We start from the raw sequence: 72,089 nt of genomic DNA on the forward strand, positions 1-72,089 counted from the left end.
TGTTTTTCTTTTTCTTTAATTTCCTTCTATATAATAGGACTAAATATGAAAAAAAGTATTACGATTTCATGTACTATGGCCAGAATATATGTTAAGCATGAAAAAATCACAATTTTTATGATTTACTGTTTTTCTAATGTACATACGGAGGAGTAAGTTATTACTCCACAATAACGAGATTAAAAATATTTTGATTTTTGTAATCTGTTTTACAAAAATCAAAATACATTTAGCCTACAATAGTGAGCGATTTCTTTCAATATTGTTTGATGATTCGTAAATTCCCAAAATACGCTACTTTTTCACTTATTTCCACTCTACCGCCCACGTAACAAGAAAGCCGGTCTAATTTTTTTATAAAATCTACAATAAACCGCTATCTGAAACAGCGGTTTAAAGAGGTAAACCGCTATATGAAATAGCGGCTTATAAAACCACGCGGTTTTATAAAGTTTTGTTTTAAAAGAAACCGCTATCTCAGATAGCGGTTTATACCATTGAACCGCCATCTGAGATAGCGGTTTGCTTTAAAACAACACCGCCATCTCAGATGGCGGTTCAATGCTGAACCAGAAAAAAAAAATACTTTTCTTTCTCCCTTGCTGACGTGGACGGTATGGTGGGAATTAAGTTAGAAAGTAACGTATTTTGGGAATTATTGGGTCTTTATGCAATATCGTAGGAAATCTCTCTACAATAGTTTTGTACGAAGTAAAAATAAATAAATTACATGTGATTATACGTCCATTCCAAAACAATAATTTATTTGTTTTCTTTCATTTTGTTTACATTTATACAAAGCAGTTGTAAAAAAGTGGATTTCAACAAAATTACCTATAATCCTAAACTTTCGGAGTTAGATACCTGGTCTAGAAAACGGGGTGTTATAACCTATATGGTTATAAATCATATACCAGATCAAAAAATTTGGATAGCGGATACGGCCACGGTTGCGATTACAGGCATCATCTATCTATATATATTATACTGAAAGAGAGGAAATCAATGTGGTGATGACAAATGTCACTCATGGATTGGTCTCTCTTATACATATTAAAAATTATAAAATGAAATAAAATAATTGATTCTATAATTATTTTGTTAACTTTTACCTCAAAAAAATATTTGATTTTTTTCCTCAAAATAAAAAAACATTTCATTCCATAAATAAGGAATATTTTTTTAAATTGTATATCTTTTTTATATTTTGTAAAAAATATAACCAATATAAGTTTATATTTTTATAAAACATTAATCCATTATACGAAGTACGTAGTAAGATTTTTATAAAAATTTAAGAGTAGTCTACTTATTTGTATTTCGTATTTACATAATTCAAATACAAATAAATTATAAAATCAATCAAGTATGAATAAGAGTGTATAAAAAATTACAATAGTACTTTATAATATTTTAACAACTAAATGCGATAATTATAACCGTCATTGATTGTACTATTTTATAGGTAATATATTTAGCAACTGAATTGGATATTTATCACCGTCATCGATAGTAATATTTGACTACTTTAAAAAATATTAAGTAACTTCTTTAAACATGAGAAAAACTTGTGTGATCTAATCTATCTACTACTTTACTACGTAATTCCTAAATTTTTTAGATGCGACTATTTGATTTTAACACTAGCTGTTATATTCACAAATACCTATACTTTTCTGTTCTTTTGTGATTATTACTACTTTATGATGAACATAGTCATGTCTTCGTAGCATTTTGTTGGATTTGTCTAATTACTTACATAATACTACCATTTTTTTTAATAATTTTTACTAATCGATAATTTAAGATATTAATAGTTGAAATTATTTACTAATAACCGTGAAAATAAAACTGATTTATCCAAAATTAAATGGAAGAAATTGTAAGCAAGAAAAATGATGCGCGACTACGCAGACCTCTCTACTTAAAAAAGCTCCTCCAAATATTGTAGGCTAATCAATTGACTTACTCTGTATATTTTAGCCGATTTTAACAAACATATGTATACGGAGTACTATACTAAAAGAGAGGCAAATTGATGTGGAGATGATAAATACAACTCTGATTTGCCTCTTTTATAATATTGGTAAATAACCTATGATAAAATAATTAATATACTTTGTATATATTTTACCTAAAATATTCTAATTACTTATGGTAATAATCGATTATACTACGAACTACTTATTTACTCATGTTAATAAATTTCTTAATTTTAAATCTATATACCTCGTAGTATACTAAAAGAGAGGCAAATCGATGTAGAGATGACAAATGTCTCTCTCTGATTTGCCTCTCTTATAACATAAATGATTATTAATTGTAAGTACGTACTATCAAGTTCCTTTTATAAATTGTGTCATATACTGAGTACGGATATGTTCAAACGTTCCTTTGATCGGTTATTATTTGTAATCCAATGAAAAATCTTTGCATACAATTTCTGATAACCGATATAGAAAATCTTATAACAGTTTAACTTGGACTATCAATTATATTATTATAATACTATCAACTTTTTTAAAAAAAAAGTGTCATATAATGAATACGAATTTCACAACAAAAGTTAACTATTGATTTAATGCATTTAACAAGGTTGTCTCAAACATTTTATAGGTCCTTTGTTAACTAACAAAATGAGCTCCTAGCCATATATTTTCTTTTGTACGAAACATATACTTAATCTTAAATATCAAAAATAACTTTTCCACATTCTCATTATCGTAATATTTTTATACGGATCACAGGTAATAATTTATTCGCTCATATTATTGAAGTCTTAAGAGTATATCGTAATCAACTATATTCAAAGTCATAAGATCTAGATGATGAAGTTTCCTTATTATTAATATTTTTGCAATACCAAAATATTTTTTATATATTATTGTAAATTATTTCAATATCACGTTAATATTTCGTGCAAAATAAAATGTATATATGTAAATGGTGAATTACACTTGATGATGGGGGGAGTTTGAATTTTAGATTGATCTGAGGAAAAAGTTAAACGTCGATGATTGACTAAGGTTCACTAACAAAAAGAGATTTTTGGTGGATGGGTATAAAGATAACATGTACCTACCTTGGTGATGGGGCATTTGTAGGGGTTTACAGTTAATTACATAATATAATAGCGGAACAACCCCAAAGCCAGGAATCATGTATAAAGTACAAATCAAGCAAACTTACGTTTGTAGCGTGTTTTCCCTAGATTCAACGTATCACGAACACGAACAAGAACTCCAGATGTCGTTCCTCTACTTGGATCACCGACACGTTTAGATCCGTCTTGAGATCGATGGCTTAGAAGTCACTCAAGATATTTGCATTGGGAAGAACAGTTTGTAACGGAGGCACAAAGAGAGTTCAGGTTTTCTCTTTTGTTTAGGTTAAAACGGATTAGGCAAAGTGTGTGGAAAAACATAAGGGTGGGATTAGTGTTATACCCTAAGGTTATAACACCAACTGGCCAAGCCACAAAGGTAAGAACCGGCCAGCATTACTCACCCAAGCCCACGAGCACAGAGCCACACGAGCTGGGCCGTTGGCCTTGCCGTGTGCGCTGCTTCTTATCCCCGCGCGCGTCCAGCCGAGTGCATGGGCCTTGCTTGGCGCTGGCACGTTGTTGCGCCTCGACGGACCTTGCGTGCTTGCGCTTGGTTCGTTGTGCCGGCAGTGTTGCCTTCTCGTATTTGCGTCTAATGCCTTCCGACGATTATTTATCGTATAGTACTTTGACAATCCAATGTCGTGCATATACGATTATTTGTTTCGCCTAACTTACGAATATACACAATACTATATACGATTCCGATCCAATGTCATATCGTATAATTATGTTTTTCCTAACTAATTCTCAAAAAGCTATTAAATAAATTTCCGATTCATTTAATCCGGTGATCTGTTACATGCCAATGGTATGACCTTATAGGTTCAATCAAGAGTAAGCTGTGAGCCTAATATAGATTAGAACTCACTGATCGGAAGCATTGCTCCAGCAAGTTGTTCCGATCACTTGATCTCACTGAATTAATTGTTCGTAATTAACCTGAACCTTGGTATTAGACTAATGCACCTTGGGTGAAGGACATATTTCCTTCAGTCTCCCACTTGTCATCCATACAAGTGTGCATTCACATTCCTTTGTCGCTTAGTGTTACTTGCTGAACATAAGGTAAGATCAAAGCCATCCTTATTAGGTCCAGAAGTGTTTCTCGGATTACTGAGTTCAACTGTTAAACTTTTACAAAAGGTTAAGCCTTAACCATTCTGGCACGACCATGCAATTTCACAGTATCTAACTCTCCGAGAGGCCTTGTTACACAACAACAACATATGCTATCAAAGATAGGAGGACAATCCAGTCTTGCAATCTATGAATACTCACTTTGATTCATAGTACGCCCAATAACTGCTTTTATAGTCTCCTTTTACGGTGTGATGTTTAGCGAGCATCAAAGCGAACTAATCTTCAAACGAGCAATCATAATTACTCTTGTTTTGAGGAACGATTCTAATCACCATTAATGAGAACTACTTATGACATGAATTTAATCTCTTAAATTGTTCTCATGGTCAATCCAATACAAGATCCAATAAGTATCTATGCAAAATATTTCTGACATAACATGTCCATCTAGTTCAAGAAATTAAACTATAAATCTACTTGCAATCTAATCTTCATTAGTCATTGGTAGTCCAACCTAGGCCTTTTGATACCCTGGATTAGGGATCCTTTGTGACTTTAATATTCAAGTTCACTTATGGGTGTTTCTTTGTCAAAGAATCCATCTTGACATCCCATTTGAGTGTTTTGAATCACTTGGACTTTTCATTTAATACTAAACTAAAATTAAATGAATATGAAATAAAGAATTTCATAAATATGAAATGGTTAAACCAATTGTTTTAAACACAGATCTAACAAATGTTCTAAAATAAAACTTAGAAAATCAAAGTCATTCTCCAACATGCTTGATTCCCATGGTTGCTACATGTGCGTTGTGCTTCACTTATGGCAACGGTTTAGTCAATAGATCTGCGACGTTGTCGCCGGTTCCAACCTTGTAAATCTCGATTTCTTTCCTTTCAACGATATCTCGAAGTATGTGAAATCGCGGCAGTACGTGCTTGGACTTCTAGTGGCTCCTAGGCTCCTTTGCCTGGGCAATGGCTCCACTATTGTCGCAATACAAAGCCATTGGTCCTTTAATGGAGGGGACAACCCCAAGTTCGCCGATGAACTTTCGAATCCAAACATCTTCCTTTGCTGCTTCTGAGGCAGCAATGTACTCGGCTTCATTTGTAGAATCCGCAATTTTGCTTTGCTTAGCACTTTTCCAACTTACTACTCCGCCATTGAGGCAAGACACAACCAGACTATGATCCGAAATCATCTCTGTCGGTTTGAAAGCTTGCGTCCGTATAACCCTTAACAATCAACTCATATGTACCACCATAGACCAAAAATTGATCCTTTGTCCTTTTCAGGTACTTTAGGATATTCTTGGAAGCAGTCCAATGCGCCTCACTTGGGTCTGACTGGTACCTGCTCGTTGCACTAAGTGCGATCGAAACATCCGGCCTTGTACAAATCATATCATACATGATGGATCCAATAGCCAAAGCATATGGAATTCCACTCATCTTTCTACGCTCATCAGATGTCTTTTGACACTGAGTCTTGCTTAGATATAAGCCATGTGACATGGGTAGATGGCCTCTCTTGGCTTTCATCTTACTAAACCTAGCTAGCACTTTGTCAATGTAAGTGCTCTGGCTTAGTCCAATCATCCTCTTAGATCTATCCCTATAGATTTTGATGCCCAATATGTAATGTGCCTCTCCTAAGTCTTTCATTGATAAACACTTTCCAAGACAAGTCTTTACAGACTCCAGCATAGGAATGTCGTTTCCAATAAGCAGTGTGTCGTCTACATACAAGACTAGGAATGCATTTTGCATTCTTACTCCCACTGACTTTCTTGTATACACAAGATTCGTCCTGATTCTTGATGAAGCCAAATTAGTTGACTGCTTCATCAAATCGTATATTCCAACTCCTTGATGCCTGCTTTAATCCATAAATGGATTTCTTAAGTTTGCACACCTTTCCTTGATTCTTTGGATTAACAAAACCCTCCGGTTGTGTGATGAACAAATTCTCTTCAAGAACACCATTCAAGAAGGCATTTTTGACATCCATTTGCCATATTTCATAGTCATGAAATGCGGTAATCACAAGGATTATCTGAATAGACTTAAGCATAGCGACTGGAGAAAAGGTTTCATCGTAGTCAATGCCGTGAACTTGCATGTAACCTTTTGCTACCAATCTAGCCTTCTATATGTATACAATTCCATCCTTGTCTTTCTTCTATTCGAAGACCCATTTGCATCTGATAGGTGTAAACCCATCCGGAAAATCGACCAAATCCCAGACTTGATTTTCAAACATGGAGTTTATTTCAGATTTCATGGCCTCTAACAATTTTAAGGAGCTTGGGCTCGTCATAGGTTGCTTGTAGTAAATAGGTTCATCACTATCTAATATGAGAACTTCTAAGTTTTCAGTCAAAAGGACACTTGTCCATCTATCCTGCTGAACCTTAGTTTTATGTGATCTACGAGGGGTAACAACGTCTTGAGGAACTACTCCCACTGGCTCTTCTGAAGGCCTTTGGAGGTTCTTCACCTTGAACTGCTTCTAAAAAGTTCTTGGTTCGTTGTTCGTCTCGAATCTCTTCGAGGTCTATTATTCTCCCACTTGTCAATTTGGATATGTGATTTCTTTCCAAAAAGACACCATCACGAGCAACGAATACTTTGTTCTCTGAATTGTTGTAGAAGTAATGCCCCTAACTTTATTTTGGATACCCAACGAAGAAACAATTGTCAGATTTTGGTGCAAGCTTGTCCAAAATTAATCGCTTGATATATGCTTTGCAACCCCAAACCTTTAGAAAAGACAACTTTGGAAGTTTCCCAGTCCATAATTCGTATGGAGTCTTTTCAACAGCCTTTGACGGAGCACGATTCAGTGTGAGTACTGCTGTTTGCAACGCATGTCCCCAAAATTGTAAAGGAAGTTCGGCTTGAACCATCATTGACCTGACCATATCATGTAAGGTCCTGTTCCTCCGTTCCGACACTCCATTTCATTGAGGTGTCCCCGAAGCAGTCAATTCAGAAAGAATACCGCATTCTTTTAGATGGTCATCAAACTCGTGGCTAAGATATTCACCTCCCCGATTTGATCTTAGAGCTTTGATTTTCTTGCCATGTTGATTCTCTACTTCATTTTGAAATTCTCGGAATTTCTCAAACGATTCAAACTTGTGTTTCATTAAGTAAATATAGACATAGCCATATCTACTGAAATCGTCTGTGAACGTTATGAAATATCTGAAATCACCTCTAGCTTTCATACTCATAGGCCCACATACGTCCGTATGCATTAGCTCTAGTAGTTCGCTTGCTCTTTCTCCCACCTTTGAGAAAGGTCGCTTTGTCATTTTTCCAAGTAAACAAGATTCACATTGATCAATCTTCTCTAAGTTGAATGATTCTAGAATGCCCTTCTTTTGAAGTCTTTCCATGCGGTTTGTGTTTATATGGCCTAGTCGACAATGCCACAGATATATGAGATCGGAATCTCCAGTTTTAGCCTTTTCGATATTTATGTTATAGATGTTTTATTTTTGCTTGTATCTAGCACATATAGACCATTTTCTTGTTGTGATGAACCATAAAACATTCCATTCAAAGAAAAGAACAACTATTGTCTTTAAATTGAAAAGTAAAACCTTTAGAATTCAAACTTGAAACATAAATGATGTTTCTGGTGATACTAGGAACATAGTAACAGTTTTCTAATTCCAAAACAAAACCACTAGGCAAAGATATAAAATAAGATCCGACGGCTAATGCAACAATCCGTGCTCCATTTCCCACGCGTAGATCAATCTCGCCTTTATCAATCTTTCTACTTCTCCTTAGTCCATGCGAATTGGAACATAAGTGTGAGCCACAACCAGTATCTAACACCCAAGAAGTAGAATTTGCAAGATTACAATGTATAACATACATACCTGAAAGAGAAGCGACGTTTTCGTCCTTCTTTCCTTCCTTTATTTTAGGGCAATCTCTCTTTTAATGACCAATTTCATTACAATAGAAGCATTGCGATGTAGATGGAGAACGATCCCTCTCCATTTTCCTCTTGGAAGGCTCCACTTGCCCTCCTGGAGTAGATGGAGATGCACCCTTGCTTTGGATCTTCCCCTGAACCTTTTTCTTGATTTTCTTACTCTTTACTTTTAGTGATACTTGCTTATCATTTACAAAGTCCAATTCATATTGATGAAGCATATAGATTAGCTCGCTAACAGTATTTTCCCTTCTCTTAGAGAAATGGAGTAGTTTGAATTTCTTGTAACCAGGGTGAAGAGAATTCAATAGTATTCCCGCAACTGCAGAATCTGGGAATGGCTCACCAAGAAGCTCAAGGAGGTTGAGAAGCTCAACCATTTTCTTTTTATGAGCCATAATTGGTGTTCCAACTGTCATTTTGAGATCAATGACTCTTTCCCTTGCTTTTTGCCTTTCGACGTCAAAGCAACAACCTAGTGGAGCATTAAGCTTAAGATCCCCAAATGAATGTACCAATTCAAAGACATTTTGGTCGACATGTTGACCACCATGTTGGAATCTACCACGGCATATATCCCTAAGATTCCTTAGAAGTGCCCATGGTTCATATGCAATGAACCTTGCACTCCAATCTTTGGGGATGGAGCCAAGAATAAGATCCATCACTAGCGACATGTGGTTCTCCCACACACATTGCTTTTCAGGAGTCATATCCTTTGAGTAATAGTTGGGGATGGGATTGTCAACAACATATTCAATGTTGTTCCACCTGCGGACTTGCCGAAGCTTCCTCTCCCAATCAAGAAAATTTGATAGGTTCAACTTTACATCCAGAATTTCTGATACTTTGAGTGTTGTTTTAGAAATTCTACATTTGAAAAGAATTCGCAATCAATGCAATCATTAAAGATATTAAACATTTCATTCATGCAAAATAAAACATGGTCCATAATGAATGAAACGATTCCAAGACCCTAAAAGTCCTAAATTCTTAAGCATGATTTGGCTTGTCTTAAGTCTTTTAAGATTCTAGGTAAGCAAAAACCAATTGCTAGTAATCTCCAAATTACTCTTGGTTAATAAATTAATACCATAATTTATCCCTTTGCCACAACATATGCCATTGTTGTTTGAGTTAAAACCACAATCAACGTGTTCCTTTGGGATACCTTACCATCTAAGTATACTAAAATAGAACCTCGCTTTGGCGGAAACCTACTACCTTAGGTCCTTAGATTTTTGTAAGTGCTTGATTTGGAAGGCAATTATAAACTCAATATTACTTTGGACCTAGTTGTTTCTATGTTGGTTTGATTATTTAGTGAACTAAATCTAATCAAACATACAAACAACATTCATGCATAATATATATTCATTCAATATGTATAAGTGCATAAATAACTTTGGTGAACTAGTATGGCCCAAAAACTTGGTCTTGAAACATCCAATCTTCCCTTCACCTTGTTAGCTTGGCATCGTCTTGAACTCCATTCAAAACCTAACTTAAAATTTTAAATATCCTAGAAGAACTTGAAATAATAACTTAATTACATCAAAACTTCAATGGTGCGCATACCATATTTGAAACTTTACATTCAAAGATAAAACGGTACGCATACCGTATTTAACTATCCTAGATTGGCCATACTAGTCACCTTCAATACGTGCAATACATAAAATAATTTCTATGAATTCATCCATTCGTGTCCTAAAACGAATGGCCCAAATAAATATGCAAGTATATACATGATTTATTTAAAAATCACGTTCACGTAAAATGCGTCCTAAAAGTTTAATCAATTCCGAATTATTAATCCTTAGAATTATTCTAATCAAAATTTAATTTAATTAAAATAATGGTGCCACACGAAAAATAATTAGAATTAATTATTTTCAATAATTTCATTTAAACGGCTCCCACTTAAACCAATATTTTAATTTGGACCTTTAATTTTAAATATTTAAACTCACGTCCCGGCCCAAGTCAAATAAAATAAAATAATCAAAAAGTCCACTGTTAGCCCCTTCGTGCAAAATTAAGCCCAAAGCCCAAAATTTGGGCCTTGAAATAAAACGAAGCAAAATTGCACAATCGGATGCATCGTGGGCTAGACGAGTGCCCAGCCCAACGACGCGCAGTGCCATCGTAGCATCGCACCCACGCGAGGGCGCAAGCCCAACGCGCAGGCACGAAGCATCGCATAGGCTCGCTCGCCCATGCCCGATGCTTGTTGCTCTCGTTGTTGCTCAATGCCTCGGCCCAGCGCTGCTAGCCTTGGCTTGTGGCGTGTCGCGAGCTTGCCCAGCTCAGCGCGCACCCACTGCCTTGCTTGCTGCAGGCATCGCACCGCACACAAGGTCAACGCCCATGCTGCCTTGCTGTGCGTGCTTCCCTTTCGTCTCGCACACGGGGAACAACCTTTTCTTCGTGCAAGTGGCTTGCTGTCCGATCATTAAAAAAAAATTAATATCCGAAACGAAATTGCACGAAAAATTATTTTTCATAATATAAACATTATTAATCATTTTAATTAAGAAAAATAAAGTTTTGAGTTATTTTATTAAATTTCAAACAATATAATTTGAGAAATTATAAAATCATGGATAACAATTATTTAAATTTAACGTAGGATGAACATCAACAAAAATTTGAATGATTTTGATAATCAAATCTAAAACTTTAAATCGTTCTAAACATTTAAAAATTAGATTTTTATCAAATTTGGTTTAGGTGATGATTAAAATTAACGAATCCAATCAAAATTTTAATCAATGATTTTTTAAATTTTCCATTTAAACATGAAATCATATTCCCCTTCTCACCTAAATAAATTTTCAGATCTAACCATTTAATAAAATTAATTTACGATCTAAAATTCATTAAATTAGGTAAAAATCAAAATAGGGTTTATACTTAATATTCATGGACGAAAAAATTATCATAAGTCCAAAATATACCCAAGAACATTAGGGAAAAAATTAAATCAATTTCGAGTTCATTAGGCCGAGCAATTAATTGAAAAAGTTTCCAAATTTAACGATTTAATTCATTAATTAACAAAAATGACAAAAAACTTGAACTTCTGTACCTATTTTTGAGATTCTGTTTCGATGAATTGATCTTAAAACGCCATTTTCTATCAGATTAGGGTCAGAAAAATTGAATTTCCGATATTTTACGAATTCAGAATACTTTCTACGACTTATCCAATAATCCAGAAAAATTCAAAAAATTTATGAAAAATTTCAGAAAAATTCGACAATAATCACAAACATAATAACATGCCAATAATTACTTTGAATACATGTTGCTCATGATACCACTGTAGGGGTTTACATTTAATACATAACATAATAGCGGAACAACCCCAAAGCCAGGAATCATGTATAAAGTACAGATCAAGCAATCTTACGTTTGTAGCGTGTTTTCCCTAGATTCAACGTATCACGAACACAAACAAGAACTTCAGATGTCGTTCCTCTACTTGGTTCACCGACACGTTCAGATCCGTCTTGAGATCGATGGCTTAGAAGTCACTCAATATATTTGGTTTTGGGAAGAACAGTTTGTAGCGGAGGCACAAAGAGAGTTTAGGTTTTCTCTTTTGTTTAGGTTAAAACTGATTAGGAAAAGTGTGTGGAAAAACATATGGGTGGGATTGGTGTTATAATCCTAAGGTTATAACACCAACCGGCCAAGCCACAAAGGCAAGAACCGGCCAGCATTACTCGCACAAGCCCACGAGCACACAGCCTCACCAGCTGGGCCGTGGGCCTTGCCGTGTGCGCTGTTGCTGCTGCTTGTCCCCGTGCGCGCCCAGCCGAGTGTATGGGCCTTGCTTGACGCTGGCATGCTGTTGCGCCTCGATGGGTGTGAGGGGGTCAAAAAGCACGAGGCTAATGTGTGACCTCGTCCCTCGTGGGTGTGACGCTTCTTTTTGTCAAATCAAGTGTAATTGGATTTCCTGTGAGTTTACACCTAATTGACTAGTAATATAGGAGTCGCCATTCAGTTTTTAACGACAATGAGAAAAACTGACAAAACCCGGTTATCGTGACATAAAGGGAGTGCAATTATGTTTGACCACGACGGCCTTAGGTTCCCTTGTGATCCCTGGTGGTGGGGATCGCTCAACGTACACCCGCAGGGTAGAGATTGAGGGTTCGGGGGACTGTAACTACCGAGAGGAGTACTCGCTCTTCGATAACTCCAGAGGCAGGATATCCTTACTAGCTCAGCATAAATAATTGAAGGGACATGCGTTAACTATTAAACTAATCTGAGTTGATTTTAACAATATGCAACATATAGTACTAGATCGAACGCGATTATCTGATTTAGATTGTTTTAAGGGACCTAGCATGATAATCCAATTTCCCAAAAATATCATATTTATTAAGCGTGATCGAACAATCAGATTTAGTTAGTTTAACAGTTCATAAAAGGGCGAGGAAAGCAATTAAATCATAGAAAAGGGACACATTACGACGCACCCTTGAGAGGTGCGTCACGGTTCTCAGAAAACTAACCACTTTGACTTTGCTATTACTCCTTTTATTTAACGAATCTCAAATTATGGGACGGGATACGTTCTGTTCGATTTATGGATCGATTGCGACAGAACGCGTGATCAGTTTTGCAGCGTGAGGCTTAGGCTTAGGGGTTTAGAGTCAATACTCAGAATAATAATTGTGTGTTGTTCCCTTTTCACGTCGAACTTAAGGCCCTATTTATAGAAAGGAAAGATAGAATTGCAGAACTCTAATCCACGAGGAATTAGGAAAAAACACGTACCAGGTATTTTCAGCGCCCAGTGCTGGGCGTCAAAGATTTCGGCGCCCAGCTCTGGGCGTTGAAAATAGGATCCAGGCAATTTCAGCGCCCAGGGCTGGGCGTTGAAATTGCTGTTTGGGCCGTTTCTTTGTCAGATTCGGACTCTTAGAATCCGGAGCGCATGAGACTTAATCGGGTCTTTTAGTGCGTATTAATTTTATGACGGAATACGTCTGGGCCCGTTACGAACTCTAGGCTCGTTAGGATTTCAATCAATACGTGACTCTTATTTTCGAATCGTATTAGGAATAGGATTCTCTCGCAATTTCTATCTCATTTAGGATTTATGTTGGAGTCCAACACCTAATTCTGACAGGTTTCTATCTTTTATGACTTGCCACTTTTAACAACTACCCATTACGGCAGTTACTATTTTAAGAAGGTTTCCATAAATAGCAGGTTTCTACAAAATGGCAGGTTTCGGGTGAAATGAAAAGGGGAATTGAGATTCGTTATTTTATAGGAGATGCGTTGTCAAGTGGAGATTTACGTTCTCATCATCGAACCTTCCCTTTCGGGAATGGGGACAAAAGTAGGTGTCTACAGTTAGCCCCCACTTTGACTGAGTCTTGGAGTAAGACGATGGTCAAAGTATTAGAAGGAGTGCGTCGCACAAGCCGTGGTGACTTTTTTGGCGAGGGTCTCACGAGCCCCCGAGTGATAACATTTGACTTAAGGGTCATCACTTGAAGTGTCGACATATCCCTCACGTGTCATTGGGATTTGTCAACGGATAGTATAGAAACTTCCTCACTTGGTCATTGGAAGGATCTAAAGGTGCGTAGAAACTCCCTCACTTTGTCATTGGGAGTAGCTACAGATGTTTTCGAAATCAAAGCTATAAAGTGTAATTGAGCCTGGCCAAGCCCAACCACGAGGTAAAAAATCTTTTTAAAGATTCTCATTTTCAGGGCTAGCCAAACGAGAAAACCCCCTTGTTTTTACAGGATATAAAACGAAGGAAAATCCATCACATCGCTCTTTTTTGGAAAAAACGGAAAACCAATCCTTTTAATTTTTGGAAAAGGGAAAACCAGAAAAAGTTATCGCTGCAGCGACTAAGGACCTGCGCGGCTTGTGACGTAGACCCCGCCGGCTAAAGATGGCGAGCCTGTCCGCTAAGGGTGGACGCCCCGTCCGAAAAAGTGGACGAATCTTGTTTTTTAAATTTGAAAATAAGGACCTACGCGGATTGTGACGTAGACCCCGCCGGCTAAAGATGGCGAGCCTGTCCGCTAAGGGTGGACGCCCCGTCCGAAAAAGTGGACGAATCTTGTTTTTGAAATTTGAAAATAAGGACCTACGCGGCTTGTGACGTAGACCCCGCCGGCTAAAGATGGCGAGCCTGTTTCATTGTGTTTTTGAAGATTCTATTTTTCGAAAACTGAGGATCTGAGCAGCTAGTGACGCAGACCCCGCCCGCTGAAGCTGGGCGAGCCCTGTCCGCTAAGGGTGGACATCCCTGAATTCGTTTTTCTATTTGGAACTCGCGCGGTTCGTGGCGCGATCTTGCCCGATTGAGGTGGGCAAGTCCGTATTTCATTTGTTCTTGTGATTTCTTTGAGAATTTCTTTTCTTATTCATTCTCGCAGGAGCGAATTCTTTCGAGGGATGCTCGGGTTTAGTTGTAACCTGAATGTGGGTTGACAACGTGCTTAGACGGACCATTGTCTTGTGGTCATCATCTTTCATGGTTTTGAGCTAGTCTTTACGGCTCAATCTTGCCACTACCTGGGTCCTTGATTAGGGGACTATGTATAAGCATCAACGGTGACCTTTGTCTTGATGTCGTAAATCGGTTTTATTTTTTGAGACATCCAAACACGGGACTTCGTACAGCGTAGTCTGGGAATATTGTTTTTACTTTGCATAATATATATTTTCTTTCGAGCCCCCAAGCATTCGTGCTTGACGGTCATTTCTTGCCAAAGAGGTTCCTACGCATTTTGTAATGTCTTTGGTCGTGTTTGGGATCGTGCTCGTAAGTGCGAGTGGTGTGCTACTCTTAACAAAGCCGTGAGGTGCGACTTTCAGTAAAGAAATCGGCAATTTTTGAGTCGAGTGGATACGGCAGGGCCCTATAGAAGTCAGAGCTGTTTTTTGGGCCTGGAACCATTTTCGGCGCCCATGCCTGGGCGTTAATGATTTCGGCGCCCAGCGCAGGGAGCTAAAAATAATTTCTGGCGAGGTTTCTTGATGACACAGCCGGCCTCTTGTTCGTCTGTTTTCCTTTTTTTTTCTTTTGAACGCGTTCGTAAATGTTCGATACTTAGAAAAGATGATATGTGTGTGCGAACGAGCGTTCATAGAATGGTCGTGGTGTGCGGTCCATTAATCAGTTTGCTTGAATTGTTTCATTTTTTTTTGAGCAACGACTGATTTTGAATAGTTTGCTTAGAAGCTTGATAGGGTTCAGGCCCATTCATGAAGTGGGTTCAAACATCGTGCCCTTTCGATTGTTCAAACATTTGCTTCGAGATTTTTTTTTTTTTTTGCTATGGTTGTTTCGTAGCTTGAAGCCCCCAAGTATGCATGTTGGGATGCTTTCCTTTTGGCGTACGATTTTTATAGGTTCTTTCGAGAAAGATGCCTTGGGGTTCCGCTCGTGTAGGTGCGAGCTATCCCTTCCATGGTAGGTAATATTTTGCTACTTTTAATCCTTAATGTAGAAGTCGTGTGGCTTGCATGATAAGTAGTCTTTGCCTCTTTTACACATGCTCTTTGGTCGTGCCCGCATTAGTGCAATATGCCTTACTCTTTTTTAGACTTGTACCGTGGGATGGTTTAACTTATGGTGCGACGTAGGCTTGTGTGGCCTAACAGGTGTCTTAGAACATTTTTCCAGGTGTTTGGGTATCATTATTATTTTTTGCATTGGAGTACTTTCTCATGCCTCGTTTAGGTGTTCGAACAAGTGTAGCACCTTCTGCGTGGGTTTACACGGCTTATTACTTCGTTCGATGCGAGGATTCATAGATGTTTATTTCTTGTTTTTATATATGGGCAAAATTTGATAAGCAGAAAGATTCAGCGCCCAGGCTGGGGCGTTAAAGATATCGGCGCCCAGCTCTGGGCGTTGAAAATGATTTCTGGGTATATTTTGACAGTTCTTATCCCTAATTTTTTCTTTCGCTTTTGCTTTGGAACGAGGTAGACTGTGTAACGGGCGCTTGTAGGGCGAGCGTTATGTGTAGTAGTTTGATCGGAGTGTTGGTGACTCGCGATTTTCAGTTACCCTTGTTAGTGGGGTGACTTTATGTATTCTAAGTAGTGTTTAGAATTTGGGAGGGGTTGTAGCCATTCTAAGGTTCGTTTTACATGATCAAACCTTAGGATTGTGCCCCTATGACGTATGTATAGCATTAGCGTCGAGAATTTGCGATAAAATCGTCATTTCGAGCCTTTTTAGAGTGTTTTTCTCAAGCCCCCAACTGTAGCTACGGGATTGGCTTGGTGCTATAATGCTTGGCATACGTTTTTATGCATTCATGGTGACATGGATCACGAATAGTTTGAACCGGACTCGTTTTAGTGCGAGGTACGTTCGAGTAGTGATTTTGCTACTTCTCTTGTAAATGTCGTATTGTGCGACATTGCCATGGTCAAGGTAGTCACATGTTGTAGTATGCCTTGGCCAAAAGCTAGGTGCCTTTCTTTACCCATAATCATATTTAGAAATATTTTTGACTCACTTGCGACATCGGGATAAACGCATACTTAGATTAAACCAACGACATTTTATTATGTTCGAAAAAGTCTTTGAAAATTATTTGAAAATTATTTAAAATCCGAATCCTACTGTGTACAACCCGAGGTGTCCTAGGTAAGTTGACTTATAGAAAGGTTCGTACAGGATTATATGAGTGAATCAAAATACTGTTACGATTTTTGGAATGCTGTCTAAGGATTTGCTGGAAGCCAGGGTGCAGGTGTCAAGATATTACTTGTGCCCGTTTGGCATATGCTTTAGGCTTTTAGGGCCATCTTTTCCAAAATTGTGGGAATATAAACCGTTTTCAAATTGACTTAGATTTACTTGGTGTATGTCTGCATAAAAGGTCAAGGTATACTTAGTTCTTTCCCTAGCTCTTTCATTTCAATTTTTAGACCCCAGTCGCCGTTATGTCTTCCCATTAATGATGCTTTCAGATTTCGATTTTAGATGCCCGTGTCATATGTCTGAGTAGGGTGAGCCTTGGTTAGGCACCAAGTCCTATTGACAATGTCTGATTTTTTTTCAAAGGGGATTAGCAAGCATTCGATTTTACCATGAACGGGTGCCCTGAGTTCGAAGGAACGATGGGGTGATGCCGTAGAACAATCCTCTTCATTGCAAGCTTACTGCCTTTACTACTTGTTGGCGACTATGACTGTGTCTAGTGGTGAAAGAAGGTCTTTAAGCGAACGACTATGTCTAGTGGTAAAAGAAGGTCTTTAAGTGAGTTAGTTCGCTTTAGGGAGGGTCAAGTCGAGTACTTTAGAGGTCATGGACGCTTGCGCTAGCCCCCATTCAATTGAGGCAAAGCGATCTTTTTGAGTCTTGGCTAAGTGCCTAGGAGTGTGAGTGCTCCTTCTGGCAAGGGTACGTGCCCTTATTATTTTTCGATGTATGCTCGTTTTGGCATCTTGGTGACTTGGATTCTTCCTTTGATTTAAATTTTTCTTTCGACTTGGATTGCAAGTAATTAAATTTCAATAAGGGACTTCTATTTTTTATTCTTGTTTTTCTATAGGCTTTAATATTTTGCAAATTGGTTGGACCGAATCATGGATTGCCTACGTATCCGCCTTAAATAGATTTAATTTGGAATCAGGTCTTGCGTAGTTCTTAGCCAAAAATGGTTTCTTAGAATGTCGAATTCGATAAGTATGTTCTGAGATGGAAACATATTATTTAAAACGGTAGAATAAGTGAAGTTTATTATTATTTAAATCTGCTGCCTTGCCGTAAGTCAAAAAATTTGTTTTATATTTTTTTTTGATTGAGTACATGTATTTCTTTGGTGGTACGTATGTCTGAATACGTGTTGTACCCCTCCAAGTGTTCGTTATTTTTCCGTGCATGTGCGGATAAAATGACGAGCACTTCTGGACAAAATTTGGCAAGCAGAGAGATTCAGCGCCTAGGCTGGGGCGCTAAAGATTTCGGCGCCCAGCTCTGGGCGCTGAAAATAATTTCTGGGCGGATCTTTTTTGGTGCGCTAAATGCTTCTTTTTCTTTTTAGACTAACTTTAGAGGCGCTTTGCAAAGTTTGCTTTTTTATTATTTATTATTTTTTGTACTTTTCATTTGTCTTCCTTTTTTATTCGTGACTCAAGATGGTTTAAAAGATGGGTTGAATGAGATAGGATAATTTGTATAGGTATTAGTCGAGCATGAGGATTACATCAACCAAGGCCAATGAATAGCATGGGGACGGCTCAAGGATATTTCAACAGGATGTATCCAAACAAGTTATATGGCCATTATGCTAATGATGGTGTAAGAGCAGGTTTGGATTTTGGGAATGATGGGCATGACGCACATGTCAATGACCGTACGTGGTTTGCAGTTGACAACAAGTTCAAGAACAAGAGTCGAGGTAATGGTTTCTTGGGTTATGGCAATGAGAACATGGATGGGTTAAATGAGCTGAACAGGGGCCCCAGAGCGAAGGCGTCTAAGAACATAAGGATTGGAAAGGGTAGACATCGTAGAATTTTATGATTTGGATTGGTTGACTCAATTCTTTTCCTTCGTTTATTGGGTAAATTTCGTACTTTGGGAGGTACGGGCTAAGTATTTCATGGCTCGCTCTTTTCGCTCTCCCTTTTCTCTTTCTTTTTAAGTATTTCATGGCTTGCTCTTTTCGCTCTCCCTTTTCTCTTTCTATTTTTTCTTTTTGCATGGGATTTCTCCCCAACATGAATCCTTAAAAAAATTAATTTGGGCTAAAAGGTAGATGGTTGTGGTCTTTGAGTCACGAGGCGAGATTGAGTGAGCCTCGTTTGGTAGGCCTATAGTGGACCTCTAATTTTAGTAGGCCTAGGGTGGACCTTTAATTTTAGTAGGCCTAGGGTGGACCTTTTAATTGTCTTACTTTGCAAGCGTATTTAGTTGTTTCTTAAAATGTGCAAATAGCGTAGATTCGAAATCTTGTTTTTACCTTATTGAAATTTAACGAAAGAATTGCATCGAAAATAATTTTCTACAGTTTTCAGGATTTAATTGGAAGTTGTGATTTAGACTCAAACTTTCATTAATCTTCATAACCCGTGTATGAATACAAGGAGGTGGCCTAGACTCAAAATAATGACGTGGCGTAAGCCTATAATACTTGACCAAGCGACTCTCAGACTTAGGATAATTGGACCATAACTTTCGTTGGTTGACACTTTAGATTTTAACCCTTGGGTGTTCATTTGTCATGCGCCATTTTGCTTAATGTTGACAAGGTAGTTAGTTGGGGAGATCGAATTTTTATTTTTGCAAGACTAAAATCATTAGTGCGGCTTCCCTCTTAGTGTGTATTGCTTTACCCCGATGGTAGCCTTATGGCATGCCGATTTGGGTATTTTCATGGTTCGTCATGTTGTATTCATGGAAAATCTTTTAGTCCGTACTTAAGAGTATTTAAAGGAGCGAGCGGCTCGAGAGGACTATGATAGTCGTGACCCAATGTGATCATAAGCCTTGAGGCCATTAATTTTTTGCCAAATGGTATTGATACCTTAGGTTCACTTTGGGGGTTGTGCGACTATGGGGGAATGATTGTCAGAATGTGACGGTTTCCATTTTGCAAATACGTAACATATTCTTTTTATTGGTGAGAGAGAGTATTGAGGCCGTGGATTCCTAGCAAGGGATGACAATTACATATGGGTGCTCATTGATTTAAATGTTAGGAAGGGAGACTCAATATGGTTTAACCTTTTAACTTGCAGAACGACACCAAGCATTAGGACCGATTCTATGGATAAGACAACTACGACTTAGGATTTGGATTGTACTTTGGCATAGCCTAGTCTAGACTCGGATTTATTTTTTTTATTCGAACATTTTTTTCTTGAGGACTTTATTCGAACATTATTTTTTGAATACTTTGCCCATGTGACATTCAAGGTCGTTTAATTAACATGCTCGATTTTGGTGCCGAACATCGTCGTCGCAGGAGGCCTAACAACGACACAAAGAGTTATTTATTTTATTTATTTTTTAAGTCGCCTTTAGAATCGAGTGCCTTTTCATACGCCCTCGTAGCAATTCTTTTTACGAACGGTTTTTTTGCTGCGTGTTTTCTTTTTCGCGGGCACCGAGGCTGCTGCGCCTGACCAGAAGGTCAAACAGCAACTTCAGCGCCCAGCGTCGGGCGCGAGAAATTCTGGCGCCCAGCCAGGGGCGTTGAAAATGCGTCCCTGGCTGGTTCTCGTTTTCTGTTTGCGTCGACTTTTGTTTATGCGACTTCGATTTTGCGTGCTTGCCTAATAACGTCCTTTACGCGTTGTGCAGCGTTTGTGGGCTTCGTTACATGCCATCCCGAGCGTCGCTTATTTTTGTGGCGATCGTTCGGGTTTGCGGAACACGTATTTCGGTATAACTCTTTGGCAAATTGGTTTATGAATGTTTGGGCAGTTTTTAAGGTCGTTGGTTTTTCTAGGATAGTTTGTCACACACAATCATATATTTCGCTACATATAACTAACATTCCATCATGAGGCAATAATAACAAGTCATGTAGTTTATGATAGGCTTCTATGGGTAGTTATTTGCGCCTGGCTTGGTACCGCTTCTATCGTAGATCCAACACATGCCCCGGTCGAGGTAGTGTCTTCAACAGACGGATTTTGCTCAAGAGGCCAACCCGCAAGTGCAAGCTAAGGGGGCATGCAGGCGAGAGGGACCTAATGGGCGAGCGATTGGGTTCGGGATAGGTGTACTACCTGCACAAGTACCGAGTGGGCAACATGCGCGGCGTGTGCACCCCCCTATTGGCGAAAAAAAGGTATCCTTAGTCCCAACTCCCGAGGGAGCCGAGATTCGTTATGCGGTTCTGCCCGTTCACATTAATATGCTGATTTTCAGGTCGTCCCAACTTGATGGGGAAATAAACGCGGGGTAGGATCGTTTCACCCTTCGGCTATTTTGATTATCTACAAGCACAAGTATTTCCTTCACTATCCCCAATGGAGTCGCCACTGTGAGGGGGTCGAAAAAGCACGAGGCTAATGCGTGACCTCGTCCCTCGTGGGTGTGACGCTTCTTTTTGTCAAATCAAGTGTAATTGGACTTCCTGTGAGTTTACACCCAATTGACTAGTAATACAGGAGTCGCCATTCCGTTTTTAACGACAATGAGAAAAACTGACAAAACCCGGTTATCGTGACATAAAGGGAGTGCAATTATGTTTGACCACGACAGTCGTAGGTTCCCTTGTGATCCCTGGTGGTGGGGATCGCTCAACGTACACCCGCAGGGTAGAGATTGAGGGTTCGGGGGACTGTAACTACCGAGAGGAGTACTCGCTCTTCGATAACTCCAGAGGCAGGATATCCTTACTAGCTCAGCATAAATAATTGAAGGGACATGCGTTAACTATTAAACTAATCTAAGTTGATTTTAACAATATGCAACATATAATACTAATTCGGCTATTTTGATTACCTACAAGCACGAGTATTTCCTTCACTATCCCCAGCGGAGTCGCCACTGTGAGGGGGTCGAAAAAGCACGAGGCTAATGCGTGACCTCGTCCCTCGTGGGTGTGACGATTCTTTTTATTCAATCAAGTGTAATTGGATTTCCTGTGAGTTTACACCCAATTGACTAGTAATATAGGAGTCGCCATTCAGTTTTTAACGACAATGAGAAAAACTGACAAAACCCGGTTATCGTGACATAAAGGGAGTGCAATTATGTTTGAACACAACGGCCGTAGGTTCCCTTGTGATCCCTGGTGTGGGGATCTCTCAACATACACCCGCAAGGTAGAGATTGAGGGTTCGGGGGACTATAACTACCGAGAGGAGTACTTCGCTCGTCGATAACTCCAGAGGCAGGATATCCTTACTAGCTCAGCATAAATAATTGAAGGGACATGCGTTAACTATTAAACTAATCTGAATTGATTTTAGCAATATGCAACATATAATACTAATTCGATCGTGATTATCTGATTTAAATAGCATTAAGGGACCTAGCATGATAATCCGATTTCCCAAAAATATTATATTTGTTAGGCGTGATAGAACAATCAGATTTAGTTAGTTTAACAGTTCATAAAAAGGGCTAGGAAAGCAGTTAAATCATCGAAAAGGGACACATTACGACGCACCCTTGAGAGGTGCGTCACGGTTCTCAGAAAACTAACCACTTTGACTTTGCTATTTCTCCTTTTATTTAACGAATCTCAAATTATGGGACGGGATACGTTCTGCTCGATTTATGGATCGATTGCGACAGAACGCGTGATCAGTTTTGCAGCGTGAGGCTTAGGCTTAGGGGTTTAGAGTCAATACTCAGAATAATAATTGTGTGTTGTTCCCTTTTCACGTCGAACTTAAGGCCCTATTTATAGAAAAGAGTTCGTGGAAAGAAAGAATTGCAGAACTCTAATCCACGAGGAATTAGGAAAAAACACGTACCAGGTATTTTCAGCGCCCAGTGCTGGGCGTCAAAGATTTCGGCGCCCAGCTCTGGGCGTTGAAAATAGGATCCAGGCAATTTCAGCGCCCAGGGCTGGGCGTTGAAATTTCTGTTTGGGTCGTTTCTTTGTCAGATTCGGACTCTTAGAATCCGGAGCGCATGAGACTTAATCGAGTCTTTTAGTGCGTATTAATTTTATGACGGAATGCGTCTGAGCCCGTTACGAACTCTAGGCTCGTTAGGATTTCAATCAATACGTGACTCTTATTTTCGAATCATATTAGGAATAGGATTCTCTCGCAATTTCTATCTCATTTAGGATTTATGTTGGAGTGCAACACCTAATTCTGACAGGTTTCTATCTTTTATGACTTGCCACTTTTAACAACTACCCATTACGGCAGTTACTATTTTAAGCAGGTTTCCATACATAACAGGTTTCTATAAATAGCAGGTTTCGGGTGAAATGAAAAGGGGAATTGAGATTCATTATTTTATAGGAGATGCGTTGTCAAGTGGAGATTTACGTTCTCATCATCGAACCTTCCCTTTCGGGAATGGGGACAAAAGTAGGTGTCTACAATGGGCCTTGTGTGCTTGCGCGCTTGGCTCGTTGGGCCGGCAGTGTTGCCTTCTCGTATTTGCGTCTAATGCCTTCCGGCGATAATTTATTGTATAGTGCTTTAACGATTCAATGTCGTGCATATAGGATTATTTGTTTCGCCTAGCTTACGAATATACACAATACTATATACGATTCCGATCCAACGTCATATCGTATAATTATGTTTTTCCGAACTAATTCCCGAAAAGCTATTAAATGAATTTCTGATTCATTTAATCTGGTGATCTGTTACATGCCAATGGTGTGACCTTATAGGTTCAGTCAAGAGTAAGCTGTGAGCCTAATATAGATTAGAACTCACTGATCGGAAGCATTGCTCCAGCCAGCTGTTCCGATCACTTGATCTCACTGAATTAATTGTTCGTAATTAATCTGAACCTTGGTATTAGACTAATGCACCTTGGGTGAAGGACATATTTCCTTTCGCATTGAATTGACCGGATTTGAGAATACTCAATTATGTATGTCATTTTTAAATATTTTTTTCAATATTATAGCTGATACAATCAATTTTAATAGTTTGTAATAAACTTATGTCAATATATTTAAAATTTAGTTGAAAGGAAAATTGGATTATTTATTGAACATAGTGATGTTAGACTGTCAGTGGGGCGGTTTTTTTGGGAGATCCCCATGTGCATCCGTCCCAAGTGGGCGGCGATGGAGGAAATTTCATTTGATAATGGGGTTAAAAAAATATAATCGTCGCGGGTGAAGGGGTAATTATGAATTTTAGATTGCACCCGCATGAGCCGCTAATCCTTCATCTGATTGATTATGAATATATAAAAATGTACTATTAACTTATAATGTTTTGTTTATTTACCCAGTAACACTAATCAGACAAACGAATTTTCAGATGCTCTATAATAGAGTTTTAAAATTCAAAACTCTCTTACCAAAAAAAAAAGTCGAGTCTAAGGGTGGGTGTGGATACACGAGAAGGGAGGTGATGAAGAGGGGATGAATTTTAGTTTGTACCTCTCGAGACGGGGGTTGGGAGGAGTGGGTATCGTTCCAATCGTAGATGGAGGGGATGAAGATGAGAATTATAGGCGGGCGCGGGTGTGCAGGCTCTGCTCCATCTCAAAGTCATCTCTAACTCAATAAAGGAAATGGTCTAGATAGGTGTTAAGTGATGGTAATGAGGTTGACGGGATGACTGTGTGAGTATTAAGTGAGTATTATTATCGAAGTGAAGGGCGGGTGAGATAACTTTATGTTAGACACAAGTACTGGTGAATGAGAATGAAAATAATTTTATCTATGTAGCCTTATTTGTTTTAATTGTTTAAGACACTGAATGAGCAATAACAAATTTATCCATCATAAATTATTTTTTATTTGGAGAATATCTATAAACTCTATTTTGATGATAATTGTATACCAGATTTCATATAAATTTATATGTAGATTATAAATCGTGCATCACACGGGTACTATACTAGTATATTATACTAAAATAGAGGAAATCAATGTGGAGCTGAAAAATGTCGCTCTCTGATTTGTCTCTCTTATAGATATTAAAATATATATAAAACCCTAAATTGTTGATTCTAAATTAGTTTGTTAACACTCACTTCATAAAAATATTTGATTTTATTTTCCTCAAAAAATAAATATTTCATTCTATATACATGAGGAATATTTTGTAAATTATCTACTCCATATTTTTATTAAATTAAATATATATTTATTACATTTATAAAGTACTTTTAAAGGAACTTTAAATTAAAGTTGAAGTTAAAGTTGAAGGTCTAATCTTTGAGATTCAAGACTCCTAAGTTCAATATTCAAGTTCAATATTCAAGATTCAATGTTTCAAGTTAAATTTCTACAACCAAAATCTAAGACACTTTTGGATGAGAAACTTGTCATAAAGTTGAGATTTTTATACTTGAATCCGTGTCGGACGCACTTATTATTAAGTAGATCTGTGGCTGAGCCATGGTGGGTGCCGCCATTTCTGGGCAGGCCACCATGGTCCGCCGCCGCCAATTCTGGGCGGCAGTGGCGTTTCTCTTTAATAATAATAAAAAAAATCGAACCTCCAACGACGAGGCTGCCCACATGGCCGACGACCACGACGTTGAAGGAACGTCGTCGTCCTTGCGGTGATGTGTTCAAGGTGGTGGTGTCGGTCCAGCTAGTTGTGCGGAACAGGTGCTGCTGCGTGATAGTACTTGGTGGTGCGCAACAGAGGTGGTGAAGATGATGGTGGTGGAGACGGTGGTGCGCAACAGAGGTGGTGAAGATGATGGTGGTAAAATGTGAAGATGTGGGGTAGAATTTATAATGACACAAATGTCCTTTTATGTAAAATACGTGGGCGTTTTTAGCCAACGAGGACGTCGAATAGCGATACAATTGTCATAAGAAAAACCAAGAGATACGACAGTATACAAATACCAATGGGCTGGTTAATGCAATTGAAATATAAGAAATTTATTTACCAAGATTCGTAAACGTGCAGTCAAAAAAGTAAATTGTTTGAACCCCAAAATTCAAATAATCAAACAATTAAATTAAACTTTGTTACGGTCCATTGTAAGGTTATGGGACTTAAGTCCCACATCGGTCATATGGGTAACTGATGTGGGGTTTATATAGGATCATGGGCTCTCCTCCCCTGGAGCTAGCTTTTGGGGATGGTTCTCCTGTAGCCCTGTATCAATGGTATCAGAGCCGACCACCGCTCCTAGCACCACATGTGACCGATGGAGGTGACGCTGGTGCTCGTCCGGGGCTAGGAAACTTCTCTCTCTGCCTAGCGCAAAGCCTGCCACATGAGGGCATGTGGCTGTGAAGAGGGGCGGTATGTTACGGTCCATTATAAGGTTATGGGACTTAAGTCCCACATCGGTCATATGGGTGACTTATGTGGGGTTTATATAGGATCATGGGCTCTCGTCCCCTGGAGCTAGCTTTTGGGGATGGTTCCCTTGTGGCCCTGTATCAATGGTAAGGGAAGCTTGCTTATATGAGCTAATAATGGAAAGTCAACCCTTTGACTTTCTGTAGAGCATTAGTTACAAATGGCGCCAAAATTCTGTAAAGAATTCAGTTGTAACAACAGCTTAGTGATCAAGCTAGCTCTAGTATAAATGTATGTTTGGATCATTAAAATTAATCAATGAATGTTACAATCTCATTCTTATCTTCTCTCTTAATCTCTCCCTAATTCTTCTACCTTCTCTTCTGTCTAAATCTCATTCTTTCCTTCTTCTTCAAACCATTCTATTCTATCCAAGTAGATCTTCATATTGAAGATCAATGGCAGTGATCTAAGTGAAGGAAATATGTTCTTCACCCAAGGTGCATTAAGTCTAATACCAAGGTTCAGATTAATTGCGAACAATTAATTCAGTGAGATCAAGTGATCGGAACAGCTAGCTGGAGCAATGCTTCCGATTAGTGAGTTCTAATGGATATTGAACTCACAACTTACTCTTGACTGAACCTACAAGGTCACACCAATGACACGTAACAGATCACCGGATTAAATGAATCGGAAATTCATTTAATAGCTTTTCGGGATTTAAGTTGGAAACGTATTAAACGATACGACCTTGCATCGGAATCGTATATCGTATCGCGAATATTCGTAAGCTAGGCGAAACGAATAAATCGTATCGTACGATGGTGATTCGTCGTATACGAAACGATAAATAATATATCGGAAATATATTAAACGCGGATACGAGGAGCGGCCCACGAGCCGAGTGCACGAAGCACTCAAGGCCCATGGGCGCGCGCGCTAGGCAAGCAAGCAAGGCGACACAACAGCGCTGGCCCATGGCCGAGCAGCTGTGTGCGCGCGCGGGCCAAGACCACGACACAGCAGCAGCAGCGCGGCCCACAGCCCAGCTCGTTGTGCGTGTCCGTGTGATGCTGCGCGGGCTTGCTAGCCGGCCTTGCCTTTTGGCTTGGTTGGTTAGTAAGGTTATGAAAATAACCTTATGACCTAATTTCCAACTTACTGCAATCACAATTCAGATTACTCAAAACCCTAGAGACACAGAGAACCCTAATTCTCTCTGTGCCTCCAAAATGAGTTCTTCCCAAAAGGCAAAGTATCTTGATTAATTGTCTAAGCTACGATTATCAAGACGGATCTGATCGTGTCGGTGAACCAAGTAGAGGAACGACAATTGGAGTTCTTTGTTCGTGTTCATTGATGGATTATTGTGGAAAACACGCTTCGAATGTAAGTATGCTTAATCTGTGCTTTATACATGTTTCCTGGCTTTGGGGATTGTTCCGCACAGGTTATTATGTTTAACTGTATTCCCCTACAGTGGTATCATGAGTCTTATGTATTCAAAGCATGAATTAGCATGATTATTATTGTTTTTGCATTGTCGAAATTTTTGGAATTTTTGTTGATTTTTCGGAATTTTTTCGAATTATGGGATTAATTGTGAAATTAGCAGTTCCGGAATCAAAAATATTCGCTTTTTCGATTTTTAAAACCCTAATCTGATGGAAAACGATTTTCTAAGATCAACTCATGAGAATAGAATTGCGAAAACAGGCCTTGAAGCATCAGTTTTTGGGCTTTTTGTTAATTTTTATTAAAAATTAAATGTGTCGGACAGTAATTCAATTAAAAGGTCGACCTAAACTACTCGGAATTGCTTGAAATTTTGACACAATGTTGCTGGGTACATGCTTGATCTATGGTAAAAGTTTCAGATTTTTTCGATAAGTATAAACCCTAATTTTGCCTTTCCCCAATTCGTAAAATTTACAACCCTAATTGAATTTCATGGGTCAGTGGCTAATTTTAAAAATTATTGGATTAAAATTTTGAATGGTTTCGTTAATTTTAATCGCACTTAAACCAAATTATTATTAATCTGAAATTTAATTGTTTATGAACGATATAAAGTTTCGGATTTTATTAATTAAAAGTTCAAACTTTAAAGTTGATTCGATCGTTCTTAAAAGTTTGAATATTGTTAGCAATTGATTTATTAATTTTACGAAATTGGATTGTCGTTAAAGTTTATTAAATCGTTAAAAATCGTTGTTTTTCAAAAATTAAATCGTAACCTTTTTTGAAAAATAAAATTAATGCAAGTTCGTGAATTAAATTTAATTTTAATTGTGTTGGTCCGTATTACGAACCAAAAACACGAACATGGGCATGATGGAAGTATGGCTCGTCGAGCCATACGAGGCCAATGTGCTCGCCGCGCCATGCGACACGGGCAGCAGCACAAGGCTGCGTGCCTCGTGCCCGCTAGGCAAGGCAGGGGCAGGCATGTTGCTTGCGGGGCTGCGACGAAGCAAGCACAAGCCTTGCGACGTCCAGCACACTCGACGCACAACACACACGCAGCGCAGGGGCAGCTAGGCTGCGGGTACGCGATGCGTGCGCGCGAGCAATGGGGAGCGAGCGATGGGGCGGGGTGCGCGAGCGGTGCTCGTGTGCTCCTGGGCCTCTCGCACGATGGGCTGGGGCGCGCGGGCAGTGCGCTTGTGCTCTTGGGCCTCTCGCACGACGAGCTGGGCGCAAGCCTAGGCCGTTTAATTGAACTTTTTTATGAATCGTTTAATTAGTTGGGCTTCGTATATTTGCATTAATTTGGGCTAACGGGATATTTAATTTAATATTTTATTTGCTTGGGCCGGGCCGCGAGTTTTAATTTAATATTTCATAATTAATTATCCGGAATAATTATTGGTTTGAGTGGGAGCCACTAAATGAAATTAAAATGAAATAATTATTTTAATTTTTTCGTAGGTCGCATTATTTTAATTAAATTCAATTTTAATTAGAATAAAGTCTAAGGATTAATAATTTGGAAATTGATTAATCTTTTAGGACGCGTTTATGTGAACGTGAATTTTAATTAATTCACGTAAATACTTGCATATTAACATGGGCCATTCGTTTTAGCATACGAATGGGTGAATGCGTAGAATATATATTTTATGCAATGCAAGTACTCCAAGTGACTAGTATGGCCAAATTTAGGATAGTTAAATACGGTCTGCGCACCGTTCTATCTTTGAATGTAAAGTTTTAAATATGGTCTGCGTACCATGGAAATTTTGATGTAATTTATTATTTTTAAGTATTTCTAGTTTAGAACTTTAAGTTAGCATTTGAACGAAGATTCAAGACGATGCCAAGCTAACAAGGAGGTGATGAAGATTGGATGCTTCAAGACAAGAAGTTTTGGGCCATACTAGATCACCAATTATTTATGCAATTTAATATATATATATTATGCGTGAATGTATGAATGTATGTATGCTTTGCATGAACAGGTTGTTTCCTATGAATCGATTAGTTTTAAGTTCACTAAATAATCGAACCAATATAGAAACAACTAGGTCCAAGTAATATTGAGTTTTAAAATTGCCTTCCAAATCAACACTTACAAAAATCTAGGGATCTAAGATAGTAGGTTTACGCTAAAGCGAGGTGCTATTTTAGTTGACTTAGGTGGTAAGGCGTCCTAAAGGAGCACGTTGATTGTGGTTACAACTCAAACAACAATGGCATTAAGTTGTGGCAATGGGATAAATTATGGCATTAATTTATTAACCAAGAGTAATTTGAAGATTACTAGCAATAGGTTTTGCTTACCTAAAATCTTAAACTACTTAAGACATGCTAAAGCTGCTTAAGGATTTAGGACTTTTGGGGTCTTGGAATCGTTTCATTCATTTCGGACCATGTTTTTGCTTTTTGCATGAATGAAATGTTTTAATAGCTTTAATGATTGCATGTTTTTGCTTTTATTTCAAAGTTATTAAATTGTATGAATGGTTATTTATTGCAAATTCTTTTCGATTGTAGTAATCAAAATGGTCGCAATCAAAACACAACTCAAAGTAACTGAAATTCTGGATGTAAAATTGAACCTATCAAACTTTCTTGATTGGGAGAGGACGCTTCGGCAAGTCCTCAGGTGGAACAACATTGAATATGTAGTTGACCATCCCATCCCCAGCTATTACTCAAAGGATATGACTCCGGAAAAGCACTATACGTGGGCAAGCCACGTATCGCTAGTGATGGATCTTATTCTTGGCTCTATCCCCAATGATTGGAGTGCAAGGTTCGTTGCATACGAGCCATGGGCACTCCTAAGGCATCTTAGGGATATATGTCGTGGTAGATTCCAACATAGTGGTCAACATGTCGACCAAAATGTTTTTGAATTGGTAAATTCATTTGAGGATCTAAAGCTTAACGCACCACTGGGTTGTTGCTTTGACGTCGAAAGACAAAAAGCAAGGGAAAGGGTCATTGATCTTGAAATGACAGAACGGACACCAATCAGAACTCATACAAAGAAAATGGTTGGGCTTCTCAACCGGCTTGAGTTACTTAGTGATCCATTCCCAGATTCTGCAGCTGCGGGAATACTTTTGAATTCTCTTCACCCTGGTTATAAGAAATTCAAACTACTCTATTTTTCCAAGAAAAGGGAGAATACTCTTAGTGAACTAATTTACTTGCTTCATCAGTACGAATTGGACTTTGTAAGTGATAAGCAAGCATCACTAAAAGTAAAGAGTAAGAAAATCAAGAAAAAGGTTCCGGGGAAGATCCAAAGCCAGGGTGCATCTCCATCTACTTCAGGAAGGCAAGTGGCGCCATCCAAGAAGAAGATGAAGAAGGATCGTTCTCCATCTACATCGCAATGCTTCAATTGTAATGAAATTGGTCATTACAAGCGAGATTGCCCCAAACTAAAGGAAGAGAAGAAGGACGGAAACGTTGCTTCTCCTTCAGGTATGTATGTTATACATTGTAATCTTGCTAATTCTACTTCTTGGGTATTAGATACTGGTTGTGGCTCACACTTATGTTCCAATCCACAGGGACTAAGGAGAAGTAGAAAGCTTGATAAAGGCGAGATGGATCTACGCGTGGGAAATGGAGCACGGATTGCTGCATTAGCCGTAGGATCTTATTTTATTTCTTTGCCTAGTGGGTTTGTTTTGGAACTAGAAAACTGTTACTATGTTCCTAGTATCACCAGAAACATCATTTCCGTTTCAAGTTTGGATTCTAAAGGTTTTAGTTTTCAATTTAAAGACAATAGTTGTTCTTTTGCTTTGAATGGAATGTTTTATGGTTCATCACAACAAGAAAACGGTCTTTATGTGCTAGATACGAGCAAACACATTTATAACATAAATAGCAAAAAGGCTAAAACTGGTGATTCGAATCTCACATTTCTGTGGCATTGTCGATTAGGCCATATAAACATAAAGCGCATGAATTACTTCAACGGAAAGGAATTCTAGAATCATTCGACTTAGAGAAGATTGATCAATGCGAATCTTGTTTACTTGGCAAAATGACAAAGCAACCTTTCTCAAAGGTGGGAGAAAGAGCAAGCAAACTACTAGGGCTAATACATACGGACGTACGTGGGCTTATGAGTACGAAAGCTAGAGGTGAGTTCAGCTATTTCATAACGTTTACGGACGACTTCAGTAGATATGGCTATATTTACTTAATGAAGCACAAGTCTGAATCGTTTGAGAAACTCCGAGAATTTCAAAATGAAGTAGAGAATCAACATGGCAAGAAAATCAAAGCTCTAAGATCGGATCGAGGAGGTGAATATCTTAGCCACGAGTTTGATGACCATCTAAAAGAATGCGGTATTCTTTCTGAATTGACTGCTCCGGGGACACCTCAATGGAATGGAGTGTCGGAACGGAGAAACAGGACCTTACTTGATATGGTCAGGTCAATGATGGGTCAGGCCGAACTTCCTTTACAGTTCTGGGGACATGCGTTGCAAACTGTAGCACTCACACTGAATCGTGCTCCGTCAAAAGCTGTTGAAAAGACTCCATACGAATTATGGACTGGGAAACTTCCAAAGTTGTCTTTTCTCAAGATTTGGGGTTGCGAAGCATATGTCAAGCGATTAATTTCGGACAAGCTACAACCTAAATCTGATAAATGTTTCTTCGTTGGGTATTCAAAGGAAACTATGGGGTATTACTTCTACAACAAGGCAGACAACAAGGTATTCGTTGCTCGTGACGATGTCTTTTTGGAAAGAAATCATATTTTCAAATTGACAAGTGGGAGAATAATAGACCTCGAAGAGATTCGAGACGAACAACGAACTCAGAACTCTTTAGAAGCAGTTCAAGTTGATGAACCTCCAAGGTCTTTAGAAGAGCCAGTGGGAGTAGTTCCTCAAAACATTGTTGCCCCTCGTAGGTCAAATAGAACTATTTTTCAGCCGGACAGATGGACAGGCGTCCTCTTGACTGAAAACTTAGACGTTCTCATATTGGATAGTGATGAACCTTTGACTTACAAGCAAGCTATGACGAGCCCAAGCTCCACAAAATGGTTAGAGGCCATGCAATCTGAAATAGACTCCATGTCTGAAAATCAAGTCTGGGATTTGGTTGATTTGCCGGATGGGTTCACACCTATCGGATGCAAATGGGTCTTCAAATTGAAGAAAGACAAAGATGGAATTGTATACATATACAAGGCTAGATTGGTAACAAAAGGTTACAGGCAAGTTCACGGCGTTGACTACGATGAAACCTTTGCTCCAGTCGCGATGCTTAAGTCTATTCGGATAATCCTTGCGATTGCCGCTTTTCATGAGTATGAAATATGGCAAATGGATGTCAAAATTGCCTTCTTGAACGGTGTTCTTGAAGAGACTGTGTTCATGACACAGCCGGAGGGTTTTGTCGATCAAAAGAACCAAGGAAAGGTATGCAAGCTTAAGAAGTCCATCTACGGACTAAAGCAGGCATCAAGGAGTTGGAATAAACGATTTGATGAAGCAGTCAATAAGTTTGGCTTCATCAAGAATCAGGACGAATCTTGTGTATACAAGAAGGTCAGTGGGAGTAAAATTGCATTCCTAGTCTTGTATGTTGACGACATACTGCTTATTGGAAACGACATTCCTATGTTGGAGTCTGTAAAGACTTGGCTCGGGAAGTGTTTCTCAATGAAGGACTTAGGAGAGGCACAGTACATATTGGGCATCAAGATCTATAGGGATAGATCTAAAAGGATGATTGGACTAAGCCAAAGCACTTACATTGACAAAGTGCTAGCTAGGTTCAATATGATGGAAGCCAAGAGAGGCCATCTACCCATGTCACATGGCATATATCTAAGCAAGAATCAGTGTCCCAAAACATCTGATGAACGTAGAGAGATGAGTGGAATTCCATACGCTTCGGCTATTGGATCCATCATGTATGCTATGATTTGTACAAGGCCGGATGTTTCGTTCGCACTCAGTGCAACGAGCAGGTACCAGTCAGAACCAGGTGAGGCGCATTGGACTGCTGCCAAGAACATCCTAAAGTACCTGAAAAAGGACCAAGGATCAGTTTCTGGTTTATGGTGGTACAGATGAGTTGATTGTTAAGGGCTATACGGACGCAAGCTTTCAAACCGACAGAGATGATTTCAGATCACAGTCTGGGTTTGTGTTCTGCCTCAACGGCGGAGCAGTAAGCTGGAAAAGTGCTAAGCAAAGCACTATTGCGGATTCTACAACTGAAGCCGAGTACATTGTTGCCTCAGAAGCAGCAAAGGAAGCTGTTTGGATTCGGAAGTTCATCGAAGAACTTGGTGTTGTCCCCTCCATTAAAGGACCAGTGGCTTTGTATTGTGACCATAGCGGAGCCATTGCCCAGGCAAAGGAGCCTAGGAGCCACCAGAAGTCCAAGCACGTACTGCGGCGATTTCATATACTTCGAGAGATCGTTGAAAGAAAGGAAATCGAGATTTGCAAGGTTGGAACTGACGACAACGTCGCGGATCCATTGACTAAACCGTTGCCACAAGTGAAACACAACGCACATGTAGCAACCATGGGAATCAAGCATGTTGGAGAATGGCTTTGATTTTCTAAGTATTGTTTTAGAACATCTGTTAGATCTATGTTTAAAACAATTGGTTTAACCATTTCATATTTATGAAATTTATTATTTCATATTCATTTAATTGTAGTTTAGAATTAAATGATAAGTGCATGTGATTCAAATCATTCAAATGGGATGTCAAGATGGATTCTTTGGCAAAGAAACACCCATAAGTGAACTTGAATATTGAAGTCACAAAGGATCCCTAATCCAGGTCATTAAAAGGTGGACGACCAATGACTAATGAAGATTAGATTGCAAGTAGATTACTTAGTTCTGTTTCTTGAACTAGAGTGACTGGATGTCAGAATCTTTTGCATAGATACTTATTGGTTCTTGTATCGGATTGACCATGAGAACGCTTTAAGAGATTAAAGTCATGTCATAGTTAGTTCTCATTAATGGTGATTAGAAACTGTTCCTCAGAACATGAGCGATTATGTCTGCTCGTTTGAGAATTAGTTTGCTTTGATACTAGCTAAACGTCGCACCGTAAAAGGAGGCTATAAAAGCAGTTATTGGGCGTACTATGAATCAAAGTGAGTGTTCATAGATTGCAAGAATGGATTGTCCTCCTATCTTTGATAGGATATGGTGTGGTTGTGTAACAAGGCCTCTCGGAGAGTTAGATACTGTAAAATGCATGGTCGTGCTCAGTATGGTTAGGCTTAACCTTCTGCAAAAGTTTGACAGTTGAACTCTGTAATCCGAGAAACACTTCTGGACCTAATAAGGATGGCTTGGATCTTACCTTATGTTCAGTAAGTAACACTAAGCGACAAAGGAATGTGGATGCACACTTGTCTGAATGACAAGTGGGAGATCGAAGGAAATATGTCCTTCACCCAAGGTGCATTAAGTCTAATACCAAGGTTCAGATTAATTGCGAACAATTAATTCAGTGAGATCAAGTGATCGGAACAGCTAGCTGGAGCAATGCTTCCGATCAGTGAGTTCTAATGGATATTGAACTCACAACTTACTCTTGACTGAACCTACAAGGTCACACCAATGACACGTAACAGATCACCGGATTAAATGAATCGGAAATTCATTTAATAGCTTTTTGGGATTTAAGTTGGAAACGTATTATACGATACGACCTTGCATCGGAATCGTATATCGTATCGCGAATATTCGTAAGCTAGGCGAAACGAATAAATAGTATCGTACGACGGTGATTCGTCGTATGCGAAACGATAAATAATATATCGGAAATATATTAAACGCGGATACGAGGAGCGGCCCACGAGCCGAGTGCACGAAGCACTCAAGGCCCATGGGCGCGCGCGCTAGGCAAGCAAGCAAGGCGACACAACAGCGCTGGCCCATGGCCGAGCAGCTGTGTGCGCGCGCGGGCCAAGACCACGACACAACAGCAGCAGCGCGGCCCACGGCCCAGCTCGTTGTGCGTGTCCGTGTGATGCTGCGCGGGCTTGCTAGCCGGCCTTGCCTTATGGCTTGGTCAGTTAGTAAGGTTATGAAAATAACCTTATGACCTAATTTCCAACTTACTGCAATCACAATTCAGATTACTCAAAACCCTAGAGACACAGAGAACCCTAATTCTCTCTGTGCCTCCAAAGTGAGTTCTTCCCAAAAGGCAAAGTATCTTGATTAATTGTCTAAGCTACGATTATCAAGACGGGTCTGATCGTGTCGGTGAACCAAGTAGAGGAACGACAATTGGAGTTCTTTGTTCGTGTTCGTTGATGGATTATTGTGGAAAACACGCTTCGAATGTAAGTATGCTTAATCTGTGCTTTATACATGTTTCCTGGCTTTGGGGATTGTTCCGCACATGTTATTATGTTTAACTGTATTCCCCTACACTAAGTATCCTGCATCATTGGTATCAGAGCCAGGTTGATTACTCGATCAATTTGAAATCAATTTCTGTAATCTTCAAGAAGATCTTGGAAGTCTGCCGTTCTTGAAATTAAAGTTGGGTTTGAAGAATCAAAATCCTGGCTCCAGCAACAAGAAGAGCAATGGAGGAACACTTGAAGCAATTGGAGGAGAAAATGCGTGAACAAGCTCAAAGGGTGGAGAGCCAATCTGCTCAAATTGAAGATCAATCAAAAAAGATTGATGGCTTGATGACAGTATTGTTGGAAATGAGGAATCAGATGAAGGATTCCAGTACTGACACCAGCAGACATCCAACATCAAAAGAGGGCAATTCTACTAAAACCTTTGGTTATAATCCTAAAATTTCATTTCCAAAGTTTGATGGCACCAACAGTAGAGTGTGGATTAAGAAATGCAGTAGATATTTTAGATTGTGTAATGTTAGTGATGAACACAAAGTAGACTTGGCTTCCTTGAATATGGTAGACAAAGCTGAAAAGTGGGTTACAAGCTACCTTTCTGTGAAAAGAAATGTGGATTGGGGGGAAATTTTTCTTGATTTATCTGCTAGGTTTAAGGATGTGATAGGGTCCAACACTGTTGAACAATTTAACAAACTGCAACAGACTGACACAATAAAAGCATATTTGGATAATTTTGAAGATTTGAAATCTGATGTTATGAATATACACCATGACTTGCCTGGGGATTTTGTGTTAGAGAGTTTCATTGGGGGGTCTAAATTAAATGCTATAGTAAAACCTTTTGTCAAAGCATTTAAGCCTACTACTATTGCTAAAGCAGTAGAGTTTGCTAGATTACAAGTAGAGCAAACTGCAGCCTTCTCACAGAAACTGTATACCCCAAGATCCACTTATTCTTCTCAGAAAGCTATACAAGCCATTCCACTAAACAGAAATAAACCCACAAATTCCAACCTACCTGCTTTGTTACCCACCCCAAACACAAAACCAACTTCACTGGCCAAATATAACCCAAGATATGCCAAGAATTTTAGGCATATCCCAGCAGATGTGAGCTGAGGGATGACAAAATAGCTAAAGGGATTTGTTACTACTGTGATGCACCTTATGATAGGTCTCACAAGTGTCAGTTCAAAGAACCACAACTGTTTACTGTAGAGATTTCCAATAGTAATGAAGATAAGAGTTCAGATACTAGTGAAGAAGAGCATGATGACTTGGATGATACTGGAGTAACTGAACCAATTCTTTCCCTCAATGCATTGTCTGGTAATCAGAATTTTCAGACCATGAGAGTTAAGGGACACAGGCAGAGCAAGGTGTTTCATGCCTTAATAGATTCTGGTAGTACACACAATTTCTTAGACCTTGATTTAGCCAAGAAAATGGGGTGCATGATTGAATCCATACCTTCCCAAGCAGTTACAGTTGCCGATGGCAACCATTTAGCTTGCCAGTATGTGTGTAAAGGTTTTACTTGGGAAATGCAAGGTAAAACATTCACTGCAGACATGATGTTGATCATATTAGGGGGTTGTGACATGGTGTTAGGAGTGCAAAGGTTGGCTACTTTAGGACCCATCTGTTGGGATTTCAAAGCTTAATTGATGGAGTTCAGACTTGGTGATTGTCATTTTGTTCTGAAGGGAATCCATCCATAGAAATTGAAGGTAGTAGAAGGAGCACCTTCTGCTAGATTGATCAATAGTGCAGTTCGGTTGTGCCTTCTCCAAGTGAAAGATGTTAATTTTGTATCTGTCTCAACTAAAGCCAGTTTACAGCAAACTTCTACTGCACTAGAAGAGTTGAAAGAGCAATTTAAGGACATTTTTGCTGATCCAGATGAATTTCCACCTCATAGGGATGTGTTTGATCACAACATCCCATTAGAACCAAATGCTAGACCAGTCAACATTCGACCCTACAGGTATCCACTGAAGCAAAGAGATGTTATAGAGCAATCAATTCAAGATATGCTGGAAAGGGGGGTGATCCAAAACAGCTCTAGCCCTTTTGCTTCTCCTGTTGTCTTGGTAGGCAAGAAAATGGCACATGGAGGCTTTGTGTGGACTACAGGGAGTTAAATAATAGGACTATCAAGAACAAATTTCCAATACCAGTAATAGATGAGCTTATTGATGAACTGGCAGGTGCATCTGTGTTTAGTAAGTTGGATTTGAGAGCTGGCTATCACCAGTTAAGGGTGCATGATCAAGATGTTTATAAAACTGCTTTCAAAACACACTCAGGGCATTTTGAGTTCCTGGTAATGCCATTTGGCTTGACTAATGCACCAGCTTCTTTTCAAAGTTGGATGTATAGTGTGTTTAAACCCTTATTGAGGAAGTGTATTTTAGTTTTCTTTGATGATATCTTAGTCTACAGTAGAACTCAAACTGAACAATTGACACATTTGAAACAAGTTTTTGAACTAATGAGGTTGCATAAGATGTTTGCTAAAGCCAGCAAGTGTAGCTTTGCTATGGACAAGGTGGAATACTTAGGTCACTTCATTTCTGCCAAAGGAGTGGAAACAGATCCAAATAAAATTGCTGCAGTTGAGAGTTGGCCTGTGCCTAAATCAGTTAAAGAATTAAGAAGTTTCCTTGGTTTGGCAAGGTATTACAGGAAATTTGTCAAGCATTATTCCTTAATTAGTAAACCCTTAACTGATATATTAATTGGAAAGGGGGGCCTTTGATTGGACTGATGCAGCTCATTCTGCCTTTAGATCTTTGAAGCAAGCCCTGGTAACTGCTCTTGTATTAGATGTGCCAGATTTTTCTAAGGGTTTTGTTGTAGAGACTAATGCATCTAAAACTGGAATTGGAGCTGTATTAATGCAGGAGAATCATCCTTTGGCCTATATTAGCAGAACTCTTGGACCTAAATGGCAAAGGTTATCTGTGTATGAGAAGGAACTATTGGCTATTGTCTTTGCAGTTCAGGAATGGGAGCAATATCTTATGAGTTCCCATTTCACCATAAGGACAGATCAGAAGAGTCTTAAGTGGCTTTTACAACAAAAGGTATCTACTCCTTTTCAGCAGTTTTGGTTGTCAAAACTTATGGGATTTGATTATGACATACAGTACAAAGATGGAAAAGAAATTTTGGCTGCTGATTCTTTGTCTAGGGTGCAAGGAGCTTCTATTCTGTGTTTGGCTATTTCAGTTGTACAGTCTGACCTCACTTCTCTAATCAAATCTAGTTACATATTGGATGATCATCTCATGAGTATTATCACCAGATTACAGAATGCAGAATCAGTTGACAGTTATACTTGGCAAGATGGATTGTTAAGGAGAAAGGGTAAGTTAGTAGTGGGATCTGATCATGTATTGAAAACTAAGGTGATCACTTGGTTGCATTCTTCACCTGAGAGTGGTCATTCTGGCAGAGAATTAACTACCAAAAGGGTACATAATCTGTTTTATTGGAAAGGATTAACTACTGATGTTTGATTGTTTGTTAGGCAATGCAAAGTTTGTCAAGATTCAAAGTATGATACAGCTGCCAGCCCTGGTTTGCTACAACCTTTACCAATTCCCGATGCAGTATGGATTGATGTTTCCATGGACTTTATCACTGGCTTGCCTAAATCTGTGGGCAAAGATGTTATCTTTGTGGTGGTTGACAGGTTCAGTAAGTATGCACATTTTATAGCATTGTCTCACCCTTACTCTGCAATCCAAGTGGCTCAAGCATATTTAGACCATGTGTTCAAACTCCATGGGTGGCCAAGGAGTATAGTAAGTGACAGAGATTCTGTGTTTCTTAGTCAGTTTTGGAAGGGATTATTTAGTCTCCATGGCACTGAATTTTTGCTCTCACCTGCTTATCATCCACAAATAGATGGCCAAATTGAAGTGGTCAATAGGTGTATTGAAACCTATCTTAGGTGCATGTGCATTGATACTCCTAAAGATTGGAATGCATGGCTGCCAGTGGCTGAATGGTGTTACAACACCCATTTCCATTCTACCACTCAGTTATCTCCATATATATGAGATTGTGTATGGACAACCTCCACCCTTGCACTTGCTATATCTACCTGGGGAATCCAGTGTTGATGAGGTGGATAGGAGCTTGCAAAGAAGAGAAGACATGATTAATTTACTCAAGTTTCACCTCTTAAGATCTCAATCTAGGATGAAACAACAAGCTGACAAGGGTAGATCTGAAAGATCATTTCAAGTGGGTGATTGGGTCTGGCTTAAGTTGCAGCCTTATAGGCAATACACAATTCAGCAAATACAGAATCAAAAGCTTTCTCCTAAATTTTATGGCCCCTTCCAAGTTTCTGCTGTCATTGGACAGGTTGCTTACAAGTTACAATTGCTAGAATCTTCCAAAATACATGATGTATTTCATGTATCACAACTCAAGCTTTTTCATGGCACATTACCTGTTGCTACCCATATTCCACAGTGGTTACAAGGAAAACATTCATCTGCTGCTTTGGTTCCTCTGGCTATACTTGATCAGAGGACTATGAAGTTTCAAAACACAAATCAAGCGCGGTTTTTGGTTCATTGGGAGAGTTCTGAGTTACATGATGCTACTTGGGAAGCAACTGCCTCATTCCAGTCTAAGTATCCTATTTTTGTCATTCCTTAACCTTGGGGTCAAGGTTTTTAAGGGGGGAGGAATGTTAAGGGAAGCTTGCTTATATGAGCTAATAAGGGAAAGTCAACCCTTTGACTTTCTGTTGAGAATTTGAGAATTAGTTACAAATGGCGCCAAAATTCTGTAACAGAATTCAGTTGTAACAATAGCTTAGTGATCAAGCTAGCATTAGTATAAATGTATGTTAGGATCATTAAAATTAATCAATGAATATTACAATCTCATTCTTATCTTCTCTCTTAATCTCTCCCTAATTCTTCTACCTTCTCTTCTGTCTAAATCTCATTCTTTCCTTCTTCTTGTAATCAGTCTATTCTATCCAATTAGATCTTCATATTGAAGATCAATGGCAGTGATCTAAGTATCCTGCATCAAACTTACATTAGAGTGGATGATTCCTTTTGTTCGGCGTTTGTAAATCTCATTGTTATCTTATCTTCCGTTTTTTAACGATGATGCTGATAACGTGTTGTGAAATACAGAGATAAGGGAGGAGAAATTGGGAGAGAACAACCGTGTATATTATTCCATGAACAATGAGGTATATATATATACAATTGAATAAGGTTTCCTTACAGAACAATAAACCCTAAAATCTAGAATATTCTGGAAGGATACAAGCGATATAATGAGCATCCACATAATATTTCATAACATGTATAAATTTTTTGGTTTTAAGGTATTAAGCCACCTCTTAATTTTAATTTTAATGTTCGATTTAAGCTCGCTCACGCTTGAACTTAATCTCGAGTAAACGAGCACGTTCGTGAACAAAACTCAAACAAACCTAACTCTTAACAAGCTAAGGGTGCGTTCGGCGACGCTTTCGTTTCCTGTTTTTTCATTTTTTAATCAGAAAAATCAAAACGGCCTTGTTCGGATATTACGTTGCATAAAACAAATTTTAAGGCTCTTTTAGAAAACAAAAGCGGTAAACCCAAAACCACTAAAAGTGGTTTTAGAAGTTCCGTTTTTACTTTTCGCCCACACACAATACGTTCTCTCTCTCCATTCTCCATCTCCGTCCCTGGTATCCTGTTCAAGTTCAAGGTATTCTTCCTTTTCTTTTCTTTTATACTTATCTTCTTCTTCTTCTTCTTCTCCTCCTTCTATTGTTTCACTTTTTTGTCCATTTGAACTGATTCTTTTTTATAATTCGAGTTCGTACATCATAGGTTGTCTCAGTTGTCTGTATATCCATCTCTAATCTTTTTTCAATTGACAATTCGTCCACGTCCATCTAAAATCGTCTGTGTTCATCTGAATTTTGTCTAAATTTGAGGAATTTTGTATAATTGTCGTTAATGAATTGGGTTAAAGTCAATTGAGTTTTATGAGTCCGGTTTCACAAGTTTGAGTTGTAGAGATGAAGAAGGGAATCCTAATGATTTTGGGTTTCACAAGTTGGGTTACTGGTACAGTTGTATGGTGTCTTTGTGTTTTTTAAAATTGTACAATAATGGCTAATAATAACGCCAAAAACATTCACTGGAATCATTTATAACACCAGCACTTTACTCCACTGAATTGGCTGATAAATTACACTTTTAAGGTATATGTTAAGCCTAGGAGTACAGGCTTCTCAGCTACTTTCAATCTTAATATGAAGACTGAATTTCCTGAATTAGGTCCAATTGGGGGGTTCTTTATCTCTCAGGAGGCTCAATGAATACTTCTGTTTTAGTAATTCATTAGTACAACAGTGGTTCAAGGCCACTATCCCTAGTAGAGGAAGAACCACTAATGGGACTGAAACTGATTAGGTGAATTTAGTATCCTTAGAAGCTCGTTACTTCTGCTTTAAGTCTTTCCTTATAATACAAACAAGTAGATATACAAATATGCTTGTTACTTCAGTATATTTTTCAGAGCATTCATGTGATTGTTAGTCTACCTTCAAAGTTGTACGATTGGCTTTTATTCTTCCAATTATTGGTATGTCACTAAACTGAAGTGAAGCTCATGCAGCGAACAAATTATAGAAGTATATTCGTTGAAAATATGCAAAGATTTATAAACTGTGATAGTACATTACTTTTCTTTTGCTTTTTTGAAGTCATTTTGGGATTCTATCATCCTCATCATTTTTTAAGTTAAATCTTTCTTCCAATAAAAAATTGTTAATCCAAATTTTCTTTTTGAATATGTGATTGTATTTGTTATGTTTTGGTTGGACTTTCTTTGTAGAGTGTTCAAAATTGATGGGTTTTCTGGTTGTGTTTGTTGTTCAACTTGATTGTATTTGTTAGGTTCTAGTTGACTTACTTGGTCTAGTTATTGTTTTAGTATGTTTCTCCGTATATGCCAAATTCTTATATCATATATTTTTGATAATTTGATAGATGTCAATTCCAATCAATGAGGTTAAGTGCGAAGATGATGTTGTTGAGATTGATGCTATTGGAGGAGTTGGGGTGGAATGAAAATATTGAATCCTAAGTGAAAAAGGGAAATAGACCAACAACCACCCTTACTAAACCAGCTTGAAGATGTGCAAGGATGTAGATCCCTTGTTCATACATTATATTATGGAGATGAAAATGTTGAACTTGAAGATGATGGAATATCCAATGGATCTGAAGAATTAGTGCGTCCTGGTATTAGTCAAAGTGAACTTCGTAGACTGTCGGAGTTTTGAGATCGTTTAGCAAAACGATTGTGCGAAAGACAAATCTCTCAATTAAAGTAGAATAACGGTATATCATATTTAATATTTTTTTTTGGTAATATTTTTTTGGTTGTATTACTTTTGTAGTTTTGTCACTACAATTATGTTACGACGTTATGGAATTAATTATACCCATCAACTATTAGTATTTTTTTGATGCAATCAACTATTAGAGGATTATACAAATTGACTTAGCAATAAAATATTAGTATCATCAATGTTGAAATGGGTAAGACGACATCAATAATTATAATAATAATAATAATAATAAGTCAATGCTAAGGCGATGAATGCTAAGGCTTACCGATGTGTGTTGTGTTACCGGTTGGGGGTTCCTTTGTTCTCTGTTACGGCGCCATGTTCTGCTTGTTCCAGGGTCTTTGCGGGAGACATCTTTGGTGATCATGCGGTGTCATGTGCTGGCATCGTGGGTATTAAGCATCGACATAATGTGGTTCGGGATACCCTTGTTGATGTTTGTTATCGCTCTGGGATTCCGGCACGGAAAGAGGTTGATATTGGTCTACCTGGAGGGAACGATGGAGCTCTCCGACCAGCAGACGTGTTGCTCTACTCTTGGGACCGGGGCTGTGATGTGTTTGTTGACTTGACGGGATCATCTCCTTTGACACAATCTGGGTTGTCTGGCTTTGCTCCGGGCCGGGTTGTGACTGATGCGGCTATTCGGAAACGGGTCAAGTACGAAGCACGTTGCAGGGCCATTGGTTATGGGTTTCTTCCGTTCCCTTTCTCTTCTTTGGGGGAGCTGGATAAGGATGCTGTTGCGTTGCTGAAGCGGATTCAGAAGTTTTCCAGGACACAGGACATTGGGGCTCGTGCTGCTGCTCATATTTTCACTAGGATAGGCTTTGCTATAGCCAGGGGAGTGGGGGCCCAGATTGTATCTCGGCTTCCCACTAACTATTTGTAAAATATTTGACTTTGTTGGCATTTGATTTATAATAATAATAATAATAATAATAATAATAATAATAATAATAATAATAATAATAAAATAATAATAATAATAAAAATAAAATAATAATATCTTCAAGAGTTGAAGCTTGGGCCTAGATATTACGTAAGAGTAATAAGGTTTTAGTTATTTGAAAACAAAAACTAAAACAGTTTGAAGGGGAAAAAAGCCAAAAATGAAATCAGTTGTCTGTTTTTGTAAAACAGAAAACTGAAAACTGGAAATGGTGTCGAACAAGCCCTAAGCTCAAATAAGAAGTTTTAAAAGCTTGTTTAAGCTCGAGTTAGCCGGAACAATATTACTCTATAATCCTTCTTAGTAACTTAGCTCGAAGTCTCGAACAAACTAAAACCCGGCTTGAGTCGTTTCCAACAGCCTAAACGAGCGGTTTTGTTGTTGGTCGTATTTCTCTATTTCCTGGTTTTAACATTTGCAGGAGGAAGTCTTTGTCACAAGACTTGTGTCCATATTGGACACAAGTGAGTACCAATACAGAATTTGGAGTACCAATACAGAATATGTTAGTACCAATACAAATTATGTGAATACCAATAATAACACATATGACTTATATTGGTGGTATTTCTAAGTAATTTTACATTTTGGTATTGACATAGTATGTGTTGGTACTCAAGATGATTGTATTTGGATCAAGTCACTTGAGGTTTAGAAACCCTCCATTTGCAAGGGGGTAAGTTGTTGTTTTGTTGGTCGTAGTTCTTTATTTCCAGAGGTACTATTCAGGGGTTTTAGCAGCGCAGAGCAATTTCGAAACAGCAGCCATGGCGAGCACTAAAGTCCAGCGGATTATGACCCAACCTATCGTAATTTCACTGCTTCTTCTCTTCCATTCTCAATTTTCTTCTTAATTTATGGTCTAACTCATATTCTTGTTTTTTGTTTTTTCGCTGTTTTTTTCTCCGATTCTCGTATCTTCCAGAACCTGATATTCAGGTTTCTTCAAAGCGTAAGCCCCAAGCTCATTGCTACACCAAATTTCATATTTGTTGTTTATTGCTTCACATTATTCTGAATTTAATTGGTTTATTTTGGATTCAGAAAGCTCGGATTCAGATTTGGCTGTTTGAGCAGAAAGATGCGAGGATTGAAGGCCGCATAATTGTAAGTTTTTGTTAACTAATTTTATTTTATTTTTCAATAATGCTTTATTGTTGATGAAAATTAAATTTTAGGGTTCTACATGCTTGAGCTTGAGGGTTTTGTTTGTGAGTAACTCTGTGTGTATATTGATTTATTTGCTAGAAATTAGATTTTTTTTATGATTATGTAGTTGATCAGCATCTATTTTGGTACATTTCTGGATGAAATCTAATACTTCGTATATTAAATTCACCAACAAAAATAGAGAAAAAGAAATTAAGAAATTAATGTTCACTAAAATCTGGCAGGCTGAAAAGATTTTGTTCATTTGATTGAAATATGTACTATCAAGTTCGCGTAGGATCATTGAGATCTCTAGTAAACATGTTCCACATGGTTTCTCTTCTTTGATTGGTAATGGATAGGGATGACAGGGGTCCAGGACCTGTTGGACCCTACCCTACAATTAGGGTATGGGTCTTAATTTTTAAGACCCTATAGGGTAAGGGTAGGGATGGGTATAGGACGTATTGGGTAGGGTAGGGTAAGGGTCTCATTTTTTCAAACCCATATCCTACACAGACCCTACCCGTGGACCCTTATGACTCAAACCCTACCCAGACCCTAAACTAAAGCCGCTCAAATTTATGAAAACATAAAAAAGAATTATATAAAAAACAAAATCCTAAAGCCATTCACAAAATTACCTCTACTCTTCTAAAAGTAAGCTACAACTACCACTCTCTAAGTTAAAATCCTAAACGTTGTGTAGTTAGGAACTTGAATTTTGTAGTTTATGAGCTTAGTACATTAAACTGTGATGTGTTAAAGGAAAGACAATAATGGTTTTTGGAGACTAACTATTTATTTGTTTTAAATTGTCAAATTAATTGTTTGTCTTGTATTATTTTTTGCGCATTAGATATAATTATACACAAAAAATGCCGATAAAAGTTATCAAAAAAAGAGGCATCGTTGACCCACTCTAGACCCTAGACCCTACCCATACCCTACCAGATCCATAGGGTCCGGATAAGAGTCTTATAATTTTAGACCCTACAGGGTAGGGGTAGGGGTAGGGTATGGTTATACGTCAAAAATTAGGGCTCGGGTCCGGGTATTGCTAGACCCTACCCAGACCCTACCCATTGTCATCTCTAGTAATGGAGTGTATCTTCAGGTGAGTTTTACATTGGAGTTCATAACTTCATATACTTCTCTATGGATGTAATATTGGGCAATGGGATTATAGATTGTGTGAAGTTTGATTATGATGTTTGCATCTTCATTAAAGGGGGCTATGAGGCAAGAATTACTAGTGCTTTTTGATGTTGGTTTCTTCCTCAGTTATTCTACATGGCAGTGATACAACGAAGAGCAAGAAAATGAAATAAGGCATAGAAATTTTCAAAAAAAAAAAAGAATTAAAAAAAGAAACTGGGTTGTCACATGTTGAGATCCCTAAGCACACTATTTATTTCTTGGATATGCATTTCACGTGGGTTCTAATGTTTTGAATTGGTACATTACTCCCGCTGTACTTTATTAGGAGTCACATGTTGACCGACACACGTATTAAGGAAGGAGAGTTGAATCTAATAAAATTAATGAAGCAAGTGGGGGAGGGAGTAATAAAAAAATAGAAAAAAGATGAAGGGAAAAATATTTTAATCAAAGTAGAGAGGGAGTTTATTGTAGTGGTGGTCCCTAAAGCAAGTGGTGGGGTAGAAAAGTTACTAAAAATGAAAATATGACTTGGTGACTCCTAAATTCCTAATAAAATACGGCCGGAAATGGTAAGTGTGATTCCTAATAAAATACGGAGGGAGTATTTAGAATGTTTGATTGGATGGCCATTAGTTGTTTTGACGGACCATTATTCATCTATCCTTCTCCTTCCATCCTCCTCTACTGTTTTCTTAATAGGTGGACTACCCTTTCTCACCTTCACCACCATTCCTCTCACGTTCTTCTGTCGTCCCTCATTCTCCCTCTCATTTTTCACATCTTTCTTTTCTCCGGGTGACTGGGAAAAGACTAAACATAGGGTGTGGTCACATGTGTTAGTTTGATTATTGATTGTACTTTTCCAGTTTTTTTGATTCAAAACTGGGTGGTTAAATCGGATGATTCATGATTGTGCGAAGTAACATTATCAGGTACAAAGAACAAGGTATTGGTCTTGCCTTGGTTGATTAATGTTGGAGGTTTCAGGAGATCAGAACCCTTTTTCCTGTTGTCTTGATTTTCTTGTTATGGTGCTGTCTTGGTTTTGAAAGAAAGTTATGGTGTGGTAGTTGTAAGGGCTGATGATCTCTATAATGTTGATCTTCTTTCATTCTTTGCTATTGATATCATCTCTTCGCTGCCAGTTCCCTAAGGTTTATGCATCATTAGGTTAGGTCAATGATTCTACTTTTGCTCATTGGCCATTTTTATGGTCCGCCAAAAATGGTAGGTGTTTACTGTTTAGTAGTTTCATGAATGGGGAAAGAGTTGTGCAGTGGGCTTGTGGGGGGAGGGTAAGACAATGGTGGGTGTGGAACAGGGTAGGGGAAATTGTTAGGATCAACAACAGCTTCAGCAAGGTTGGCTTGGTTCTGATCGGGCTTCTTCTTGACCCTGCAATCTCTGGACTTGTGACCAGCCTTCCCACATTCAAAACAGTTTTCCTTAAACTTATACTTCTGAATTTTCCCCTTGAGGCTGGAACTGACTGCCCTTCTCCTTAAACCTATCAGAACTGAAATTATCCTTAGGTTCAACAAGATTAGCTTTAGCAGAACCTGAAAACACAGATTAACCCTTATCCTTAATACGGTTCTCCTCCTCAATTTCCTGGTGACCTACGAGCTTCTCTAAGGTAACGTCTTTCTTCTTATGCGTTAACTGGTTTCTAAAATCTTTCCACGAGGGTGGCAGTTTCTCAATCAGAACAATAACAAGCGTGATATCACAAATACACAGACCCTCAGCAGTCATGGAAATGCACACATTCTCATAAGCATGAATCTGATCTATTATAGGCTTATCTTCCTTAACTTGAAAACCTAACCACTTAACGCTTAGTACCAGCATCATCAGTTCCATACTTCTTATCTAATGCATCCCAAATTTTCCTAGCATGATTATAACCCATATAAATATCAAGTAATTCATTCGACATATGATGCAACAACATGCCCTTACATGTTCTATCGTCCTTAGCAAACTTCAACTCAAAATCATGCAAATCAGATTCATCATCAGGTTTCACAACATCAGCAATAACTTACGCAACATCAATTTGTTCTAAATAAAATCGCATCCTAACAGCCCAATGTTTATAGTTCTTTCCACCAAGAGGTTCTAACTTAGACATATCAGGAATTAGGAATTTCAAATTGAAAGCCATTTTAGATTGTTAGTAATAAAACAATTAGAACAACTTATCTGGATGTTACCTTAGTTTAAAAAGGCGCAAGGCGCACTAAGACGCACAAGGGTCATGGATCCTAGGCGCAAGGCTCAGGCGCGCGCCTTTTGGATACAAGGCGCACATAATTTTCTAATAAACTTTAAATTCGGTATAGAAAAAAATTAACACAATTTATACTCAAAACAACATATTTCTATTGGAGTGCCATATTTTCTTGTCGGTTCATAAGCATTGCGTGATCACGTCCATGGAGTGCCAGAATTAGAACCTTCCATGGTAGTTACAAGCTGGAAGTATGAAAATTAACTCATATTATGCTACTTTCACTACCCAAAAAGCTAAGGTTGTAGAGATATGACCGTTGATAGGTCACATGTGTGTTCATATCATTAAAAAAAAAAAATGTAAATAAAAGATTCATGTCATCCTACTGCGCCTGAAGACTGAAGGCGCATAAGGCGCTGCGCCTTGCGCCTTACCTAAGGCGCGCGAAGGCGCCAAAGGCTGAGCCTAGGTGAGCCTTGCGCGCGCTTTTTTAAACTAAGGATGTTATGAGTACGATTTGAACAATTGTCGTGTTGTGGCCGAACCACTACTCTAAAAGACAATTCCGCGCTACCACGGCGCAGTAGAACGTTTGCGGTTGTCCTCCAAGGTTAACACGACACCAAGGATTGTGTGCACTCACAAGCCTCGATTGGAACATTTGAGGATTTGAGGGAGATAGAGAGTGAGCAGTTTCTGTGTATATGTTTATGAAAATGGAAGTGAGAGGGGGGATAATCTCGATTCTTGAAGATGTATCACCACTAATCAGTAGCTTCAAAACCGAATTCAAAAAAAAAGCAAATCATGCAAGACCATAGCTAAATGCTTAACTAATGAGAGTTACAAAACTGCAACAGCCATAAAACGGCTAGAATAGAATGGGAAGTAGTGGAGCAGTTACAACGGAACAAATTCTGTAATCAATGCCATTAGTGGGTTGATTAATTCTTCTGACCGTTACGGCAAGAATTGCTTTTCTTGCTCAAACCGCTTCTGACCGAAAAGATGGCCCTCAAAACCCACCCAACGCCCGCAAATCGCATTCCCAAGAGCCCACGGCCCGAGCTCGACCTGGCTGGCCAGCCGGCGCGTGTGCATGTGTGTTATGTGTCCACACATACCACTCTCATACTTTCTTAAACAAGTATGCACTCAAGCCCCAAATATAAACAAGGAATGAAGTTGGTATTTTATCAATGTGGGACTTTTCCCATTCCCATTTTCACTCTTTTCTTTTGCACTTTCAACAAGAATTTCTAACAATTTTATATTTACTTTTTTGTTATTTTTTTTTTCTTCTGTTTTTCCATATAGTGAAAGAGGACATAATTATGCTTGAGAAGTTGCCTAGATTTTCTCTTTTTGGTTGCCTAATAACATGTCAAAGGGTTTTGACCTGACTGATGCGGTGAAGATGAGGGAAGAGGAATCAACAATAAGAATCTTTATTTATGTTATAAACCTCTTTTTATCTTGTGAAGCCGCAGAAATTACAACATCATAGAGACTTTTGGAAGACATGGCTCTAAGATAGGGTCTATTTCAATTCTTCTACACTATGTTCTGGATAGGAAGATTTGGAGAGAAAGGGGGTAAAGGATAGGAATCAGAGGGATCCATTTTTCTTCCCCTTTTAATAGACCAAACCCCTCCATTATTGGAATGATTTCTAATGAATATGGAAGCTCACTGTTTCCCTCCCCTCCCTTTCCTCAACAAATGCTAACCAAACAAAGTGCTAGTGAAGGCTTATAATTATCTTTTATGTTTCCGTTATACTGGTATTTGCTAGAATTGTGAACGCATTTGTCAATTGCTGGACTTTTGTTGAGCTTGAGGTATCACTATTGACCAGAAATAATTCGGTAATTACTTTGATCACCTTGTAAATATGTGGAGGATGGTTGGATTGCTTGATTGTTGGAGGACTCTGTCCTATTGGCAATCTGGTGGTTGGGGTGGAGAAGTGGGGTACTGGTTTGTTGAATATAGCTGTGCAGAATTATCTCGTTTCCGCCTCAAAAAGCTTTTTACTTTGCGCATGTCAATATTTGCTGCTGAAATCCATCTCTATATGATTCTATGCCAGCTTTCTTGTGTATTGATACATTTTGATTTGCGATCTCTTCTTCAGGGCTTTGATGAGTACATGAATTTGGTTTTAGAAGATGCTGAAGAGGTGAACGTCAAAAAGAAGACCAGAAAATCACTTGGTAAATTAAGCAGCCAATGTTCGAATCTCTTTATTTGTTATTCCAACTTGATCATGTGTCCAACTTTCTAATCATGGTGCCTCTTATTTTAGGGAGGATCCTTCTGAAAGGAGACAATATTACTCTGATGATGAATACGTAAGTCCAATTTGGTTTTCTTCCCATGTTATTTTTGTTACTCGCTCTTACTTGATAACCTCCCTGTGATTTCTGTTTATCTGAGCTTTATGTTGTATTATTTGTCTGTATATCTGTTGTGCAGGGGAAAATGATACACATGGCTGATGTGCATTTGTTCAGAAGTATTGAAATTGTTGGCCTGGAAGCTATGACAAACTGCTGACCCGACATAGTAGCCTTTTATGCGTAAAACATACTGATTAATGGTGTCTGCGTCAAGCATTCCCCTCCTCTCCGTATTAGCTGAAATGTAGTTAAAGTGAATATTAAGTAGTGGATTTAATTGATTTCTTCGGTCATATGTAAAAGTATTAAGTTTCTTATGGTTGAGGCTCCTGGTGGTGCTTTCCATTTTGGGGCTTTTCTCTCTGTTCTATTAGCTTATGTTACAGAAGAGGGTATATTCAAGTGAACCCTGTTTGTGATTTATCATTTTATCCGATTGTGGAGATTATGATATCTCGTACCAATCTCAAAGCAGTCGAGTAGTTGACCCAGCAGGTGTTAATCTTCCTATGATTGTCCTCTTGATGAATGCATTTTGCTTTACTAGTAACACTAATGGGTGACCCTAATTTCAATCTCTCGTCGTTCGTGAGAGCGACTGTAGGGATCGATCATGAAGAGTTGCTACATGAAGGGTTTCACCTTCGAATTTAGTAATAGGTCGGGTTCGTAGAGCTGTCAAAACGATTCGCGAGGGGTTTGGTTATCTCGAGTTTCTAGTCATGATCTGGTCGAATCGTGTTAGGTTACTTTATCATCCGGGTTCAGGTCGGGTTCGGTTAGATTGATTTCTGGTCGGGTCATATCTGGTTATCTCTTCATTTCGGGTGTAGTTCAGGTCAGGTCTTATTCTGGTCGGGAACAATTTTGGGTTCGCTTTGTCTTATCCAGTCGGGTTTAAATCGGGCTTGTAGCAGTCCGGGTTAAGTTTGGATCGGATAAATTACCGTGTCGGTTAAAATTCAGGTCGTGTTCATTCTCGGGCACGGGTTAAGACGGTTCCGATAACTATCTTATAATTAACTTTTCTTATATTGTAAAAGTTAATGATTCATTTATTTCAAATTTAAGTTTTATTTAAACTAAGTCATCGTGTGTTTTTGTCAAGTCAATGCACATATAAAATTAATATAGGATTACGAGTAAATAATTGATTTCGTCATCTCAACATTTTAAAGCGTAAATGTATAGCCGTACTGCGGAGTATTAATTAAACATAGACAAAACATATCTTATTGTACAATGCTCAAAACAAGACATTTTGTTTTTATTATTAACCAAATTAAAGGTAATAACAAATTAAAAAAAATAACTCAAAAGCATTATAGGAACAAAATAAGTTATGCTTAATGTTTGTTTATTTAAATAATAATACTCCCTTTGTCCCAAACGTTCTTTACGTTTGGTATTTTACACGCGTTGTAACGTAGAATAAAGATTTTTTAATGCAAATTATTCCATCATTAATCATGTTTTCATTCTTTTCAAAATGTGACATTTATTGTCTTTTTGGATGTAGTGGAAATAACTTTTATTTTTTATTAAAAAAAATACAAATAAAACTTCAATCCACTAACCATTCCTACAACCAAAAAGAATGTTTTATTTAACTTTTGAACCAATTATGGAAAATCACGTAAATTGTTTATAAAAGGAAAGATTCCCAATGTAAAGAACATTTTGGGAAACCAAAAAAATAAATACGTAAAGAACATTTTGGGATCGAAAAGTCTACAAATACAATGGGTATATATGGTGCCAACTTACAATGACCTCTCATTGGATGAAATTGTGGGACTCACATTCCACTCACTTTGAAATTTCAATTCAAATGAAATTTCAAACTTGTTTTGAATTCAATGTTTTTTTTATCTTTTCTTTTTGGTCGATTTTGTAAGAGGATAGAGAAAAGTCCGAAGCACGAAATTGAACAAAAATTAAAAATTTTAATCAGTTTTCGATTCCGATTCATTAGATTAATGTTTGAAGAAGACGTATTCTACTCGAAAAATATAGTTTATCAATTATAATTTTTTTACAATGTCAATTTAGTATTAGATCTGCTTTGCTTAATTTTATAAAATTTGATAAACCCTAGAATTTTTACCAAATTGATATTGAACTATGTTAAACCTTAGAAATTTTCGATTTATTAAATTATTGGCCGGATTAAGTAATTGATGATGAATGATGCACAAAAATATAGATTGTTAAACTCAAATTATGTAGAACGTGAATTATGAATTTTGTTAAACCCTAGAATTTGTTAGGTTATGACAAATATAAATCATATATTTCATGCGGAATAACCATAAAGTCAGGAATCCAAATTAATTGTCACATAGTCAATTAGCATAATTTAGGATACATACATGTGATGCGTGCCTTCCCTAGCTGCTCCCGAACCGAACAATAACACGTTTATGACTCCAAATGTCGCCCCTCCGTAGATAGTCCACAACACGTTCGGATCCGCCTTAGATTCAACCAACTAGGATATTCTCTAAGGTATTATGTTTATTCAGAAAGGTTAATTATCAATTTAGGCAAATTATTAAATTCCCACTTGAACTTAATCTATGTGAATACTTATTGAATTGTTGTATATAAATTGTGATTATGAATCACGTATTTATAGGGTGGAAATAACGTACTTAGATTTCTACTAGGATTCAAATAACTAAATCCATTAGGATTCTAGTTAAATTAATCTATTAGAATTTAATGTTTAATCAAACACCTAAGTGTTTCAGATTTAACAAAAACATTCAATTCGAGTAGAATTAGGAAAACGATATTAATCAAGCAATCCTAAACGACCAAGGACTCGGTCGTACATAGCCTTGCAGCCACGCAGCCCACAAGGGGCGCTGGTGCGCGGCTCGGCCCAAGGCTGGGCGCAAGCAGCACGCGGCCCATTGATGGGCGTTGCTGCTGGGCCTGCCTTGCCGCTTGCGCGCTGGGCCTGCCTCGCTGCTCGCTTGTGCGCGCAGGCTTCGCTAGGCGCGGGCCTGGCTTCGTGCTGGGCCTTGCGTCTAGCAAGCACGTCCGACGATCGTTTCGTACGTCGCGCTTCCTATTCGTTTTCCGATTCCGGAATTCATTTCCGATTCGAACAATATTTAATATTTCCGATTCCGGAATTTATTTCCGATTCGAACAAATATTTAATATTTCCGATTCCAGAATTTATTTCCGATTCCGACAATATTTCCGATTCCGGTAATATTTCCGTTTCCGGCAATATTTCCGATTCCGGCAATATTTCTGTTTCCGATAATATTTTCCGATACGTACCATGTTTCCGTTTCCGGCAACATCTATGACTTGGATAATATTTATATTTCCGTTACGATCCATATTTCCGTTTCCGGCAATATCATCATTTCCGGAGTATTCATATTTTGCCTTTTGACGATTTCAGCTCCCACTGGAATCGAGATCCGTCGTTTCCGAATATTCATAAATAGAGTATTTAATTCACTTAAATACTTGATCCGTTCACGTACTATTTGTGTGACCCTACGGGTTCAGTCAAGAATAACCCGTGGATTAATATTAAATCCCACTTGAACTGAAGCGGTCTCTAGCTAGGCATTCAGCTCACTTGATCTCACTGAATTATTAACTTGCATAATTGTTGACCCTAAAGTTTTGATGATGACAAAGCAAACTCCTGACAATTGGTTAAGTTATGTTGCATAATAGGTTTCGAGATCCTTAGAGGGATAATGCTAAGTTAAGGAGATCCTGAGTTGGAAAAAATAAGCAACGTGGAATATAAGCAAGTAATTGATCCATGTCAGACACTACATTGAAGAAATAATCATTAAGCAAGTTTACAAAGGCGAGATCCTTAGGCGAGTTCCTAAGGCGAGATCCTCATAATTATGTGGATCCTCGATGTTCCAGAGAAGGAACAAATTGGGAAGTCTTCGAGTGAAGCTTCTAAAGGTGCAACATGAAGACTACAACATATGAGTTTATGTTTTAGGATTTATGTAAGTATTTAATAAAGTTTAAACGTAATTTGGAATGAAAGGGACATAGTATTTTGGTACGTTTTAAATGAAATATATTAACTGTAATTATAAAAGAGTTTTAACTTGGAAAATCTTTTTAATAAATAAAATGAATTTAATTAATAAATGTAAACATAGGATTCTGATTTTATTCTCCTTGTTTCTCAAGTAAAAGATTTTCCATGTTCCTTAAAGCTCTCCCACGTATTTCCGTTTAAACGTGCATTTAGTGTTTTGATTTGGTCTCCCTTGTTTCTCTCCAACTACGCCCATGTTACTGAGCAGTAACTGTTAGTGGGTAGTTGAGGAAAACATGGGTACCCAACCCTAGGTAATCCAGAAGGGGGGATCCAAACACTCACAGTCTAATAGAGAGATGAGAGAGGAAGAGAGAGAGAGCGAAAAAGAGCGAGAGAGAGAGCCCCCCCCCCCCCCCCCAACCACCAGACCCCGCCACGGACACCGCCGGTCAAGTAAGCAAGTTCTCAAAGATAGTAAACAACCCCTCATTCCAACCACTCTCACCACCACCCGCCAACAACACCACCAAACCACAATAAAACCTTTCTTACGCAGCCATCCTACAACATCAGCCAATCACCCCCCAACCAATAGCTACTCCTTTCTCCGACTTCTTCCCATCCCTACTCACCTCTATAGTCGCAACCCAACCACCCTCCACTTATGACCCTACCGTGGAAGGCTTCATAACACTAGGGTGCGAAGAAGCAACTCACCTCACTAACAAATGGGTCCGTTCTCTGATTGTCAAGGTAATTGGGAAATCGTTCTCAGTTGAATTTCTAAAATCATCCATCCAAAGAATATGGAAGCTCCACCAACCTCCACAACTAATTGCACTGGGGAAAATCTTCTACAATGTGTCTGTGCAAACGGAAGAAACACGTCAGTCAATCCTCTCCAATGGCCCATGGTTTACTGTGGGACACATGCTGATTGTACAACCATGGATACCAGGCTTCAAACCTTCCCAAGCTGTTATCTCAAAAGCCCCTGTTTGGGTTTCTCTCCCAGAGCTACCAATTGAGTTCCACACTCTATCAATGCTGACAAAGATCGCAAATGAAATTGGATGTTTCATAAAAACAGATATGAATGCATTGGAGCAGAATCGAGTCAAATTTGCAAGAATCAAAGTTCTACTGGACCTAGCAAAACAGAGGAAGGAAAGTGTATGGCTAGGAGCGTTCAAACAGAGCATACAATACGAAGAGAGTCCACAATTCTGTGAGGATTGTAAAACAATCGGCCATGCAACAGAGAGATGCCCTAGAAAGCGAGTGGAAAGAGATGAACAAAAGATGGAAGAGGAGCAAGCTAACATCCCAACCGTCCAAAAAACGGCGCCACACGTGGCAGAATCACAAAACAACGCACCAAACGAGGAGGCGGGAAACCCCTGGATCCATGTTTCAAGGAAGGGAGCAGCAGGAAAGACAAAAACGCCCAAAAAAGTGGAGTGACAGAGGGAAACAGAAAAGTTGGGCGGTCGAAAACAGAGAAAGAAGGAAACGTTCAGAATAAGAAGGGGCAACATAAGAAAACCAATGGGTCAAGAAAAAACCATACCGTGTTGGTCCACAAAGTGGTTACAAGACTCTCAGCCCAACTGGGGAAGAAAGATAATGCCAAGGCCCAAGTAAAGCAACCTAACCCAAAGCCCAATTATAGTGGAAGTTTACCCATCTCTAAACCATTGGGCTATGATGCAAACACGGAAAAGGTCAACCCTCATTCAATCCCACCTCCACCCAAACCAATCAAATCCTCTCACCACACTCCAATCCCCACCGTCTATTCTTCACCGCCCACCCAGCCAATCACAACCACCCAAAATCAACCCTTCACCTTCTCATCCACAGTAAAACCTAAAACTACCCCAGATCAAAACATAAAACCAGTTCCCCCCTCTTCTCTCTCACCTTCCACCTTCCAAAATTCAAAAAGTGCAGTTTCAGAAAATCAAACAACTTCAAGTGATGTCGACCTCCATGGACGATCAGATGGTCGATCTTGGAAGCGAATCGAAGGAAACGGACCTCACAAAACCACCCCCATACATCCAGAAGTATCTTTACAGTCGCTACACCCCAAACCCCAAATTCACTCTTCCCTTCCAACCTCTCCCACTCGAATTTCCCTTCCCAATCATAGAACCCACCGCCGATCACTCTCTCAACCACTATGTCTGCAAGGATCCACCAATCCCGACTTACCCAGAATTCCATGTCAACAAAATGAGATTCACTCTCAGAACCCACTCGCAATTGATAGATGTCAACCCAGCGACGATACGCAAATTCATGATGGAGCCCCAATGGCTCGACCCCCCCTACAACGACATGGAAATGTCGCCAAAAAAAGGAGGTATGATGATACCATTTCACCTACCAGACCTGAAAACTCTCAAAGCTCTCTCCCCTGTACTGGAGAAATTTGTGCGATAGTGGATGACCAACAAGGAGTCAACTTTCAGTTGGGATGTGTTTCCACCGGAATTGGAATTCTTGAGCGACCCAATCCCAATCCTGCCCCAAGTAAGGAAGACTTGGCAACTGACTTCACGAAACATTCTGAGGGGTACCTTTGGAGAAGGGACAAATGCCCTAATGGTGATATCAACGACGAAGGACATCCCACAAGTGGAGATCAAGGTCCTACCAGTGAAGGAAATAGAGGAAGGGGATTGCGAAATGGAACTGGAGTTTGTGGTAAGGAAGAAGGTGTTATGGAGCAAGAGGAGCCAGGAGTTCATCGACAAAATCGACCCCCTCACTCAGAAGAAGTACAAGGAGTTCTCTCGAACTCAATTAATCCCTGACCCAATGATCATAGTAGCATGGAATTGTAGGGGAATTGCCCGCCGTGGCTTCCAAGCTAACATCAACCATCTGTACAAAGAGCACCTCCCTCAAATCCTAATTCTCACTGAAACCAAAACCAGCCCAAAAAACACAGAAAGAATCATGAGGAAAACTCCCTTTGAGAACTATGTGCTTGCTGAACTGTATGGCGTCTCTGGTGGGATCGTAGTCATGTGGGACCCCACCTTCATCAATCTCCAGATGATAGGGAAGGATCTACATGCTATTCATGCTGTGGTTGAGGTAAACACTAACCCCCCTTTCAAATTCTTCTTGTCTGCAATTTATGCTAGCACCAAATATAAATGTAGATTAGAATCTTGGAATGAACTGATAGATATGTCAAAACATGTGACTATTCCTTGGGTGGTAATGGGAGACTTTAATGAAATTACTTGTCAATTAGAAAAACTGGGTGGGAATCCTTTAAAACAGTATAAAGCTGACAGTTATGTGAATGCAATGAACAATTGTGGTCTAGTTGATGCTGGTTGTGTAGGCAGTAGGTTCACATGGTTTAATAAACAAAAGGAAAATCCCATTTACCAAAGACTTGATAGGGCTTGGATTAATATGCATTGGTTGATTTGTTTCCAAATACCACTGTCCACACACTCCCAAGGGAAACCTCTGACCATAATCCAATTAAACTAGTAACTGATCAAATCACTAGTCAAAATTTTTTGAGTCAAAAAGTTTTCAAATTGGAGCCTCTCTGGTATGCAGAACCAGGTTTTAAATCCATGGTTGACACTTCTTTAGATAATGATCACTCTGAACTTGTCACTAAACTCAGTAACATCTCCATTACAATGGCCTCCTAGGTTAAGGATAACATAGGGAACATTTTCCACAAAAGGAAAACTATGTCTGCCAGACTAAGTGGTGTTCAAAAACCTTTAGAATCTAGACCAACCAGTAAGCACCTTCTAGATCTGAATGAGGAACTTTCTAAAGAGCTAAACCTCATTTATGACCAGGAAGAGGCCTTCTGGATGGCAAGGTCAAGGAAAAACTGGATAAATAGTGGAGAGAAAAACACCACCTATTTCCACACTTCTGTCATTATAAGGAGGAGGAGAAACAAAATCTTGAAGTTAAAATCTGAGGCTGGGTGTGATATGGAAGGAAATGACCTCATTAGCCATGTGATTAAGTATTTCTCTAACCTCTTTACTTCAGAGATTGACATCCCCCTTTGCCAGACACACCACTACTCAAATGAAATCAACATTGACTATGCCACTAATGTGGAAGAGATTGGGAAAGCTGTGTTTGACCTAGGTTCCATGAAAGCACCAGGGATTGATGGGCTACATGCCCGTTTCTACCAACAACACTGGGGGAGTTTATGGAAAGATCTGTATAAGTTTGTGGACAGTGTCCTTTCATCCAAAACCTTTCCCCATACATTAATGACACTACAATCTGTATTATCCCAAAGACTGACCATCCAGAAACCATTAAACAATTTAGGCCTATCAGTCTTTGCAATGCCAGCTATAAGATAGTGTCAAAAATCCTTGTCAATAGAATCAGACCTCACCTTAAGGATATGATTTCTCAAAATCAGAACAGCTTCCTTCCAGGAAGAGGGTGTGAGGTCAACTATATTGCAGCTTCTGAGATTCTCCACTCAATGAAATCAAAAAAGGGAAAAAATGGTTGGTTTGCTCTTAAAATTGACCTGGAAAAGGCTTATGATAGACTATAATGGAACTTCATTAGGTTTTGTCTAGCTAGAAAAGGTTTTGATAAACCCTCTACTGACCTAATCCTAAGTTGTGTAGCTTCACCTTCTACCTCTATTATAATCAATGGGAAACCTTCACCCACCTTCAAAACCTCTAGGGGAATTAGGCAAGGGGATCCTATATCCCCTTACATCTTCATAATCTGCATGGAATATCTAGCTAACCTAATCTCAGAAGCCACAAGTGAGGGAAAGTGGAAACCTTTCTGCCTAAGGAAGGGAGGCTTTCCAGTAACCCACCTTATGTTTGCTGATGACCTCCTGCTGTTTGGAGACACCTCACCTTCCACCCTAGCTAGTTTAAATGAAGTGTTAGGAAAGTTTTGGGAAGAATCAGGTCAAAAAATGAACACTTCTAAGAGCAGAATCTATTCCTCTAAGCATACTCCCCAGAACCAAAAGACCCTTTTTTGTGGAGCTCTCAAAGTTGAACCAAGTGTAACCTAGGTACCTATCTAGGCTTTCCCTTAACTGATAAGAGACCAACAAAAAGCCAAACCAATGACATCTGTAGGAAAATCAAGAATAAACTTGCCTCCTGGAAAGCTAAGTGTCTGAGTAAAGCTGGTAGGTTAGTTCTCATCAAATCTTCTCTGTGTGCCATTGCTAATTACTCAATGCAAGTTATGAGCTTACCCCAGAAAACCCTCCATGACATTAATCAGACCTGTGCCAGATTTCTGTGGGGTTCTGACAACCAAAATAAGAAAACCCACCTTGTTTCTTGGCTGAAATCCTGTAGGGATGCAGAATTAGGAGGTCTAAATGTAAGAGCAGCAATCATTCATAATCAAGCCCAAATGACTAAGCTTTGCTGGAAATTGAATACTGGAAATAATTTGGCCACTACTTTAGTAAGAGATAAGTATATAACCAATAGAGTCAACCCAACTGGTTTCAAAAAAGGGTCTCATATTTGGCAAAATGTAGGGAAAGGGTGGGATCTCTTTAGTAAGCTTACCTCTTGGTGCATTAGGGATGGGACCCATATAAACCTTTGGCATGACAATTGGACAGGGAAGGGAAGCCTTAGATCCATAACCCATGGGCCCTTAAATAAAGGTGAAGAGACCAAAATGTTAGACTCTATCATGAGAAATGGTAACTGGTGCTTAATTGAATTGTCCTTCATACTTCCCACCAATATTCTCAACTGGATTAAGGCCATACCAATTCCCTTGTTTGGGGAAGATGCCCCCTACTGCAGCCTTTCCAATGGCCTCAAATTCAACCTTCAAAGTGCTTACAATCATGTGTGGAATAACAAATTCTCTGAATCTACCCCTAGTGAGAAATGGAGTTGTGTCTGGAAAGCAAGATGTCCCCCAAAAATTCAATTCTTTCTCTGGTTAATTCTGTGGAATAGACTTCCCACTGCCTCCCACTTAGTTAGCAGACATATAATCCCAAATGGAAAATGCCAATTCTGCCCCCATGCCCAGGAAGATATTGGTCACTTGTTCCTCCATTGCCCTAGAGCTACTGAATTTTGGAATCAACTGGAGTTTATTGACAAGTTCAAACATCTGCAAAATGATTTTGAAAACTGGTTTTTGGAAAATCTTAAATGCACAGAACCTTCAACCATGAATGTACCCAATCAAAATGTTTTTGCTTTTTCTCTATGGAGACTGTGGAACAGAAGGAACTTATGGATTTTTCAAAAAGAAAACAAAAGCATTGGACCTTGGTGTAAACAAACTATATGGCTGGCAAATGAATTTGAAACCACAGAAAAGGACATCACAAAACAGAACAAACCAATGCATATGGAACCTCCAATCCAGACCAAGTTTATTGTTAAGTGTGATGCTTCCTTTTGTACAAACAGTTTGCTTGCCTCCTATGCTATTGTATGCAGAGATGAAGATCACAAGTTCATTGTTGGCATAGCTGGAACTTTTAGCACTATCACACCCACAGCTGCAAAAACACAAGCCATCTTAATGGCCATTTCATGGACCATAGCCAAGAACTGGTAGAGTACCACCATAATTTCAGATTGTAAAGAAGCTGTAGAGAACAACACAAGTCACCAAGCACCAGTTTCCCTTCTTACAAATTTATTTGGCAAATGTAGGGAGTTGCTAAAACACCAAGGAAGCCTATATTTGAAGTTCAGAAGAAGAGAGCAACTGATGGAGGTGGATCACATAGCAAGAAAGGCGCGGAACCAGCTGAGTCTGTTGGATCAGTGCATTGATATTGCCCCCCCCCATGTCTTTTAGATGATATCTCAGAAAACAATCAAACTAATTTTTTGGAAGCATGTTCGCTTCGTCACTTTTGGGCCATCTGTGGCTGTAGTCTTATCTCCACTGGGAGTAGTTAAACTATGATTTGGGTTTTTGCTGTACTGGATTATGCTGTATTGCTAGTTAAGTCTTTAATCTAAGTCACTCTTTATTACCAAAAAAAAAAAAAAAACCCTAGGTAAAACTCTCCTATAAAAGAAGAAGAGTTTTTGCTTTTCAAAACACACAACTGATCTTTGCAAAATATATCTTAAGAGCTTAAACGTTTTAAAAGAGAATCAGTTTTCAAAAGAGTGTCCCTTGAGTTCCTTATTACTTTAAGCTTTATTACGTACTAGAGTTTTATATCAAATTGTATTTTGGGTTTAAGGCTTGAGTGATCCTTAATTGACTTAGAGTTAAGTCAAAGAGAAAAGGAGCGACTTAGAGTTAAGTCAAAGAGAAAAGGAGCGACTTAGAGTTAAGTCAGAGAGAGAAAGAGGAGCACAATAATCAAAGGGGATTGCTGTGGGGAACTCGTGTTCGAGAGGAACTCGGGTTAAAGAGTGTATTTGTAATAGAGTTATTGCATTAATACAAAAGAGTAGTGAGGTTCTTCTTGATTAGGGTAAAGAAGGTTCCTCCGTTTTATATCTTTCTTCGCTCATTGTTCTCAGTCTCTTTGCCGTTTAAATTCCGCAAGAAACTTACCCAAGTTCCCAAGAAACAATTCACCCCCCTCTTGTCAAGTGTTCCTACTGAACTATCAGTTGGTATCAGAGCAGGATCTCACAAGAATACATGAAACCATTTTGAGAAAAATTTCCTGGAAAGTATGAACGCTTACGAGAAACTCGAGGAAGGTTATTCCACTCAAAGACTGTAATACCCAATATTTTATAATTTTAATATATTTTATTGTCAAAAATATATTTATTTCTGTTTTTAGTTAGTCTCTTTTAATATTTTCAGAAAGTTTAAAAACGTTATTTTAAAAAATTAGTAGGACTCTTATTACGAGCACCTATATATATTCCGTTAACCCTAATTATTTTTAGAAAACCTTAGTGCAGCCGTTTTACATTGTAATCGTATGGAGTTGCGTATAAATTAAGAACCCATAATCATCTTTTTTTTGTTCGATAATTTGTGGAAAGTCAAACTCCAAATTTAGTGACCACATATTGAATCTCATAGGAAGATCATCATGTACGTACCTTCGTCAAAGATCAAAACAATATGTTGCGTGAATCCCTATCACCATATACCAACCATGATCTTTTAGCTTATGGATTTAAATTGATACGCTGTCGTCGAGATGTAGTGGGTAGGCGAGTCTTTATTGTTCTAATGCACGGTCTCGAATCCTCGGAAGGTAATCACGCACACTTACTTTGTTCGAGTTGTTTGTAGTATATTAATTGTATGTTTATTACCATGGATTAACTATATCTTAAATTCAGTGTTATTTATATATATGGCTTGTGCATATAGTGATTGTGTGATTTACAGTAAAGACTTGTTAATGATGCTTCCTAGAGTAATGCACATTGACATTCGTATGCGTATGGTCGAGTTTGTCTTGCATTGTTTGCATTTATCGGATGGATACAGTAACAAATTTGTATAGTTGTATTAATCGTTGTTTCTGGTAGTTAGGTGATTTGATTCTAGAGGTGTTAGTTTTAGAGTATAATTGTTTTCAAGGATTAGTTTGATTGCCATTGAGGATTTGATCAGACTGTATATTTGACTAAGGCTGATGTTGGAGGATTATATTTGACTAAGTTATCACATATATTATGGGAATGATAGATTAAATATATATTTGAGTACTTTTGTTATTTCTCTAAAGAGATTGTGGTAATACATAGACTGATGCAACACTTAATTCGGGAACCTGTGCCACTATTAAGAAGTAAGGAGTATATTACTTAACCCTAGATGGGTATTTGATCATATTGACCAGATCATGAGAAAAACTTGAGAATAGTCATTATATTATTGATTTGAGGCTCAACGTGATAGACCTTAGTCCTTGGCATGTTGGTAAGTAGATGATAACCATTAGTAGAGAAGCAAGATACAATCTTTATTTTTCTTAATCTCCCCCAAAGTGGGATTTGGTCCAACAGTGGCCTTGACTCAGAGAGTCTTTCTAGTAGCTATCGAGAGTTTCAAGTTTTTATACTTGTTGGTTTATTTATTCGAATTACCCATGTCCAAGGCTAGGTTTAGAACAAAGAGCAAACATGGCACCTATTGGTTTTTGAAGTTTAGTAGTGGAAAAAGATTATATCAATATATTGATGTTCAGTTGAAAGGAAGATCTAGAGTATCTATAGACTATGGAGCTAAGTATGCTTTTGGGACTATACTTGAAATGTAGTTTAGTACTACATTGTTTACATGAGCATTTATTATTCTATATTGGTATGTTTTTATTTCAGGTGATTACTCAGCTTTTTGCTGACGTGTGTGTTTATTTGCTATGTGTGTTTGCGACCATGTCTTCTTCCTATGATGGCCCTGCGACGATCCTTTTGGAATTTGTCCTCTATGGTGAGCAGTCAAGATGACTGGAGCAGATTGATCGTGAAGGATTGCAGTTAGAAGTTAACAGAGCTCAAGTGTTACCGTTTAATCTTTTATAACCGTTGTACAGTTGTAAATAGATCACCTAGTAATTGAGTTGTAATAGTTAGAGTTTTGTAAGCCTTAGCACTTGACAATGTGGTCAAGTGTGGCGGTGATACCTCCAGTTTAGGTGTAAGCTTCCGCAATGATATTTATAAAGTCATATTATTTCTTATTTATTTAAAGTTAGTAAATTGGGGGTGTTACAAAGACCTTCAATGTTCAACGGAAAATTCTACACCTACTAGAAGAACAGGATGGAGATCTATATCAAGGCAGAGAACTATCAAGTCTGGCGAGTCATAGAAGTCGGTGATTTCGAGGTAACAATGACCAATGCTCAAAATGAGGTAGTTCCTAAACCCATGTCTGAATTTACTAAGGAAGATTTTGAGAAATTTGAAATCAACGCAATGGCTGTGAAAATCCTGCATTGCGGCCTTGGACCTCATGAACATAACAGAGTTATGGGGTGCAAGAGCGCAAAGCAAATCTGGGATCTCCTTCAAATAACTCATGAAGGAACTAATGAGGTCAAACGTTCAAAAATTGATTTATTAATGTCTAAGTATGAACGTTTTGAAATGCAACCAAGAGAAACAATACAGGAAATGTTTACTCGTTTCACTAATATTACAAATGAACTAGTTTCTCTTGGAAGAAATATTCCCTCTGATGAACAGGTTAGGAAGATCCTAAGGAGCATTTCACAGGGTGATAGATGGATAACCAAGGTCACGGCATTGTTCGAAACAAAGGATTTCACCAAATTCAACATTGAACAATTGGCAGGATCCTTGATGACACACGAATTACATCTAGGAGCAGCTGTTCCTGAGAATCCCAAGAACCGAGGCCTTGCTCTTAAGGCTGAGGAACAGGAGGACTCAGATCCTGATGAAGAAGAAGCTGCCATGTTGGTCAGAAGAATGAAAAGATTTTACAGGAACTCTAAACCTGGAAATCTAAGAGGAAGGAACTCAATGAGAAAACCAAGCAGTTCCAAGCCTGACCAAGGATGTTTCAAGTGCGGAGAATCAGACCATCTAATCAAAGACTGTCCTCAGTGGGAAAATGAAAAAGGGAAAGGCAAGGGTAAGGATCTGTCCAAGGAAAGATGCAACAAATCAACCTTTGCCAAACCCAACTTCAAGAAGGCTATGATCGCAGCTTGGGGAGATGCTACTGACTCGGAAGAAGATGAGGATCAACCAAATGAAGAAACAGCAAACCTTTGTCTTATGGCAAAGATTGATGGAACAACCCAAGATCCATCAAGAGAAGTAAGTTCCTCAACTCTTCAATCTCTGTCTAAAAATAAGTTAGTGGAATTATTATTAATAGAAACTCTAGATAACTTTAAAAAGCTTAGTGTAATAAAGGCTCAAAGTGACAAAGCCTTGGAACTCACCAAGGGACACATGACCTACCTTAATAATGTTAGATCTGATGTACAAGGTAGGTTCTTTGACTTGCTTGATAGGAACACTAGTTTCAAAACTCCTTTGAGAGAGTCAAAAATGAAAACATTCTTCTCAAAGTGGAACTCAGTCAATATAAACTGTTTAATTTAAGCCTAGATCCTAGCAAGTCCACTGAGATTAGCATGGGGGTCTTTAACGTTGATTTGGAAAATTTAAACAGTGAGTTGGTCACAGTAAAGGAACAAAAGGAGAAATTAATCAAGGTGTTAGGTTATGATACATATGACAATTCATAAATCATGCGGAAAAACCATAAAACCCAGGAAAACATATTATTTACACATAATCATTTAGCATAGAATAGATGCATACTCTTTGTTGCGTGCCTTCCCTAGCTGCGCCCGAACCGAACAAGAACAAGTCTTTAGGACTCCAAGTGTCGTCCCTCCGTAGATAGTCCACAGCACGTCCGGATCCGCCTTAAGATTGACCAACTAGAATCGCCCTTAAGGTACTAGAAAATTTCGGCAATTTGAGCAAGATGTGTGTTTGAATTTTCTCTCAAAAACTCACTTTGAATACTTTGAAACTTGTGTTATAAATTGTGAGCCCTAGCCTCATATTTATAGCGGTATGGAAAGGGAATCGTAATCCTATTCAGATACAAATTAATCAAACCTAGAATCCTACAAGAACTCTAATTTAATTAATTTATCAAATAGAATTAGGAATTTAATCATTAACCGAACTCTGCATGTTTTAGGAAACGTGCACGAACACAAACACTTGCACACACACGCACGACAGCCACGATGGGCTTCATGCGTGCGCGCGAGCAGCAGCCCACTCAGCGCCCGCGCGCGCTGCGCGCTGCGCGTGCTGTGCGCAGCCTGCTGGGCCTGGCCTTGCGCTGGGCCTGGCGTTGCTGTTTGTGCGGCGCGCTTGGCTTGCTGGGCGATGGCCTGGCTTCGTGCTGGGCCTCGTCCGGCAGGCCTCGTCCGATGCTTATTCGTACGATGCGCTTCCGATTAATTTTTCCGATTCCGGAATTTATTTCCGATACGAACAATATTTAATATTTCCGATTCCGGAATTAATTTCCGTTTCGAACAAATATTTAATATTTCCGTTTCCGGAATTATTTTCCGATTCCGGTAATATTTCCGATTCTGACAATATTTCCGTTTCCGGCAATATTTCCGATTCTGGCAATATTTCCATTTCCGATAATATTTTCCGACACGTACCATGTTTCCGTTTCCGGCAACATCTACGACTTGGATTTATATTTCCGATACGATCCATATTTCCGTTTCCGGCAATATCATCGTTTCCGGAGTATTCATTCCTTGCCTGTGACGATCTTAGCTCCCACTGAAACCAAGATCCGTCGGTTCCGAATATTCATAGATGGAGTATTTAATGCCATTAAATACTTGATCCGTTTACGTACTATTTGTGTGACCCTACGGGTTCAGTCAAGAGTAAGCTGTGGATTAATATCATTAATTCCACTTGAACTGAAGCGGCCTCTAGCTAGGCATTCAGCTCACTTGATCTCACTGAATTATTAACTTGTTAATTAATACTGAACCGCATTTATTAGACTTAACATAGAATGCATACTTGGACCAAGGGCATTATTTCCTTCAGTCTCCCACTTGTCCTTAGGGACAAGTGTGCATTTCCTAATTCCTTTGTCGCTCGATGCTTGCTCTTGAACATAAGGTAAGAGTTGTCATCCTTATTATGTCCAGAGGTGTTCCTCGGTTTCAGAGTTCAACTGATCAAATAAACAGATAATCATAGCCTATGATTCATCCGAGCACGGCCATGCATTTCACAGTTTCTAGCTCTCCGAGTGGCCTTGTACAACTTTTAAGCATCTCATCCCGATTTATGGGAGGACAATCCCAATCTTGCGATCTTGAGATTAGACTTCGTTTGATAGGTGATTACCTGAGCGTTGCCTTTATAGCCTCCTTTTACGGTGCGACGGTTGGTCAACGTCAAAGCAACCAGTTCTCAAACAAGTAATCTCAAATCACTCAGGTATTGAGGATTTAGTGTCTAATAATTTAATGAAATTTACTTATGACAGATTTTCATCTCTTACAGTAAAGTTTCATAGGTCTCGTCCGATACTAGTCTTCCCAAAGTAAGTATCTATGCAAATGATTATGACATTGCCATGTCCACATAGTTCAAGAAACAGAACTACTAGTCATCTTGCATTCTAATCGTCTAACGTTTTCTATGCGTCCAATTTTACAGAAAACTCCGACTAGGGACCATTTTCAACTTTTGACATTCAAGTTCACTTGATAGACATTTCTTAGTCACAGGACTGGTCCTGACAGTCTATCTTGAATATATTGTCAAATTGAAGGGACTCATCATTTAATACTAAACCAAGATTAAATGGAATATGAAAATACATTTCATATATGATAAATGTTCAACCCAATGTTTTATAACCATGGGCCTCAAACCCATTTTCTAAAACAATTCATGGAATTCAAAGCTATGCTTGATTTCCAGTGCGACAATGTGAGTGTTGCTTCTCACTTGTTGCATAGGTTTAGTTATCATGCTTTGCCAATCTTAACATCCTTTTCATCGAATGTTCTTTGAGATATGATGATAAGATCTTTTCGAGTTTGTTTATTATGTGATCTAGTCTTTCTTACTACATTAGTGGTTCTACGCATTTTGCAATGAAGAACCATTAAGTTAGCAGACGTTTTTCTTGCTTCAAGAGTGGTTCCACGCATTTTTCAATGAAGAACCATCAAGCCAGCAGATAGGTGATCTACCCAGGTTCAGTGAAGAACTTTAAACAACCCTGTTTTATTGCTTCTTAGGCAATAATTACTTTTACTTCAACTGTATAGGTTGCTAGTGATGCTTTGTTTGGATTTACCTATCCAAGCAGTTCATAGATATGTGGAAGACTCTCCAACTATATTTTAGAACATAGAAATTAATATTTTAATTTCCCACGCAACAACTCATGGTCTTCAATCCATGTTGCCATTTCAAAACACGATGCTCTATAGCTCGTCCTTATCAATGGTTAACTCCAAAGGGTCTTGCTTGATCCTTTGCCAGTGTTTATGCGTGTAGCATCAATATTTAGCGTATCTTTATTTCCTTGAATCAAGAACTATTCCTATGTACCTTTTCAAGTACCATAAGTATTCTTGATCTCAATCTAGTTGATCTTCACTTAGATCAATAGAGATTGGTATATGTTCGTCATGCCTAAAGTCATACGATACGTTTTTGGCGATCCTCATATTATATCATACATGATAAATTCTTTCCCAATTGAATTCTATTCATGTAACTTTAGCTCATTCAATTTTAGTAGATACTGAATCCAGCTAAATTCTTTGACATATAATATAGGTTAAGAATCTCATTTAGACTCTTTGATGTTTAACTTAGTAAATGCTTATACATAGTTCAAACATTCTTTACTTAGATTTATTCACATGGGTCGAATATCTCCAATGGAGACTTTCGTGTTTGATTTAGTAAATGCCATTACTTAATCTAAAACAATATTATAAGATCTTTGTAAATAGATCTTAATACCCAATATGTACTAAGTTTCGCCATGGTCCATCATTGATGAATAATTTCAAATCTAAGTCATTAGCATTTGAATGTTATTTCACAATAGAGAGATATGTGTGTGATACACATAGGACCAAATAAGTTTTTATGTACTCCCACTAAACTTCTTATACATCTATAAGAATCATGTACATTTTATGAAACTAAAATACTTATTAGCTTCACTAAAATACAGTTCCAACTCCCAATTGCTTGCTTAAATCTGTACTTAGATTTTATAAGCTAGCTTTCTCTTTCAAGCATTTATTTGGATCCACAAATCCTATGACATACCATGTACATAGTTTATTCCAACATTTGATTGAGGAATACGTTTTGTCATCCAATTGCTATATGTACCAATATGCAATCATTGCTTGAATTATAGACTTGAGCATTACGATTATGCATGAGGTTTCAACACAATTTACACCATGAATTTGCTTGTAACCTTTAGCAACTAATCTAGCTTTTGTGTGTGAACACAATTCCATGTCTGATGGTTTTTATCCTTAAAACAAACTTGCAACCAATAGGTGTGAACCCATTCTTGCAAATCAACAAAATTTCAATTTTGTCATCAAAACATTGAGTATGTTTTATGGCCTCTAACCATTTAAAACATTTGAGTCTATATATGGCCTCTAACCATTTTAGGGAATCTAGGTTTCGTCATAGCTTTCTTACAAGTCACAAACTCATTAATCTACATGATAATAGTTTGACTGCAAGTTGTAGGTTTCTTCACTATTTAATAGAAGAATCTCATAGTTTCATTGACCTGATCTCTATGTTTCTTTACTATCTAATAGAAGAATCTCATAGTTTCAGTGACTTGAATTCTATGCCTACTTGGGTATAGAACATCAAACATTAGAATATCAATAGCCACTTAAAGTCCTTTGAATATTCTGTTCTCCTTGAAGCACTTGTAAAGTCTTCTAAGAGATGTCTATTCTTTAAAGCCACTTCTAAAGTCTTAAAGAATAAGTTCGGATTTTCTGAAGCACTTCGAAAAGCCTCCGGAATGTCCGTTTATGTTTGTTGTTCGCCTCGAAAACTTTCGAGGTCTATTTTCTCCCACTTGTCATTTTGGAGACGAATCTCCAAAAGGACATTATTTCGAGCAAACAAACATTATGTTCTCAAATATTCGTGGTAGAAACAATACCCTTGTGTCTCATTTGAATAAATCACAATGAAACATATATCTATACTTGGGCCTTAGTTTGTTGAATAACAAACACTAAGCTCCCACTGAGTTTAGGAACTCTTTAGATATATTATGAAAAGATATTCTGAAATTACTTTTCAATAGCTTTGACGAATTTGGTTTAGTTTGGTGGTAGTTGAGCATTTTGTTTTAGAAATTATAGGAAAAGTCTTTATGATTCATCATTGACCGAATCAAGTACTAATTGACTTCGATCATTCCAACGTAGATATGCCATATCTTATGGAGCTAGATTGTGAAATTACAACACACAATCATTGATGATCATATTTGGTCTCAAGTAATCATCAACATGATCTAACCTAGATCTTTATGATTTCTTGCCAAGTGGATTTTATACTTCTGAATCTTTGAACTAGCCAAACAGATTCAACTTATATCACATTTGAGTAAATATACCTATATTCACTCGAATCCATGTGAAATAATAAAGTCATAAAATCTTTCTTTAGCTTTGAACTCTATTGTCTAGGCGTTCTAACAATAGTTCATATCTTTTGTTACTTTCAACAAGTAAGACTAGTTGTCTTAAAATGATCTAGAAATCAATCAACTTTCAGAAGTCCATCAAAATAGAGCTTATGAATGTTAACTTGTTGATATGGTCTAAGCAACAATGCCAAAGATTTGTGGAACTCAAATCAAGGGGTTGATTTGAACCTAGTAAAGTTCTTTAAAGAGTTGTTTGTTTTAATCAAGCATATTGACTCAACCTGTAATTGACCATTTCATTCATTGTTTTTGTTTTTCTTGAATGTGAGTCTTTCTGTGTTTGAAGCAGAAATTTAGGTATGCTGATTATGGAACAAAATAGCCATTAAGTTCCAGCCTTGAAAGGACTTAAAACAAACTAGATGACCCTACAACTAATGTAGCATTGCCATGCTTCATTTCCCACTTGTAGGTCATTAGTGTATCCTAGCTTCCATTGTTTGAGTTATTACCGAAGTAAGAACCTCAAGCGGTATATGATACCAAGGAAGTTTGATTGCTAGGTCACTCCTCTTTAAACATAAACTTATAGGTAGAAACGGAATCGTAAATTCCTTTCATATGTTCCTTTGTTTTCCTATTTCT

At 38.4% G+C, this 72,089-nt stretch overlaps 3 protein-coding genes across 3 annotated transcripts; all 3 read left to right on the forward strand.

Moving 5' to 3' along the window:
* The first annotated feature begins 41,492 nt into the window (after positions 1–41,492).
* Positions 41,493–44,784, forward strand: LOC130470501 (uncharacterized). The gene is made up of 2 exons (XM_056840731.1): positions 41,493–41,642; positions 42,935–44,784. Exon 2 carries the CDS (start codon positions 43,547–43,549, stop codon positions 44,189–44,191), a length of 645 nt encoding a protein of 214 aa, XP_056696709.1. The 5' UTR covers positions 41,493–41,642; positions 42,935–43,546; the 3' UTR covers positions 44,192–44,784.
* Positions 44,785–44,923: 139 nt separating this feature from the next.
* Positions 44,924–51,673, forward strand: LOC110786266 (uncharacterized). The gene is made up of 6 exons (XM_021990800.2): positions 44,924–45,060; positions 45,177–45,203; positions 45,296–45,358; positions 50,938–51,016; positions 51,109–51,154; positions 51,279–51,673. The coding sequence occupies exons 1-6, from the start codon at positions 45,019–45,021 to the stop codon at positions 51,286–51,288; spliced, it is 267 nt and encodes an 88-aa protein (XP_021846492.1). The 5' UTR covers positions 44,924–45,018; the 3' UTR covers positions 51,289–51,673.
* On the forward strand, positions 51,519–56,708 carry LOC130470035 (uncharacterized). The gene is made up of 2 exons (XM_056839593.1): positions 51,519–51,594; positions 55,885–56,708. Exons 1-2 carry the CDS (start codon positions 51,519–51,521, stop codon positions 56,706–56,708), a joined length of 900 nt encoding a protein of 299 aa, XP_056695571.1.
* The last annotated feature ends 15,381 nt before the right edge of the window (positions 56,709–72,089 follow it).

Source organism: Spinacia oleracea, chromosome 3, assembly GCF_020520425.1.
Source record: "Spinacia oleracea cultivar Varoflay chromosome 3, BTI_SOV_V1, whole genome shotgun sequence".
In the NCBI taxonomy this organism is placed as follows: Eukaryota; Viridiplantae; Streptophyta; class Magnoliopsida; order Caryophyllales; family Amaranthaceae; genus Spinacia; species Spinacia oleracea.

What these genes read in the sequence shown, in the direction of transcription:
- LOC130470501 (XM_056840731.1), top strand. Translation starts at nt 43,547, where the DNA reads ATGAATGCTAAGGCTTACCGATGTGTGTTGTGTTACCGGTTGGGGGTT.
- LOC110786266 (XM_021990800.2), top strand. Translation starts at nt 45,019, where the DNA reads ATGGCGAGCACTAAAGTCCAGCGGATTATGACCCAACCTATC. An exon ending in GGATTATGACCCAACCTATC is followed by an intron (nt 45,061 to 45,176) that starts GTAATTTCACTG and finishes CGTATCTTCCAG; the next exon opens with AACCTGATATTCAGGTTTCT. An exon ending in GAAGACCAGAAAATCACTTG is followed by an intron (nt 51,017 to 51,108) that starts GTAAATTAAGCA and finishes CTCTTATTTTAG; the next exon opens with GGAGGATCCTTCTGAAAGGA.
- LOC130470035 (XM_056839593.1), top strand. Translation starts at nt 51,519, where the DNA reads ATGGTTGAGGCTCCTGGTGGTGCTTTCCATTTTGGGGCTTTTCTCTCT. An exon ending in AGCTTATGTTACAGAAGAGG is followed by an intron (nt 51,595 to 55,884) that starts GTATATTCAAGT and finishes TCACCTCTATAG; the next exon opens with TCGCAACCCAACCACCCTCC.